The sequence below is a fragment of the Polypterus senegalus genome, chromosome 3 (genome assembly GCF_016835505.1).
Source record: "Polypterus senegalus isolate Bchr_013 chromosome 3, ASM1683550v1, whole genome shotgun sequence".
Taxonomy (NCBI): Eukaryota; Metazoa; Chordata; class Cladistia; order Polypteriformes; family Polypteridae; genus Polypterus; species Polypterus senegalus.
This window is the reverse complement of record NC_053156.1, coordinates 7,056,692-7,128,780: the sequence shown is the minus strand read 5'-3', so window position 1 is coordinate 7,128,780 and position 72,089 is coordinate 7,056,692.

The window sequence follows — 72,089 nt, the reverse complement described above, 5'->3', positions numbered from 1 at the left end:
CGATTCTCAGGCAGATCTTCAATTCTAACATTATACCTTCTACTTCCATCTTCCAAAGCAGCCAGTCTGTCTCCGAGTTTTTTGCATTCGGAGCTGACATTTTCTGCTTTTTCTTCAGCACTGGTAGCTAAATTTTCAGCTAATTCAATCCTAGTCGTGAATGTCCCCTTGAGATCCTTCAATTGATCATTTAGCGTTTCAGTTTTACCCAGCACCTGTCGCATCTCCACTTGCATTTCTTGTCGCAGCCTTTCATTTGTCTGTTGCAGCATCAGCCGTTGCATTTCGTTTGTTTGTTGCAACTCCTGCCGCTGCGTTTCGTTTGCTTGTTGCCATTCCTGTTTCAATTCGTGTTTCAGTCTCTCATGTGCCTTTGCCCTTACTTTCTCATTTGCCTTCTCGGTTTTCTTTATATCTTGTATGAGCTCAGCGAACATCACCTGCAGTTTAGACATTTCAATTGTGCTTTCTTGTACCGTAGGTGAAGCGTCAGGCTCTATTGTAGCCGGTGTCCCCTCTATTCCGGGCTCACATGAAGTAATTGAGATCGTGGACTGTAAGGCATTTTCCAGTTTCAGGTGTTCTTCTCCGATCAGCGAGCTATCGAGATCTGCACTCATGATCGTACCTTCGCTCCCCTTTTCACTCTCAGCCGGTGATGATGTAGCGGACCTTGGTCCCGAAGAGTCTGTACTTTCGCCCAGCTGATCCAGGTCTCTCTCTGAGAGGCCATATCTTGAGCTAGGGCTTGCTGATCTTAGCTTGGGTGCAGCTTTAGTTTTCGATTCTTTCGGACCCCCTTTTTTGCTGGCCATTTTTATATATGCTTACATATATACTGTAGCCGTCTCCTTGGGTTGAATAGATACAGGATATCTCAGGATAATAAACAAATAATATGAAAAATAACACTGCTGCTAGCGGAGCTCCACTTCAGACGTCCATCTCTTGCATCGGACGAGACCAAAGTACAAACAGTTCTACAAGGAGCACTTGATTGATTGCGTTTATAGTTCTTGGGATGAAACTGTCTCTAAACCGGGAGGTCCGTACAGGAAAGGCTTTAAAACGTTTTGCCGTGACTGAGGTAGAGTGTGCTTGAAGATGCACACCGATAATTCTCTTTCCGATTAGCTGCTGCTGTGATTCACACTCAGATACAGTGATATAAATACTCCGAGTGGTGCAGTGAGAGTAATATGGAAAAGATGATCCGCTGTGGCAACTCCTAACGGGAGCAGCTGAAAGAAGAAGAAGAAGGTGCAGTGAGAATAACAACACTAAAGCAGTTATGGTATTTGGAATACTATGGCTATTCCCTGGACCATTATATTGTTACAAGTTAATTACAATCAGATGCATTACACTAATAAACAATATGCGGTTAGTTTCAGTATATTTATAGAGCCGCGCCAGGGAAATGAAAGAGTAACCACACAGGAACAGCAGCATTGCTTTGATGCTGGGTGCCGCCAGTCTGCAAAACCGAGCGGAGAACTTGCGTACGACAAGGTATGAGGTACCGTGGAAAAGTACACGGCTTTACGCCAAGTGTAGGTTTTATATATCACAATTTGAACATCGAAAAGTTCTTACGCAACATTTCTGTGCATACGCACCGTTTATACATGAGGCCACTGGTCTTTGTAAGGTGCTTTAAAGGAAGGAGTGCATGTTTTAGATAGATAGATAGATAGATATTCACAATATTTACAAGTTATTTACGTTACGTGCACCCCCAGTGCCTCCAGCACCGATTCCTCAAAGTCCAGGCGTCACAGTCCTTTGTGCCTTTCTCCTGGCCGCCTCCAGTCCTCTCTCCAGCTCTGTCCTCTTCCACCCGACTTCCGCTACTGACTGAAGGGAGGCCGCCCCTTAAATAGGAATCCGGATGGGCTCCAGCTGCTTCCCGGCACTCCTCCGCAGACACGCCCCAGTGTGGCGGAAGTGCCAGCTGCGCACCCGGAAGCCCTTCGGGTGTCCCCTGTCTTCTTCCCCCCAACACTTCCTGGTGTGGCGGAAGTGCTGGGCTCCAGGGTTGTTCAGGAACCGGGGCGCCGCCTGGCGGTGGCCACGGGTCCCTACAGGGCTGGGCTTCCAAGCCCTCTACCCATGGCCCCCAATGTAACCAGGGCGGTCGCCCCTTCGCAGTCTGGAGGAGGTACAAGCCACAATAGATAGATAGATAGATAGATAGATGGTTGCATGGATCATGAACTATCTTACAGACAGACCTTAGTATGTGCGTCTCGGGAACTGCAGGTCTGACATTGTGGTCAGCAACACAGGAGCGCCGCAGGGGACAGGACTTTCTTCGGCCCTGTTCAGCTTATATACTTCGGACTTCCAATACAACTCGGAGTCCTGCCACGTGCAAAAGTTCGCTGATGACACTGCTATCGTGGGCTGCATCAGGAGTAGGCAGGAGGAGGAGTATAGGAACCTAATCAAGGACTTGTTAAATGCTGCGACTCAAACCACTTACACCTGAACACCAGCAAAACCAAAGAGCTGGTGGTGGATTTTAGGAAGCCCAGGCCCCCCCTGGACCCCGTGATCATCAGAAATGACTGTGTGCAAAGAGTGCAGACCTATAAATACCTGGGAGTATGGCTGGATGATAAGTTGGAGTGGACTGCCAATACTGATGCTCTGTGCAAGAAAGGACAGAGCTGACTATACTTCCTTAGAAGGCTGGTGTCCTTCAACATCTGCAATAAGATGCTGCAGATATTCTACCAGACGGTTGTGGTGAGCTCCCTCTTCTACGCAGTGGTGTGCTGGGGAGGCAGCATAAAGAAGAAGGACACCTCACGCCTGGACAAACTGGTGAGGAAGGCAGGCTCTATTGTAGCCATGGAGCTGGACAGTTTAATATCTGTGGCAGAGCGATGGACGCTGAGCAGGCTCCTGTCAATCATGGAGAATCCACTGCATCCACTGAACAGGATCATCTCCAGGCAGAGGAGTATTTTCAGTGACAGATTGCTGTCACTGTCCTGCTCCACTGACAGACTGAGGAAATCGTTCCACCCCCACACTATGCGACTCTTCAATTCCCCCCGGGGTGGGGTAAAGGCTAACATTATTCAAAGTTATTGTCTGTTTTTTTTTTTATTACTCTTTAATTTAACATTGGTTTTTTTTTGTATCAGTATGCTGCTGCTGGAGTATGTGAATTTCCCCTTGGGATTAATAAGAATTTCCCCTTGGTATTAATAAAGTATCTATCTATCTATCTATCTATCTTTCTATCTATCTATCTATCTATCTATCTATCTATCTATCTATCTATCTATCTATAATCTACCCCTCTGCTATACACAGACACAGCAAATTGGCAGGGTCAGGGCAGGTCTGTGGCCGTTATAACATTCCCTGCATCACCCATCAGACTACAGACACTTTACGTGCAGCAGCGATCAGCTTGCAGTTGTTTCTATTGCACCCTGAACTTCAAGTTTCCTCGGTGATGAACAAGCAGCCCTCAACAGACGCAGCAGTTTCTCTTCTGCGTGCCATCCCTCTGTGTATCATTCTATTAGGGATGGTCTCAAAAAAGTTCAGCAATCTCACATCCCTCCTCTTAGCTTTGTCCGCACCGATGCAGTCCTGGAACGGTGGTGAGCATCAAAATCAAATACCTGTAAACTAACAAACCACTGAGTGAGCCGGGCATTCTTGTCCTTCTGTTTGTATAGCCATGGAATGGGATGTGTTTAGTTATTAGAGTAAACCCCTTCCCCACACAAGTAGTAGCAGAAGGCGTCCACAGCCCAATTAATCACTAAACATTCTTTCTCAATGGTCGAGTTTCACTCCCTGGGTAGCAGTTACCTACTGACAAATGTGATGAGGTGTTCTTCCTCCTCAAAACATTGTGAAAGCACCACTCCTAAACTGAAAGCACTTGCATCTGTCTGCAGAATAAATTCCTTCGAAATGTTTGGATTTCACAGAACTGGGAATGAGGATAAAACAGCTTTTAAGTCTGAGAAGGCTCTGTCACAGGCATTTGTCCAGAGAAAACTATGGTTCTTCCTGCCCTTCGTCAAGTCAGTGAGGGGGGTGGCCTGATGCGCAAAATTGGGAAATGAACCACCTGTAATACCCTGTGAGCCTGAGGAAATTACAAACCCGCCTCTGGGTTTTGGGACGTGGATATGCAAGCACCTCCCCCACTTTGTTCATTTGAGGCTTCAGTAAACCCTTCCCCATGGAATATCCCTAAATAATGCATTTCCAACATAACCAATTTGCACTTCTTAGGGTTTAGCCATCAACCTCATCAACCTCAAGCAGTTAAGCACTGCCTGTAGGTGGACTAGATCAGATTTCAAGTTGTTACTTAAGATGAATGCATTGTCTAGATAGGCACCCGCGTTCTTGGAATGGGGACGTAGGATCTGGTCCATCAGACATTGAAAGGTCAACTGTGATCCATGGAGACTGAAACAGAATCTTGTAAATTCAAACAGTCCATTCAGAGTTGCGAATGTGATCTTCTTGCAGCTGGACTCCTCCAAGGGCACTTGCCAGTAACACTTCGTGAGGTCTAGGGGCTCATCCACACGGGGCATTGGGTATGTATCTATCTTGGAAATCTTATTCAAATGCCTAAACTCAATACAAAACCAAACCAAACCACTGGATTTTGAGACAAGCACAATAGGGCTTCGACCACTCACTTTTGCTGACCTAAATTACACTCATTTTGAGCATCTGTTGAACCTCTTCATGTATCGTCTTCCTTGTTGCCTCTAGCAGGTGATATGGGGGCACATGTAGAGTAACACTGGCTGGACGTATGATCTTGTGGTCCGCAATTTCTGTCTGGCCAGGAATGGCCAAAAGACGTCTGATTTCCAGTGTTAACAATTCTGCTTTCTGAGTGGCAGTCATGCCCAATAGCGACTTCAATCTGAGAGAGCGCTGAGGATGTGACCAGGACTTCAAGGGGGTTGTGCCACTCCTTCAAAAGATCAACATGTAAAATTTGCACTGGTTTCTGTCACCCGGGAACCCTAACTTTGTAATTCACTGGGAACATATGTTCTTCTATCACTGCTGGACCTAGCCATTCAGCCCAAAATTTATGCAGATCCGACGGGATCAATACCAGTATGCGATCCCACTTCTTAAACTTGCAAAGTTTACTCATCTTGTCAGAATCACGTTTTTGCACATCCTGCTCGCGCTGCAGATGTACCACTGCAATAGAAGACAATCTGGAAATCTGTTCTTGCAGCAAAATGTCTCAGTCAACAAATTATGAGGTTTCTCACAAGTCCCTGTACTTTCTTCCAATTAAAAATGTCTAACATCTTGTGCTGTTGGTGGCCAAATGCTTGGGGGGAATCCCGAACAGCAAACAGGAGGAAAGGCACCACTGTATCCCAGGAGGCTGGGCCATCATGGGCCACCCGCCAAATCATCTGTTTTAGGGTTTTATTAAATCACTAGCAAAATACCTGCGCTTTGCAGCGGAGAAGAAGTGTGTTAAAGAAGTTATTGAAAAGAAAAGGAAACATTTTAAAAATAACATAACATTTGCTTTCTATTCGTTTGCATAAGCACAGTCCTTCACCAGCAATTATTTAATGTTAGCTCAGACCCGGCACTTAAAAGTTTCTGTCACACTTTTGCTGAGCTGCGTCCTGTCAGTAAACTTATATCTCGCGAATATCGTATTTATCTTAGGCATGACAAACGCCAGCAGCAGCGTATCTATGAACGTAATTTAAAGTTAAGGTTTACACCTTGCGTTCCTATTTGTTTGCATAAGCACAGTCCTTCACCCACAAATTTAACTCCGTTACAGCAATTTTAACTCTGTTACAAAGTGATCCAAAGTCTCGTTTATACCCCGCGTCTTCTCATTAAACTTGTATCTCGCAAATATCGTATTCATCGTAGACATGACAAACACCAGCGGCAGCGTGTCTATAAACCTAATTTAAACTAACGGTTTACACCGTGCTTTGTTTCCGCAGTAGCTGCACTTATGAATATGCTTGTATGCGTCACTCGCTTCATATTCTTTGGCTGTCTTCTCAATTGTGTAATACATTTTTTGTTCAGTGCTCTTTGGAGCTCTTCCTTGTTCTCTACGTACTGTGTTCACAGTCAGTTCACGTGAGCCTCTCTCTTTTGCGATCTTGCAATGTTCACGGCTTTATTTAATGTTAGCTAAGACTCGGTACTTAAAAGTTTCTCTCGCACTTTCGTTGAGTTTGTGCCAAACACTATCGTTTGCATAAGCACAGTCCTTTACCCACGAATATTTAGCGTTAGCTTGTCTATTTGATTGACTCTGATGGACGGCCTTATATGGGCAGGCACTCAATTACGTGGGAGGCGTGACGATGAGGGGCGCAACTCCGCCCTCAATGCGACCAAGCTGCAGGCTATGGCCGTATATATGTACATAAGTAGGTTCCAGTTATGACCATTATGCGTAGAATTTCTAAATGAAACCTGCCTAACTTTTGTAAGTAAGCTGTGAGGAATGAGCCTGCCAAATTTCAGCCTTCTACCTACACGGGAAGTTGGAGAATTAGTGATGAGTCAGTGAGTCAGTGAGTGAGTGAGTGAGTCAGTCAGTGAGGGCTTTGCCTTTTATTAGTATATCTGTGGATGATAAACCATGGAGTCTAACTACTTAATTGCAAAACTTATGAAATATTGCCTTGCTCTAACAAAAATAACATGTAGCCTGTACTGTCCTGTTACTGATGTGGATGTTGTGTCAGCCGGCTGTTACAGCAGCAGTCTGAGTGTCAGATCTGAAACAGGTGGATCTGTCCTTTGTGTCCGTGCTGCTATGGAGTGGTCACTCGAGGACAACAAGTAGTAAGCATAGTAGCTTAATCATTGTGTCATTAATCCATTGTGCCACTCCAGCTACATGCCAATGGCCTCCTCTCTGGCTTCTGGTTACTATTCGAGGTGTTCTGCCACAGTGACGAAATGAGGTGTTTGTCTTGCTGTGACCTAAGCTTTGAACTCAGACCTTTGTAAAGGTGATCTGCTCCAGCAGTGTGCTTTGTGAACCGATGTGAAGTACACTGACTATACTTTGTCATCGCAGGAAATACCGAGTGTCTTCACTCCATCAGTATGTGGTAGGATCAGATGGCATTAAGTTGTCAGCATCAGAGGCAGATGGGTAACCTGATGAGTTGTGGATGAAAACTCTGTGAACTGATGGGAGTGACTGACATTTTGGTCACCCAAAGTTGATTTTTAATCAGAATCAGATTTATTAGCCAAGTACGCAGCATACAAGGAATTTGACTCCAGATTTGGTGACTCTCCAATTATAAGTTACATAATCGACACAACAGTTAATCACACACCTCAGATATAAAAATTACTTAAAATTACTTAAATGATTTCTTGGTGGGTTTGTTTGTGTTGCCCTTTTCTTCGATTTTTCAGATTGAAACCTGCTGGTATTTTGGGGCGATTTACTGTTACGTCTATCAGTCACTTGCTATATTTCTTGATGTGGCCATTGTTACTCATGTGATGTTAATATCTGTCGATCGTTACATTGCTGTTTGTAATCCATTCTTTTACAGCTCAGAAATAACTCTGAATGTCACAAAGGTCAGTATTGTGGTGATGTGGTTGTATTCATTCATATATACATTCACTCTTGTATATTTTAGTGATATTGAAACAGAGGGATGTGAACAAAGATGTTTATTTTATTCATATGAGAATGAAACTTATGTGTTTTTAATTTTAATTTTTATTATCCCATATTCAGTAATGATATGTTCATATACAAGAATATTTATAGTTGCCCAAAGACATTCTAAAGCCATTAAATGTTTGATTGAAAAGACGCAGTCGCTGGAGAGCAGCAAATCAAACACAACTAAAGCGTCAGAAACAAAAGCAGCAAAGACCCTCGGACTGGTGGTGGGCGTCTTTATGATCTGCTGGTTACCCGTCACTTTGATGGATTTTTGTGTCTATGATTATACATATTTCTTGCAACAAATAAGGAACCTCTTAGTAGCGGTCAGTGAGGTGAGCTTTGGAGTTAATCCTATTATTTACGCTTTTTTTTATCCCTGGTTCAGAAAAGCCCTTAAAATAATATTAAGTTTTAAAATATTTAGCCCTGCTTCTTCAGTGATTAATTGTAAGTTTTAAAACAGTGCACAGTAATATTCAGTGCTGACAATTTGTATTTATTGATGTTGTATATTCTGCATTCTGTGTATTAATAATCAGCAGTGAGCAGCTTCTTCAAATTCTAGACGTGTCATCCATTTTCTTATCGACTCCTGTGTGCCAGTTTTATGTTTGGTTGTTGGTGTGGCGTCAAGGCAGGAGCTCATCAAAGATGGGATGTCACTGTCAGCCAATCCAAGAGTCACTTGTGTGCTCACCCGCCGTCACTCCTACTGTCCACTAAGTTGACATTCAAATAAGTGACATGGGGAACGAAACCTAAAGATGTTGAAACAGAGAAACCTCAAATCCTCCCAGACGTTTACTAAAATGCTTTACAAACGCAGCACTTTTCATTATTTAAATGTGTTTGTCATTGTTTTACTTCTTTTGTTCAGTCTCAGACAATGCGTAGATGAATAAAACTGTAAACTGTGAGACGTAAAGAGAAATGGCAGTGAGTGAGCGGTGAGCAGCCTGTGTGACATACAGCACTATCTGTATTCGCAATTTCATCTATCTGTATACTTGTATATGGTTGAGATGACAATAAAGTTCACTTTGACTTTGACTTGACAAGTGTACTCCATGGCCGGACAGATGTGTTTTAAACGTGAATTCAGTTTGCTGTCACACTCATGGATCTTCAGTTCCTTCATCTCTGTTCTTTGTTGCCCAGGTCCACTCATATACACGCATTGCATGCCTTTAGAAAATAAATGTAATATAATAAATATTTAAAATATAATACTTATTCCTAAGGAGTAGCTTGTTTCTCGCTGTGTTTGATTGTTCAAATGATATTCTTGATGGATTATTTAGACTCCATGCTGCAGGTCACAACACAAATATATGAAACTTGGTTTTCTGTGAAATAACAATTTATGTCTCATTTATTTAAACCTGAAACAGTAAGCAGGTGGTCTGTTAACGCCACTCTGAGCTGACTGACATTTGTTAAATATGCTGTAAATGTAAGTCATTGTGTTTATTCATATATTACTAAAGTGACTCAATTGTCACTTTCACTTTTTGAAGGTCACTATATAAAATAAAGAATGTTATCAATTTCTAAATCAATGTTGTTATTCTTGTCTCTGTTATCCATTGAACTGAGTGATAAAGGGGGTCTACAGCAGAGTCGCTGTACTTACAGAAAGTGCACCGAACCTCAGAGTCCTCCATGCTGACGGAGTTTACAGTAAACCCCATCATGCAGCACTGCTGTGGTATCCACATGTTGGTGACTTTCAGATCCGCATTTCCAAGTCTACTATGGCAGCTGGTCATGAATGAGACCCCTGCCAGTGTGCTAAAGGTCAAGTGGGCACACCATATGTTGTTGCTTCTTCATTCATTTACACTTTGCTACACTTACTTGTTTGACTTTCCTACTTTGCAGTATGTAGATTTTGATTTTCTTAATGGTTTGTTACTTAAGTTTTATTTAATTCTGTTGAAATATTTTTGTGTCCATTGTTTGATATCAGTTATTTTTGACGTGTGTGTCCAGCCCTGGGGTGCTGTTGGTCACCAGACTGCCATGTTCTGGAAGTTTCAAAGAGTACTAATGATATTTTTTGTCTATAAGTGCCCCAAGACCATAGGGGCACAGGGCTCAGGACTCCACAAGTTTCTAAGTTCTCCTTGGAGCAGAGGGTCATAAAGAGAGCAGAGCACCACAACGTTCAAATGCCTGCAGAACACTCTAACCCTTTGGAGGGGCTTTGAATCTATTCACAAAACTCTCATCTCTAGAGTCTTAGATGTATCTTCAGATTGGATTTCTAGAACACTTTGTCTTTCTTGGTTGGAGATTTTTCATTAAAAAATAAAATATTTATTCCTATTTTGATTTAGAACTTTTCTAAACTCTCTGTCCCTCTGACTACTATTTATAACTTTCAATTTGCAAAATTGTATCTGTTGTAGGATCCACGATTGATCACGTCTTATGAATACAGGGATTGGCTAAATGACAAAGATCTATAAACTGTTACATGCGATGATCTAACTCATCCCGTCCCTGATCTTAACCATTTGGGGAAAGGGGGCCCCAATGTTAAGGGTAGTGGGCTCCCATTTCAGTCTTCGTCTCTTATCAAAATAACCAACTATCCGGTGTCTCGACTAATGAACTGGCCCACCCTAACTTTGACTTTTTCTGAGAAGGGGGTCCTGAGGTTAAAGATGGTGCTTTTATTTCTTTTTTTCTTAACCCCTTCTTTTGTGGATTTTAACTTTACATGTTTTCTAACTTCACAGGTGAATCACAATCAAATTAAATGTAACAGCTCTAAAGATAACAATTCAAATACTGACAGACTGAACTCCTAATATAAACCAAATCCAATTTCCAGTCATAGTCACTTATTCAGTCTAGCCTCAAAAAGGAATACATATTTTACGAAACCATGTTCTACAATTACAACAGACAATTTTACCATTACAACAGTTCTCTGTGGTTGCAGCCTATCGTAGAAACAAGAATTTGAAAAAATTCTTAGTTCACATAAAGTGCTCAACTATGAAACAAAATAAAACCACCTGATATATTCATTCTTTGATAATAATAAAAAAAAATTATTTAAAAAAACTACCCATTTTTCACACTTTTCAATTATTGTCTACAAATTGCATTTATACAATCCGTTGCTCAGAGTGTGGACTTATCTGCATTGGAATAACAAACGATTAGCGTAAAAGCAGGTTCATTTAACATCTTAGATTAACAGAAAACCAATCAAAACAATCAATTCTGTAACTGAGGACAATCATAATCCAATCACGTTCACTCTTCTTTTTATATATATACATTTTCTTGATTTTATTTAGAAACAGATAACATTCCATACAGTCAAGTCACACTTAACAAAGCAAATTTCAACCCCACCATGTACACCCTTCAACCTGAACTGCATTGGACCAAAAAGAGATTTTAGATTTTTAGAGACACTGGACACATGGCATCCAAGAGGGTTCAATGAAAAATGATTGGTTTGATGGCCTTTCCTCCTTTTGGTAAAATGTTTTTGTTCATATAGTTTCTGTAAAAATTTAACAAAAAAAATATATATATATATTTGAGCCATTAGCTTAATGTTCATTTTTGTTCTTTTTGACTTTTTATAAACTTTAGCATTGATTCTCCAGATGATTAATACAACCAAATTAGAATAAATATATTTTATACAGGGGACTAGTATACCAGAGCACAGCCTTTGGGCTATTATTCCCCTAACCCTAACCCTAATAGTCATATAAACCTGACCCTAATAATAATAATAATATTAAAGACCTTAAGTTTCATAATTTCAAATATAGGAAAGGTTTATCTTAACAATGTAACCTTAAGGGATGATTTAACTTATAAATACTAATAACTTTAAAAATAAAAGGAATTTATAAAAAAAAATAATTCAAACCTAAAACCTAAATTGGGGTGGCGCAGTGGTAGCGCTGCTGCCTCGCAGTAAGGAGACCCGGGTTCGCTTCCCGGGTCCTCCCTGCGTGGAGTCTGCATGTTCTCCCCGTGTCTGCGTGGGTTTCCTCCCACAGTCCAAAGACATGCAGGTTAGGTGGATTGGCAATCCTAAATTGTCCCCAGTGTTTGTGTGTGTGTGTGATTGGTTCCTGCCTTGCGCCTTGTGCTGGCTGTGATTGGCTCCAGCAGACCCCCGTGACCCTGTGTTAGGATATAGCGAGTTGGAGAATGACTGACTGACAAGCATAGGGATAGACACCATCTTAGAAACAAAGGATAACTCACAAACAATAAAACTAAAAATTAAAATCACACTTAAAACTCAAAAATAAAAATTCATATAACGATACAATATGAGGCTATAGATTCACATTAACTAAAAGGAGATTTTTATAAAAAGAAAAATGTATTATGAAACAAAGACATATTACAAAGGAACTTTTAAAACACCAAACATAAAAGGCAATTTCTCAAAATATTAACATTAAAAAGACATTAAAATATTGCAATTAAATTTAAAATATAGAGCAAATAAAAGAAGTTTAAACTGAATGTGTTTAGTATTTTTAAAAATATAAAAAGAAAGATGGTTGGATGATTATATGGGTATAAATGGACGTGAATGCAGAAGTAGCCATATAACGATCTAGGAAGCTCTTGAGTGCGATTGCTAAAAGGAAATTTCCAGACGCTAACAGTAAAAGACAATAAGGAGGTATATTCTGAAGATTTTTCTCAAAAGGCCTAAGTAACTTTTGTTTAAAGGAGAATCATTGGGCAAAGCTGTACACAGTGCAGAGAGAGCGTACACTCGTCAAGCACATGGAGTCCCGAATGAGGCACGTTACCTGCATTGTGGGGGACGTCAGTTACGGCACTACGGCCATGTGGTGGTCCGGCTTGTAGGATCCTCATTGTTTGAGGACCCGAGTGGCTGGACCAGGCCAAGGGGACACCCATGTAACACCTGGCTGTGGAAGATAGAGGGTCATTTCCAGAGGTTGGGGCTGGACCACGTGTCTGCCTGGGGGTTGCCAACCGGGATCCTGAGCTGTTTTGTCATGTGATGGATGCCGCAACATGCTGTACCAGTGCATGCTCCCCATCCTGACCTGACTTACTACATTCCCTACCCCTAGGACATTGTGTCTGGCCAAACGAAGGTTTCAGATTGGAGATGTTGCCAGTGACCAGACAATCCCCACTCTCCTGAATAGCTCACAGGACCTTTTGCTGTTCAAAAGAGGCAGGGCAGAACCATTTAGGAGCCAGTTTACCTGTAATTTGTGGGATACTTTAGAGAGAGGATGCATCCTGATCCACACATTCTCATCAACCAAGAACTAAGCAAGCTAGTGTTTCGAGTTGTGTGCCTGAGATTATCTGGACTGGGCTGCCATTATCTTCTCCTTCACCAGTTGTAATGTTGCAGCGCTACAACTTAAAGGAGTCCATTATGCAGCGGCCCCAAGGGTATTGCCCTGATTGGACATTTGGGGAGAATGCAGGGGCTGCTGGGGCAAAGAGGGGTCAGTGGGAATCATTAAAGGGAGCCGGGCTAAACAGCAAGGGAGTGAGCTGTTTGTGTTTGTGTTCACCCGTTTGTCTTGTCTGCAATACCAACTGTTGAATATCCTCGATCACAGAACCTGTAAGGATGTATGGACTGTCTTGAGCCTGCCTGTCATGTGAGTAGTGTTGGATCGGTCATCGTGCTTCATCGGAGAGAGCGCTCCCCAGACCTCTACACTCCTCACTGCATCAGGGCTACTGGTAAGACTGTTTATGACATTACTTACAGAAAGCTGTTCCCTGGATCCTCATCTTTTCCTCCATTGCACGGCATCCGCTACCACTGCATTTGGTCTGTTTATGGACTTGGCTGTTAGTGTTTAATGTTAACGTTTATTGTTGTGTTAGTCTTTAATATCATCGTGCGGAAAAGGGAGGGTTATCTGTTTATTTTTTGCTCATATTTTGTTCAGTCTATATACAGCTTTATTAGTTTAGATCCTGTCACTTTGTATCTCTGTACTGTATTTGAATGGTGTGAGTCGGGCCAAAAACACTGCTCTCGGTTCCAGGTAAGGTCCTCCCTAGGGCCAGACTTAATCGGATACATGATCATTTGCTCACCTACCAGTGACCAGAGCAGTATAGGTTCACACCTAAGAAGTCTACCATTAAATTCTAGTACTGTGTGTTCCCAGCGCAAAGCATGAATATCGGCAGAGTTTATTTGCAGCTGTTGACAATATTCTTAATGCATTCAGTTGAGATGATCAAGTTGATCGAGTTGCTTTGTGGGAAATCCTGAGAAATTGCGGGATTCTCACAAAGTTGGTGGATGTCATGGCCAGACTGTTCACTTGTACTGTGAGTAATGAGCAGAACCTCTGCATTTTTCCCAGTTGATTTTGGAGTTTGTCAGGGGTATGTTCTACTTTGTTCAATACTTGCATGGACTGGGTGTTAGGCAGGGTCATGGGGTGCAGTGGCTGTGGGGCATCTGTTGGTGAAGAAAGATTAACTTATCTTGTCTTTGCTGTGATCTTTGCGTAATTAATGAAGGCTCTGATCAGGACTCTGGAAGACTGAGTGTCTGGGCTTGCGAGTGTCCTGGATAAAAACTAAAGGTCCAGGCCTTTATTGACCTCTTGGGCACATACGTCAGCAGTGTGTCTGTCTGTGGAGACAATGTCGACCTCATTGAGTACCTCAGCAGTGACATTCATGACTCTCGTGACTTTTCCTATGAAGTCAGTAAACAAATTGGGAGAGCGTGGGGGGTCATAAGCTCGCTGTAAAGGGTTGTGTGGCGCTCCTGATATATGTGCAAAAGGATGAAGGTCCAAGTCTTTAGAGTCCTGGTGCTTCCTGTATTGCTATATAGTTGTGAGACATGGATGTTATCCAGTGACCTGAGATGAAGACTGGACTCCTTTGGTACTGTGTCTCTTCAGAGAATCGTTGGGTAATGCTGGGTTGACTTTGTGTCAAACAAGCAGTTTCTTACAGAGTCCAAAATGAGACACATTACCTGCTTTGTGATGGATCATCAGTTACAGCACTACGGCCATGTGGTGTGATTCCCCAAGGGTTACCAGTTTGACGACCCAAGTGGCTGGACCAGGCCAAGGGGACGCCCATGTAACGCCTGCCGGACCAGGTGTCTGCCTGGGGGGCTGCCAACCGGGATCCCGAGCTGTTTCATGGTGTGGTTGGAGTGGCAATGCACTGTAGCAGTGAATGCTCCCTAACCTGACCTGACCTTATGCCATTATCTTTTAACAAAACATGAAATGGAAGGAGTTATTTATATTGATTTGCATATTCAAACAGGTGAAAGTCTGGGGGGAGTCAGGGTGGGACTGTAGGCGCATGTATGTGTGTTATATTTCATATTGATTAGGATTTATAATTGAAAAGTGATTATATATATATCGTCACACACATGCGAGTAGGCGGCAGCTAAAGGGCTTAGAGAATAATACTGACTCATCCAACCAGGGGGAAATGATCATTCGGAAAGAATTAAGAAGGGTTAGGTAGTGCCAGACTTAATAGGTGCCTGGTGGTTGAGCTGCTGGTTGATGTAAAGGAGTGGGTTAGGTTCCTAAGGACCAAAAATGGCTCCTGAGATTTGTTTTGAGGAGTTGTACTTTTGACCTGCACTGAAACAGAGTCCAGTTTTGCTTTATTTTAAGGCTGCTGATGCCCTTACATGGACTGAAATTGACTGTATATATATTAGGGTAACAGCCTCTGTGTTTCTAATTTCTATTTTTTGTCTTTACTTTTTTTTCTTCATAATTAGATTTTGTCTTGTCACAGGATTATTTATACTTTTTTGTGCATCCTTTTACATCAGAAACTGTTTTTTTTTTTCTCCCACTCTATCGTGTGTGGTACCCGGATGGGGGTTGTACACAGCCGGGACGCCCAAGAAGACCGGAGGGGGGCCGCGGGTAAACAGCAGGGAAGCTCGACCCTGTAGGGACCTGTGGTTACTGCCAGGATGACCCCAATACCTGGAAGACCCTGGACCTCAGCACTTCTGCCACACCAGGAAGTGCTGGGGGGAAGAGGAACAGGGACACCCGGAGTGTTTCCGGGGAGACAGTCCGCTCTTCCACCACACTGGGGCGTGTCAGTGGGAGGTTCCCGGGAACACACCTGGAGCACATCCGGGTGCTTATTTAAAGGGGCCGCCTCCCTTCAGAGTTGAACAAGAGTCAGGTAGAAGAGTGGACAAGGTCTCTGGAGGAGGCAGGAGGCAGCCTGAAGAAGGAAAGAGAGAGAAGGCATTGTGTTGGCCTGGACTGAAGGGTACTGGGGGGCTTGTGAGTACTTGATTATACTATGGAGACCCTGAATAAATGTGAGTGGGGCAATACAAGCGTGTCTGCCTGTCTGTGTCCGGGGCAACGTCCACACATGGAATAATAAAATTACCTTTTTTTTAACATCTGTCTCTCTCGTGCCTCTCTTATTACCCCCTCAGTCCTAGTCAGTCCCAAACTACTGGCAGGCCATCTGCTTTAGCTGAAGGCTTGTGACATTTTTGGTGGCAGCGGTGGGATCGACTGGGGGACTTGGAATATCTTAGAGAGAGCAGAGATGGCACCCAAAAAGTTTTCTGCATCCGTTCCAGCTTCATTGTCGGGTGAAGAACCATAGACACACTCCCCAGAGTCATCGGAAGCAATGTCTAAAGAGGCACAGACATTGGAAAGAATGTTCCAGCAGTTTCTACAAGTACCGCAGAACAAGGAGAAACAGCAAGAGCTGAGGTGGAAGTCATTGCAGCATCAGTTTACGTTACTGCAGGCTGAGGTACAGCGAGGATGCAAGGGAAGTCCTTCAAAGAACCCTGGAGTGGTTCGTTCACCACCTGTAAGTCTCAATCTAATGTACACGGAGGGTGCGGAGACTGCAGGATCTACCAGGTGGGTGGAAGGTCCAAAGCTCCCACCCTATAAGGAAGAGGAGGATGTAGAGATATTCCATGCCACTTTTGAAAGAATGGCTGTTGTTTTCTCATGGCCTAAAACTGAATGGACAATACGATTAGTGCCCCAATTAATGGTTCAAACTCCAGCACATTTGTGGGCACAAAATAAAAATGAGAATCTGAGAACATAAAAAATGTGACAAACATGAGGAGACCATTCAGTCCATTAGCGAATGGCTAAGCTATCCCAGTGTCTCCTTCAGATCATGGCTCACCTTGCAGAAGAACTTTGTCGTCGCATCTTACTAGAAAATGTGATGGAAAAAGAAAAGGAGGATTCAAAATTGACAAGCTTCTGTTCCAAGATAGCCGCTTTCTCCAGGAAAGTAAACTGAATCAGTGTCAGGCGCCCTTTCAATGTAACAGGAACCACAGCATAGAGAGAAGTGTGCGCATTGCAACAGGTACACATGTTGTAAATGTAGGAGTGGTGCCTCTAAGGCTAGGGATCTGTACTGGCAATTGGAAGGTTGCCGGTTCGAATCCCATAAATGCCAAAAGGGACTCTGCTCTGTTGGGCCCTTGACCAAGGCCCTTAGCTTGCATTTGCTGAGCGCTTTGAGTAGTGAGAAAAGTGCTATATAAATGCAAAGAAAAAGAATTATTAGGAAGGATGGTCCTTGCGTGTGTGTGAGCATTTGAATTTTAATGATTGCATATAGCCTGCGGTGAGCTGGCGCCGTTCGCAGGGTTTGTTTCCTGCCTTGCGCCCTGTGTTGGCTGTGATTGGCTCCAGCAGACCCCTGTGACCCTGTAGTGAGGATATAGCGGGTTGGAAAATGGATGGATGGGTGGATTGCATATAGAGCTGAACTGACATCTCTGTACTATTCTTTCCTCTGCATGTCCTGGAGTACAAAAGAAACAGCACCATACAGCAATGTGGGGACTTGCAAGATCGGGGATAAAAAAACACACGGTCACTGATTACAACTGCAAGATGTTATGTAAATGAATATGACTAATATGAATAATGTTGCATCCATGCCACAATGTTTTCCGAAATGTACTATACAGGTCATAAAATGAATAATTCCAAATATCATATATACCTATGTCTCTGTTTTCTGTCAGTGTGGCTTTGACATCATGGACCATAAGGCGCATACTAATTCAGCGCAAGTAGGAACACTCAATAAAACTGAATAAAAAAAAATTCAAGTGACAGTGAGATACGAAGAAGGCAGATTCACCAGCGTTTGTGTGTCAGCTTTTATCCCTCCAGATCACAGAATGTCCAGTTCCATTGCCTGAAAACACACCTCACATATACAGTTACTCTGAGTTTCAAATAAAAACTATCAGCGGTGGTAGTATATATCGTGATCGTGACTGAGAGAATAAAAGTGAAAAAAATAAAAGGTAACTTTTACAAGTACAGTCCTATAAATGTACACGGTCTGTTACAGATGTAAACCAAATGTATGTGTGCATAATATTAACAACTAGCAAAATACCCGCGCTTCGCAGCGGCAAAGTACTGCCTTAAAAGTTTTATTAAGAAGAAAATTAAACCTTTTTAAAAAGGGAAAATATGCCAATAATTATTTGTTAAGGATCTCTTTGTATACCACGTTGTGAGTTCGGCCCTCCGGTTGTAATCTGACCAAGCTGTGCGCTGAGCTTACTCTTGAGCATGTAACGTACAGTCGGCCATGTGAACAGTAATCTTGTTTCAAATCTCACAGCTTGGATTGCTGCTGTCATAATCAGTTTGAGTTTCATGGTTTGTTTCAATGACGACAGTATTTGCAAGACTTGTGTTGAAGTGACATTCGGCATCTGTCAAGCGTTTTAAGTATACAACCGGTTTCATCGATAATTTCACATCCAGCTTTTGAGAGTTTAAACATTCATAAACATCAAAGTGTCCACAACTGAAATCGTCACCTGTCAATCTAAGATGTTTAAGAGGCATTGGCGGTTGTCCAAAGGTGTAAAATATTTGGCTATTTCGGTACACCTGAAAGCGACAACCGAACAATTCAGCAGCAGCCATCAACTCACATGCAGAACCATAGGTGAAGGGCTTAAGCATTTCACTCTTCTAGTGCTCCTGTGTAGTCTAATTATCTCCTGTACCGTCATCAGTCCACACCTTGAATCTGTCCCAGTCATTCAATACATAAGACACAATGTTCCTCCGGATATCAAGAGTGAGCCTGATATGGCCGTGCAATATGTAACACAGAGAATGGAAAAGGTAGGTGGTATCTCCGGGCATGGAAACCACTCGGTTAGTGACAGTTCTTTGATCGATGGTGATCACCTCGATAGGCATGTTAATGCGGGTACGGTTGGAATGATAAAGGAAATGGGTACCTGAACAATGTAAAGTAAGTCTAAAATACCTACACAATAACCATAATCGTAATAAATGAACAATAAAACAGTGGAGAAGCCGTGGATTAAATAAAAAGGCTGTAGTTACAGGCAGGGAGATGTGAATCCCATGGCGAAGCAAGGAAGGGAATGTAGAGACTGGAGTGGTGGATGGCCTTATATAGGCAGGCAGCCACAACGTGGGAGGCGTTGGGATGGGGGACCCAACGCCGCCTCACACAGTGACCGAGCTGCTGGCTATGGACGTATATATGTACGTAAGTAGGATTCAGTTAGCGTTGGGAACCCACGTACCAAATTTCTTGAAGATGGGCCAATAAGTAACAAAGACAGTTGAAAAGTTCAATATGGCGGCCGACAGTGGCATCATGCCACCGAAATAAGTACCAAATTTCAGCCTTCTACCTACATGGGAAGTTGGAGAATTAGTGACGTTGGAAAATTCAATATGGCGGCTGACAGTGGCATCATACCACTGAAATAAGTACGTACATTGGTTTCGGTTAGCGCAGGGAAGCCGCCTACCAAATTTTGTGAAGATGGGGCCATGAATAAGAAAGTTCAACATGGCGGACGTTGTTTACCGTTATGACCGTTACGCGTTGAATTTCGAAATGAAACCTGCTTAACTTTTGTAAGTAAGCTGTAAGGAATGAGCCTGCCAAATTTTAGCCTTCTATCTACACGGGAAGACGCAAACCAAATGTATGTATTTACTGTATAATATTAACAATAAGAACAGCTCACTACTGAAAACGGTAAACATAGGAGGCAGTCAGGATTGAACCAGGGCCTGTTGATTACAAATCTGCAAATCTTACCACTACGCCATGGAAGCTGCTGTATCATCCTTTAACCTTTTGTGAAAGTGTTTATTTGATCTTTGGACTTCAGGATTCACACATTATATAGTTTATGCCTACATTTTGTCATTTATTACTAAAATATGAAAAACGTTTCTGTTTTAACAATGTATTTACACAGATAATTGTAGAAACGGAACACACATGAAATGCATGTGTTCCAAATAACAATTTATTATTTCCACTCTAAAACTCCAGCACTTCACTCCCAGATAATCAAGGCATGAGCTGGAAGAACTTTGTGCACGTTCTGCGGCGGCGGGGGGATGGAATAGCAGGCTGCTTGCTGCTTGTCTTTATCGGCACATTTACAGCAGAGGTGCAAATGGATTTAAGGTGGGCTGGATCTATGAGTTTTCTCAAAGGCTCTGGTAATTCTAGTGTTAATGGCAGCCAAACTAGTAATATGCAGGAACATATCAGCTGAGATCTGACTTCCAAGAAAGGTACTGTGGTGCCCTTCTGATTTAACAGAACAAGGTGAGCTGAAGGCTTGCTGATTTAGACATGGGGTCATGTAGATATTTTACATGACCCATGCTTGTTTTTTAGATGACCCCATGTCCACTTTGGTTTTACATGACTCCTTGTTGATTTTTTACATGACCCCATGTCCCCTTTGATTCTATACCTATGTTTTTTAGATGACCTTCAACCCAGTTTGAATTTACATGACCTTCTGCTCATTTTTTTACATGAGCAAACAGTGAAGCCTCATGCTGTGGAAGTAAGGTGCATTGACTGCGCTATGCAAAATTAGCGGTTTAACAAATCAGTGACACCTTAGGCTGTGCAAACAGAATAAAAAGAGATGACAGGCTTCCTCATGCCTGGTTCTTTGAGGTGAGTATTTGTTGTTGCTGTTGTTGCTGTTCTTCTTCTTATTATTATTATTATTATTTCGTATCCTTATTTCTGATTTTTCTTTTAGGTGATGATGGCTGGTAATTTAACCAATGACCAAAAAAAGTGGATATTTAAACAATACTGGAAGACAGAGAATGCCAAAAATGTTCGACAGAAATGGGCTGAACAATTTCATACACCTACACAAAGTAGACAATTACAGAATATGCAGTAAATTCGACAAAACTGGTTCCATCTGTAATCATCCAAATAGTGGTCGACTGGTGAGTGTTAACAACCAGGAAAATGACTTGTTAGTGATTCTGGCATTTACAGAATGCCCCAGAAAATAAAAAAAGAGTTTAGTTTGAATTGGGCATTTTCCGTAGATCTTTGAGTCGTCTAATATAACGTTTATTTTTGAAAATGTATCGGCCAAGATTGATTCATGGGTTATTAGAGGATAATCGCCGTTTACAATTCTGCAAACTGGTTATGAATCAAGAAAGACAAGGCAATGGCATCATTGATAAAATGACATGGTTTGATGAAGCTCATGTCAAACTTCCAGGTGCTGTACATCGCCACATCTGTGTCTACTATTGCACAGAAAATCCCCATGTAACGATATCAATCAATCAATCAACATTTATTTATATAGCACATATTCATACAAAAAAAATGTAGCTCAAAGTGCTTTACAAAATGAATAGAGAAATACAAGACACAATAAAAGATAAACATAAGTCAACATTAATTAACATAGAATAAGAGTAAGGTCCGATGGCCAGGGTGGACAGAAAAACAAAAAAACTCCAAAGGCTGGAGAAAAAAATAAAATCTGTAGGGGTTCCAGACCAAGAGACCGCCCAGTCCCCTCTGGGCAATCTACCTAACATAAATCAAACAGTCCTCTTTGTATTTAGCGTTTTCATGGAAGGACCTGATGATGATGGTCACGTAGACTTCTGGCTTTCAGTCCATCAATGTTGGTGCATCATGATGCTTTGAGTAGGTGGTGGTGGCGCAGGCCGCCACCACAAAGAAACCGGAAAAAGAAACAGAAGAGAGAGTAGGGGTCAGTACGGTCAGTACGATAGGAGAACAGTTGAATCAGCCAAAGGTTACAGTTTGGGCAGGTCTTTCGTGTAAAGGGGTACTTGGACCTGTTTTTTTTCCATACAACTATCACACATGACCTGTATCTTAACATGCTGAAGGACACTGTTATATCACAATTACGGAGACAGCATGATAATGAAAACTTCTTTCAACAAGATGGAGTTCCTCCACACTATGCCGTAAAAGTGTATGAGTTTCTTGATGAACGATTACCCAACAGGTGGATAGGTCGACGAGGACCAGTGGAATGGCCAACTCGATCACCAGATCTCACTCCAATGGATTACTTTTTTTGGGGTGTTGTCAAAGATAACGTCTTTTCAAGACAAACACATACCCTGTACTGTGGACGAAATGATTGGCTACATAAGAGAAGCATGTAAAGATTTGATGACAATAAAGTGTGCCAAAGTGTGCTTGAGTGTACCAAGAATGTGTAAATAATGAAGGCCAACAATTTGAGCACTCACGAGATTGTACAAATTTCAACTGTGCCATTGTGACATTATTTTGAGTTAACAAAGTTGACAAATCTGTTGTGTTAATAAAGCATTTGGAATAATCGTAACCTGCATGTGTTTATCCAACATCTGTAAACCTACTTTTGCCCACCCCTGTATATTCATTTTGGTATGAATTTTCATCTGGTTATTAGGTGCTTACCTACCAGGTAGCTCTTGTGGTTGGTTGGCCAGTCGGCAAACAATCGCCATGTCCTCTCAGTTGCGAGTAGCAGATCGTAGTTATGTGAAACAGTATCTGCCAAATAATACAAAGAGTACACGACACGTGTTTCACCTGTTAGAAGATGTCGCCTCTGTTCTCTGTAACCCTGATAGCAAGATAGAGCAAATACTAATGCATGCAAGGGGAGCAGACAATAAATCTTTATTCAGTCTTTAGATTTTTCAAACTTCTTAAATGTTCTTAATGTGCCTAAAAAGCAAAAGCCAATTAAGAGGTAATTGGGTGTGTAAATTAAAGATACGAGCTGGCTTTGCTGTCACCGATGATGCAGGCTGACACACCTGCATGTGTGAGGCTTTTGTATCTCTTAATGGCTCTGTGAATGTGTTTGTTCTGCTTCTCTTCTTTCCTGGTTCTTTTCTTCAATTCAGCAGATGATTGAATGAATATTTTCACATTAACCTGATGACTATCTACAGCTTATGAGGGCCAAGTTGAACACCCCTATCCCCTCTCTGCCAAATATCATTTTCACAGACTGTATCAGTACCCGTCCATGAGGTGAGCCTGCACAAAGATAACCGATGGTTCAAGAGGATCACTTTTATGCATGTAGAAAGTTAAAAAAAAAAAAAAGGCAATTCAATCTTAACCCTTCTTGAAAATATAATTGGGTGGTTTCAAGTTTTGACCTTCTTAATCCTACTTGTCTGCAAAAGGTGTCTGTCTACTCTTCTGACTGCAGAAAATATCCCCTCTGTGTGAAACGGCCCTCTGTCTGTAGCAGCACGTTCTCCTTCTACGTGTAGATGAGCTGCTGGATGGAAAGTGCGCTTACAGTAAAAGCATACAGTAATAATAACATACAAAATAAAATCATCTATAATCCTTTGAACAATTTAAAAAATGAAATATGAAACATAATAAAATCACTTTACACTGCGTCATATTTGACCGTTTTACGTTTTGTTCTCTCCTTGATTGTTGCAACAACACCACAAAGACAAATTCCTCATCCACATTAGTGCACCCAGCAAATAAAAAGAATCCTCTGAAGGGAGACGCTTTCAACAACTTCATCAGTGGAGCAGATTGTGTAACCTGCAGCTCGTCAGTTTGTGGTTAGGGGAAAAGAAAAAGACGTCAAGGGAATAAATTACATAAAGCTCAGTGCAAACTGCAGAAACCTGAGACAAGAACTGACACCAGGGAGTAAAGTCAAGGAATTTAACCACAAAATGACTTCAGCCGTGTGTATTTATATAATGGCATTTCACTTGAACAGACATTATAATCAGGAAATACGATGAGCTGAATTAAATTTAGGATCTGAGTGGACAATTGCAGCATTATTTGGGATTAGTGACACAACTTGACATAAAGAACTTTCACAGGTTGTGAATTTTCCCTTGGGATTAATAGTATCTATCTATCTATCTATCTATCTATCTATCTATCTATCTATCTATCTATCTATCTATCTATCTATCTATCTATCTATCTATCTATCTATCTATCTATCTATCTATCTATCTATCTATCTATCTATCTTCTATCTAGGTTTGAAATCAACATGTTGAGGTTTATCTAAACGCACCGATATAAAGTATCAGGTCTTTGTTAATGATCACTGAAAGAGAAACTTGTGTTCAAATCCTCACTAAAGAATTCATTATAAAGAGATAAAATATCAAAACTCATGAATGAGCGCACACCTCTCTATTGTGTTGTTATAAGCTGCTGAAAAAAATTAAAGGAACACTTAGAAAACACAACAGATTTCCATGGGAAAAAAAATCCTGCTGGCTATCTTTACTGATATGGACTGATATGGTGATGTGTTAGGAACAAAAGGATGGCTGCCACATCGTTTAATGGAAGTGAAGCTGATCAGCCTACAGAGGGCTGAATTCAAAGACACCCTGAAAATCAAAGTGAACAAATGATGTGGTGGCAGGCAAGTGAGTCCATTTGGCCAAAATTTCATTGCAGCAACTCCAAATTGTACTCAGTAGTTTGTATGCCACACACCACGTGCTTGTATTCAGGCCTGAAACATCCTAATGAGATGAAGGATGGTGTCCTGGGGGATCTCCTCCAAGATCTGGACCAGGGCATCAGTGAGCTCCTGAACTGCTGGGGCGTCGGATGGACCGAAACATAATGTCCCACCCAGTGGTGTTCTATTGGATTGAGGTCAAGCAAGTGAGCGTGGGGGCCAGTCAAAGGTATCAATTTCTTCATCCTCTCACCACATGAACCTGGGCATTGTCATGCACCAGGAGGAACCAGCATACGGTCTGATAATGGGTCCAAGGACTTCATTCCAATACCTAATGGCAGTCAAGGTGCTGTTGTCTATCCTGTAGAGGTCTGTGTGTCCCTCCATGTATATGCCTCCCCAGACCATCATTGACCCACCACCAAACCGGTCATGCTGAATGATGTTACAGGCAGCATAACATTCTCCACAACTTCTCCAGACCCTTTCACTTCTGTCACATGTGCTGAGAGTGAAACCTGCTCTCATCTATTAAAAGCACACGGCACTCGCCAGTGGTGGATCTGCCAATTCTGGTATTCTATAGCAAATGCCAATCGAGCTCCACGGTGCCCACTAGAGGATGTCGGGCCCTCAGGCCACCCCCCATGAAGTCTGTTTCTGATTGTTTGGTGAGAGATATTCACAGCAGTGGCCTGCCTGCTGGAGGTCATGTTGTTGGGTCTGGCAGTGCTTATCCTATGTCTCATTGCCCAAAGGAGCAGATACTGGTGGGTCCTGTGATGGGTTAAGGACATTCTACAAGGGACCTTGTCCAGCTCTCCTAGACTAACTGCCTGTCTGTGTCCTGGAATCTCCTCCATGCTCTTGACACTGTGCTGGGAGACACAGCAAACCTTCTGGCAGTGGGAGGCACATATTGATGTGCCTGCCATCCTGGAAATGTTGGATTACCTGTGCTACCTCTGTAGTGTCCAGGTATGACCTCATGTTACCAGTCGTGACACTGACTGTGAACAAATGCAAAATGAGTGACAAAACAGATGAGGAGGGAAAAATGTCAGTGGCCTCTCTCCACCTGTTAAACCATTCATTCCTGTTTTGGGGGTTGTCTCTCATTGTTGCCTCTCTAGTGCACCAAAGCAGCTGAAACTGATGAACAAGCCCCTCTGCAACTTAATTGACCAGATCAATAGCCCACAAGTTTCATTGACTTGATGTGATATTCTCATTAAAAAGTGGTCCTTGCATTTTTTTGAGCAGCATATTTTTAAATGTCTTACCAAGATAACTGAATAATTTCATGTAAGCTTTTATTTTCTTCTCCAAGAAACGTTCCAAAACTAAAACATTTAAAAAAAAGAACAGGGCGTCACATCAGCGGCTTCTACCCTATGCCTATTAAATAATAAATTAAATCAATTACAAATTTTTAATACAAAATAAATTAAATAAAAATCAAAAGATTAGGGAGAACTGAAAGCACAACCTACCCCCACGGCATCCACCGCGCTTCTGGTGGTAGACCCCAAAAAATGTAGTGCCTGCAGGTTGTGAGGTGTAACGCCAATTAACTACAACAGATTATATCGTCAGTATGATATTAACTATTTACAGGGATCAGCTCATTGTGGCGAAGTTCATAAATAAAACAAAGCAAAATTAGAAATATTATATTATGTTTTGCTAGACTTACGCAAAATTTATCTGAGCATAAATAACAAGAATAAAAGTGTGAGAGAGACGGCAGGGCTGAAAAGTGAAGAAGTTCAGCATAAGTGGAGAAACCTGAGAGCAGAACTTGACTTCAAAGAGAACAGGAAAGGTCATAATCAACCCTCTGAAGAGTATTCACAGTCATAAGTAATACCATCGCTCAGTCGTGTTCATGAACTGTGATTCTTTCATTGTTTTCCATGGTATATTAGAGTTCTCTCCGTGTCAAGGAGCACTCAGTTTTCACACAATCACAGCCATCTACATGCCCTCGATTTGGACGTGCAACCATCTCACACAACCTTGTTTTATATTTCACAAACAATTATTCTGAGCTAATTGGTGTATAAAAGACACAAACGAAGGCATAGAGTTTAAGCAGCTGCGGCAGAATCCCAAATAGCACAGACTCTTCCAAGGACCTGTTCAATAACCAATCACTGCTGACAAGGCCCCTCGCTCTTTCACCCTTCATGAATGATCCACAGACCAACCCTTTGATTGTTCTAAGGTCCTCAAGCCCCTTTAATGTGTAGTAAAAGCAGTCTTATACAATGTCAGTATCTTTTTTATCTGCCTTCTCACTGTCCATCTCTGCCTCGTATCGTCACACCAGTAACGCTCAGGCGATTCCCAGTAAAAATAATCCCTCACTCCATGTATGTCCTTGTTCAGCTTAAACCAGTCTGTCAGGGTGGTATCCCGATCCCTACCCCTAATCAATGCACACATTTTGCTTTCCTCTGTAAATACAATGTTGTGCTCCCCAGTAAGTCAACTGCTAACTGCACAATTGTAGGCGAATGTTCACTGACATCAAATCAAATCAAATCAAATGACCCACTGCCTCAGTGACACTGATAGACCGAGAGTTCAAATATCGTTTAATTTCATCATGTTCAAGAGTAGTACACTCTCTATTGACAACATTCACACAATTGTGTCCCTTACGTATACGTATTTGAAGAAGTTCTTCACAGTCTTTACTGTAAGCACAGACCTCTACATTGATATGGCAGTTGAACTTGTCACTCAGATACAGGTTGTAATTTACTAACCACTCGTTCTTCACTCTCCTTCCACCAATTATTTGACACTGCCTATTTTTCAGTTATCCATCCTCATTGGCCGATGTCTCTTTCTATTATTCCTTTGGGAAATTTTTTCAGCATTGACCCACTACCATACATGTAGCTGACGAATTCAAATAACCACATGGACTGTGGATCATATTTTAATCTGTGATTTCATGGAGGTGAGGGTCTTGAGTAGGGTCTGGCAGCTCCGAGCTTAGCAGCCTGTTGATAACATCCATATCTTGTTGCTTATCATTGCTCCTGAGAAACAGAAGGATGTGTGTCGGAGGGTGACCTCTCTTCTGAAACACAATGATGTGGACTCTTGTCACAATCACTCCTAATATCTGCTTCTGCGTGATATCATCGATAAGTTCATTTAGCTTTAGCTGAAACCCTCCTACAATGATATCAGGTCTTGTCTTTGGCCTCTAGCCTGGCCCTAAATTTCTTATAATCTCTTACCACTGTAGATTAAACATCATTGCAGGTAAAATGTCAGGTGGCCTTTATCTACACACAAATTAAATAGCATCCTGATAGGTTTGCCTCATATACCTTGGGCCTCCGTGAAATGTTGAAGGAAGTATATAAAGCCTCCCTGGAGCTAATTGAGTAAATATGCTTAAGGTTGTATTTATGTGACCCATCCACCCATTGTACATTTCAATTCTTAATTGTGCTTGGGTGTGGCAACACAGTTCATTCGAATTCCTTCTGTCCTCACATAAAAATCAACACATTATTGTTGGCTCAACCTCCCCGCACTCAAAAACTAGTTGAAGGTATCGTCTCTTATTCCCAGCCATTAATAGTAATACTGTGTTTGTGTTACTTTGACCCTTGGATTTGTCACAGTTGTTCATCTTTGAACTCAACACAGAACCCTTGTAGGCTGGAATTAAATATTCTTCTCCAGCACTGATACATGTATTAAAATAGTAGTGAATATACCATTGCATCTAAGTTCGGATCAAGGAAACTAACCCTCGGGGTGTCCTGATTTGCATTCCCTGCATCTGCTCTAGAATAGATCAGGAGGTCCCGCTCCAGAGGTGGTTCTCCTTCTTGGTGCTCAAACATGATGGCTTATCACTTAACAGTTTTTACATCCATATCCCCAGGCAATTCATCATCCCTGGTCAGGTGCATCGGATCTTGAATGCTTTAACACCAGACTTCCTCATCTTTGCATGTTTCGCGCTGTCTCTCTCATATGTTTATGTATTTGATCCCTTTCCTTGTGAAAGCTTATTCCTCTTCAAATACACCTGGCAATAACTCTCTGTTAGACATATTCAGTGTTAACATTTGCAGTGCACCATGTATATGAATGTGTTTTTGCAATTCAGGTATCAAGAAAGTGCACTGCATTTGTCATTCCAACAGATGGCACATCACCAATATCAGCACTACTTTTATGAATACTATTCCAAATGTCTTATAATAGAGATAGAAACATACAGATACACAGAAACACATACAGACACTTCATATGTCTCTGTTAAGTCCCATTTGGTACAACCACCTGTTGGAATGACAAATATGATGCATTGGATTACTACAAATACTTGTGAAGAACCCTATGCTGGAATGACAGACACAGCAACCAGATGGACACACAGATACACAGACACACAGACTCTTGTCTTTTAATTAAGCTGATTTCTGTCTAAATGGCAGTTAGTCTCTGTTAGATTTGCTCAATTTTAACATTTGTAGTGCAGCGCGTCCATCACCTTGCTATGTTTGTGTAATACTCAATTTGGTACAGGATGTGTACAAGCAGTGTTAATGTTTGTTACAGGGCATATTTTGGAATGAGAAGTACAATGAATTTTACCACTAAAAATGTTTCATGAAGTACCAACTATTGGAATGACAGAGACGAAGCAACTGAATAAACAGAACTCACAGAAACATATCCATTTATTAAGGTGTATAAAATGGCCTGGCCTGCTGTTTTGTACACATGAAAATTTCCTATGGATTTGTGCTGAGTTGTGGACTGACAGTTTGTAAATCTGCTCTACGCATCAGGGCGCTATATAACTTAACATTCTGTTAGCCTTGCAAATGGCTTCTAAACACGGTCTGGAAGTCAACAGTGATGAGTCCATTATAACACCAAAGACTTTCACATAAGGAACACTTTCAAGTTTCAGACCTGCCATTGTGTTTTCAAGCATAACATTTGTACTTCTTGTGAAGACGTGCGAGTGTCCGATGATGGGTGGGCTCCCTGTGCAGAGCTGGTTTACAATGTAAAGTCTGCTGACCTGCTGTACCTCAAAATACATTGCACTATGTGGTCTAATGACATAAATATGTGACTGGTGACACTACAAGGTGCTTCACTGACACAAGTAGAGACGAGGTGACCTCACATGAAGTTTGTATTAACAGACCACCTGAGTATGACATATGAACTCTTGTGTGGTGAGGACCACTTCACTGTCTGTGTTAATTAGGAGGGGAATGACAACAACACGACACACACAAACTCCTGTTAAGCTGTATGTCTGCCATCAGTGAGCAGCTGCTGCTAATTGTTTAATCAAAAATGAACTCGTATGTTGGAGATGGTGGTCCTCTTGTATTTTTTATCGTGTGGTTCAGTATATCTGTAAAAAACATCACTTGCTGTTACTGTAAAATTGTACAAATATTACAGAAGATAGTTTTGAAGAGATCTTGACATCATTTCTATCTTTAATAACACTTTATTAACACTAGAATTACCAAAGCTACGAAAAAATTCATACTTCTGGCCCACCTTAAATCCCTTCACACCTCTCCTTTAGCATGGTTTGTCTTGTAAATTTGTCGATAAGCAGAAGCACTAAAACATGAAAAATGTTTCTGTTTTAACAATGTGTTTACATAGATTGTTGTAGACACGGAACGCACATGAAATGCATGTGTTTCAAATAACGATCTATTATTTCCCCTCTAAAAATCCAGCACTTCACTCCAAGATAATCGAGTCTTGAGCAGGGAGAACGTCTTACCCTTTCTGTGTTGGTGGGAGGATGGGATAGTAGGCTGCTTGCTGCATGGACTTATCAACACATTTACAAGAGAAAAGAGGCTGACAGAGTGGTGAGAAGGGATTTAAGGTGGGCCGGGTTTACGAGTTTTTTATAGGCTTTGGTAATTCTAGTCCTTATATTGATAACGGCTAACAGACTCATGCAGTGCAGTGCTCCTCGGTGCTTCAAAATCTGACAGACGCAGTCATTTAGTTTTTCTTCTTACAAAGGTGCAAATGTCTTCAAAATAAAAAGCACATCAGTGAGCGCTGCTGCATTGGAATTCTGAGAGTTTACCTGCCAAAGCCACAGAGAAATACATGTTGTGTGTTTGATGATTTAAGAAAAGAAAGACATCCAGTAAATCAGACAAAGACAATCAGCACAACGTCAGACTGACAGAGAGCAACGGGGGGAATACTGTCTGGAATTTAATGTGAGGGTCCGGAAAAGACAAAAACACACACAGCTGTTACTGTACACTGTATGTGTGTGTGTGTGTGTGAGGGCCTCTCATGAGCACAGAGTGGTCCAGCACACTCCATGTTAGGAGTCAGAGGGGCTCTGAGCAGCACAGCACAGGATGGAGTGTCAGACCACCACTGGGCACAACCTCAGCTCATCTGAACCTGCTGATTTAATGTGCTGCTCAATGTGATGAGGAAAGAAAGTCAAAGTGACTGAGAACAAAGAAACAAAAACAGCAGACAGAGGAGAAGAAGAAAAGAGCAGAGAGCCAGCAGCTGACCACTGTGGAGCTGTGAGGAGAGACCACCGCAGCCCTGAGTGGCTCCTGACAAACAAATATAATGAAGACATCTGAGATTTGATGAACTCATTAGTGAGTAAGAACTGAAATGAACAAACAAACATCCTGAGAGAATTTGTGAAGCACACACAGCAGAGAGACGCCTCATGTGAATTACGTCAGCAGAGAGAATATGGCAGTCGCAGGGCCTCAGTGTATAAACATCTCAGTGTGCAGGCAGGACGGCTCAGTCAGGGGACAGACATGGAATGGAATGGACTGAAACTTGGACGTTGCTTTCCTCACAGTAATATATCTTGTCTTAAACTGATTTATGAAACTAAAGTGTATGGACTTTATTACACTTTCTCGTGTCTTTTGCTGTTATCGACAGTCTGTGGAAATCTTCTTGTCATCATTTCTATTTCTCATTTTGTTCAGCTGCACACGCCGACTAATCTTCTGATCCTTTCACTCGCAGCGGCCGATTTCTTATCAGGTTTCTTTGTGATGCCCTTCTCTTTGGTTTTCATGATTGAAACTTGCTGGTACTTTGGAGTTATTTATTGTTATTTGTATCCTGTACTTGCAAATTTTCTTAGTGTAGTAGTTGTATATAATGTGGTTTTAATATCCATTGATCGCTACATTGCTGTCTGCCATCCTTTCTTTTACAGCTCAAAAATAACTTTGACTGCTGCAACCATCAGCATTGCCGTAGTGTGGCTGATTGCACTTTTCATTACAGTCGTACTTTTACATCTTAATTTTAATGTAATAGGGCTATGTGAAGGAGTTTGTGGAACTATCAGTAATTATGAAGTGAGGATTTGTTTTTTATTCATAACTTTTTTTATTCCTTATTCACTGATGATTGGTTTTTATATCAGAATATTTGTGGTTGCAAGAAGCCATTCAAGAGCCATCAACTGTATGATAGAAAAGAGACAAACTGAGGAGGTGAGTGACAGAAAAATATCAAAACCGTCTGAAAGAAAAGCCGCAAAAACATTAGGAGTAGTCGTGGGGGCTTTTATTATCTGCTGGCTGCCTATTAATATATACAATTTTTTTGCTGAAATTATTAACCCAATCACATATATCATCAGGAATGTCTTTGTGATGGTCAGTGAAGTGAACTTTGCAGTTAATCCAATTCTTTACGCTTTTTTTTATTCCTGGTTCCGAAAAGCATTTAAAATAATCCTGACCTGTAAAATATTTAGCTCAGCTTCTTCTGTGATCAATTTACTGTAAATGGTAAAGAATAAAATGCAAAACTATCTGTGTTTAAATAATTTAAACTATATGCACATTATGCCTTTGCTTAGTCTTCATATTAGCAGTGCAATACTTGCACATATTTCTTTACAATGCAATCATTTCATAGTCGCTGTATTGCTGTGAAGGCTCTTTTTGTTAAAATTGTACTTTATTCGTGTAAAGTGTGGACTGTTATGAATATTGCTTATTTCGCCACAATTATTTTGATAAAACATCTTATTTGAAAGTGTAATAAATATAACTGAAAATTTAGGAGACTCCTGCGAATTCATTTAAACACTTCAGTGTTTCTTGGTGAGCTGTAAAATAATTATTGTATTTTCCATTATTTTGGGACAGAATTATTTATTTGACCATAAATTCTTAAGTAATGTGTTGAATTTTACCTACAATCTGGAAATATAAATATCTTTAAACATCTGGAGTGCAATTTTCAGAGACCTTCAGATTTCACAACTAAAGACTCAGCACAGACCCAGCAAATCATGAAGCTGAGTTCGTTTAAACAGTTCAACTGCATAACATGGTAGGAGCCCCTCGAACCAGGGTTTAAGTTCATCTCCCATTCAATGTGTCCATGCAGAGCCTTCACGCCGGCCTCTCCGTTCCAAAGCAGCCTGATGAATGTCTGCAGTTCTCGTGTTCTCCCCGTGGCCTGTGATGGACAAGCACCCAGTGCTTTGGTGGAGGTTTGGGGCTCTGGATTGTCCTCTCCATGTCTGCTTCATCCTTTTATGTTGGGCCTGAGGAGACAAAACGGTCCTCTGTGGTGATGTGAACAAGAAAAAAATAACTGAAAAGTTTGTAAAATGACATAGTATGTTTTGTAAAATAAAAACAACTATTTTATGAAATGATGATTTTATTTATCTATTTGGTAATCTGATTTATGAGTAAACCAGTAAATGTGACCCATAAATTGTGTTTTAAGGTATTATGGTCTGCACTGTATAAGACGATTCCTGATGGACTCTCAGCTCCTTTATTTCTGCTCTGCTCAGCTGATGCTTTACTTGTTCCACTTTAAGAGATGCCCCCTCATTTCAGACCCCCTTGTGTGTTTATTCAGGAGGTATTATGATGTGGTGGTCCGCACTTCTGCCATTTTGATTTAGTGTTCTTGTTCCAGTCCTTCTCCTGGTCACTGCCGGTGTTGAATCTCCATGTTCTCTCTTTGCATGTGTGGCTTTTACTCTTCAGGACGGCAGAAGACTTTTGTTATCCCAGAGGGAAATTTGTGAGCAGCAGGAATGTGTGACACGTAGGACATTGTTAAATAGGGACAATAAAATAATAAAAGAGACAACATATGACAGCCATTGTTGTAATCAGCACACACACCTTAAGACTTCTACAAATCAGAGTAACGATTCTTGAACAATAATAACGAGGAGCACACAATAATAATTTAGAACTCCACAGGACTCCTGCAGCTACTAGAATTCAGAAGGCTGATAGCCCTGAGATAAAAGAGGACTTCAGTCTGGGGGTCTTCACCCTTGAGACCCTAAATCAGAAGCTTGACGGCCACAAGTGACACTTTGGAGACAGAGGATGGCTGCTGTGTGACAGAATTGAACTGGCCTTCTTCACCACTTGTTTGTGATGGTGGTCAGTCAGAGAAGGCTGCTGCAGACCCCCACTTTCATTGCTCATTTTAATGTTGTTAGTCACACAGTTTTTGTTCTTTATACTGAGATTCACTAAACAACATTCATCCATCCATCCATCCATCTTCTTATTCCACTTATCCAGAGCAGGTCATAGGGTAAGTGAAGCCAATCCCAGCAAGCACTGGGCACAAGGCAGGAACAATCACTGGACAGGACGCCACTCCATCACAGGGTGAACTCACACACAGTCACACACACACAATTTAGCATCCACAATCCACCTAACCTGCATGTCTCTGGATTGTGAGAGAAAACCGGAGCACCCTGAGGAAACCCCTAAAGACACGAGGAGAACATGCAGACTCCATGTAGGTAGGACCTGTGATGTGCACCCTGACCTCTTTGTAGGGAGGCAGCAGTGTTACCACTACACCACCAAGCTACTTAATAACACAACTTATAAAAGCAAATGTCACAGCTGATTCAATAGATTTATTCAAACTAAAAAAAATCCAGTTGCCTTAGAAAAAATATCGACTTTGTTCCTTCTCACTGATTGTTTTGTTATTCTAATTGAAGGTAAGCCTCTTATGGATGATTCTCCTAAGTGTGTGTGGTGCTTGTTATGAGAGGTGGGCCAAGAGAACATCTAAGGGGTCTCCTCCATGTCCTTCAGATGTGTGACACATCAATTGTCAGCTCTCTATTAGCTCGCTGTGGGTGATGATGAAGGTGCAGTCCATCCATTATGGTTTCATGCCTCATGCCAAATGCTGCCAGGAGAGGACTAACTGGACTAAGCATTGTAATATGACAGAGGAACGTGTCAGGAAGACTTGGGGTAGTTAGGTGAACCCCATATACTGTGATGGTCAAAAACAGAATTAAGAAATTAGAAAAATAGAAATAAAATGACCTAATCACACACAAACCTTCTTCAGACTGAACAGGATGGTGACAATGCCACTTATCATGACTTCCAACTGGAATGGTCGGGTTCAGGAGGCTGGAAATCTGAAGTGATATCAGGGATGGAAGAGCCGTCAGTCATCTTTAAAACAGAAGGAGGAAGAGAGAAGACGATAGACAACAGGCCACCACCTGTGTCAGAGTGTAACAGCCATTAAAAGAGCCTTGAGGTTGTCCCCCAGAAGCACACGTGTGACAGCGTACACTGAAAGTTTCCGACCTTGTGACCAAACCTGCTGTGACTCTGAAGGGCTGCATATATTTAGTTTTTATATTTTTAAATGATTTTAACATAATAATATGAGTTATGTTTACAGTATTGTTTCTTCTGTTTGCAAGTTTTATCAGCTTGTTAACAGCTTTAACAACAAATTAACATCAATAAAGAAGTAATCCATTTTTGAGTAAGTTTAGATTTAAAGGAGAAGAAAAGATTTCTCTGTTGTAGAAGCAACAGTGGATGTGATAGTTTATTACAAATTCTTGAGGCTCTTTCAGATAATATGACTGCAGTTGAAGATGAGCCATTTGAAGTCGTGTCTAATGTACAATTCACATCTGCAGACGTTTGTAGAAGTTTGTAATTCTGCAGACTCGGCCATTGAAAAGGCACACGGAGTGCTGCGTCATTAGGTGGTGTGTGGGCTGCAGCAGACGTCACGATCTCATAAACCAGCAGTGAATGTTTGAAATGGCATGTGGAGCGTTTGAGGTTCTACCAGGACAATGACGGGTTTGAATCTCCATCAAGGATCACTGATAAGCTTTAAAATTTAATTTGTGCACTGTTTCGACTTTTATTGATTCTGAACTGTTTCTATACAGCTGCTTGTAAATGCAATGTGCGCAAAGTGTGCTTTCTACGACATAACTCCTAAGTACATAACAGCAGTAAAAAATTTAAAAGACCACTAATAGTAAAATGTATTTAATTGATCTTTTCAAGACACTCAGGAACACATTTCAAAACTAAACCATAAAGTACATCACTACAGATGGCAGCCATGCTGCTGAATGTGCACAGAGCTATTCATTTCTGTTTATTGGTATTTTATGTCACATGTTTTTTAAGGAGTATAGTATTCTTTCATATTGACCCTTTATTGACCTAAGAAAAAAAAGTCTTTTATCGAGGCAATCTCAAACCTGAGTGACTTTCTGATGCTGAATTTTTGAGTGTCTTTGCCATGTTGTGCCACTCCATCAATTTTATTTTGTTGTTTAATACCAAGCCACGCAATAGTACATTCCTCCTTGCCTTCACTTCACTGAGCAGGACCTCCATTTCACAATTGCAGAAATTCTTTTTTTTCACGTGCTTTTGCCATTTGTCCTAGATATGATGTTAAACTGCATCTGGCCCTGCAAGTGGTCCTCCAACTTGCAGGAAAAACTTAGGAGTTGGTGGCAGGATTGGCACTCCAGCCACCATAAAAACCAACTTCACACAGCTCCGAAACAGCAGACAGTACTCCATTCTGCTCTCCACAGGAGTAGGTCTACTGCAGCCACCCTAAGGAAGGCTGCTCGCATTAGGAAGCCTTTGGGAGTCCAATCCCTGGAAGACTCAAAACTGCCGGAGAGCCAATGAGGTCAGGCTTTTGTAGGGGATTGGAACTGATGTGGTTCTGAGGCATCGCCCATCTGGGTACGCACGTGGAATGTCTTCTCTCTGATGATCATCTTTCTCCGTTGTCAGAGGAGCTTCATAAATTCTTCATTCCAGTGGTGGCCCTCTCTGAGGTGTGTAGACCTGGGAGTGGCCAGATCTCTGCAGGTGGGTTCACCTTTTATTGTTGCACTGAAGGCTGTCATACTCAGGGAGTAGCTATTGCTGTGGTGGATCGGCTCCTTCCGATGGCGTCCGATGTCACTCCTTTCAAAGAACATATTATGAGACTCAGATTAAGTCATGCTCTGGGTGCCTTGTCTGTTGGCAAAGTGTCTGCTCCGCCTGCAGTGACTGATGTCTCGGTGAGGGAGACATTCTACTTGCAACTTCAGTCAGTGGTTGATGGATGCCCGAGAGGTGACACTCATGGTCATTTGTGACTTCGGTGCCATCACTGGCACTGACAAGGGTGGCTATAAGGATTGTTTCCGTCCCCATGGGTGTGGCAACTGTGGTGAAAGTGGCACTGTGTTCCCTGACTTTGTAAAAGGTCAGGGGTTGCAGATCACTGGACCCTTGTTCTAGCACCTTGAGCCACATTGTTGGGACTTTGTACTTCAATACTGGTGGTGCGGTGAAGGAGGTCAATCATGTCATCATGGTCAGATACTGGATGGTCCTACAGAACTGCAGTGTCTACAGAAGTTCCCAGTTTGTGAATCTGTGAACAAGTGACACACCATCTATAGTCTAATGACCCACATCCTGCTTACAGAGGAACTGAAGCATTAAGCACATCCAAATCTGATTCTCAGACAGTCGCAGTCAGGGCAGGTGATGGATAATGCTGCAGTTGTGACCCGCTGGGCTTGCTAATTTGAGCAGCTGTTTTCAAATGATCCTCCAGCTAGGATATTGGGAATCTCTGGGTCCATGGTTTCTTAAGGCTGATCCTCCAATTAGCTGTGAACCACTCAGTCTCACCGAGATTGCACAAGTAGTGAACCAGCTGAGAGTAGGGAAGGCTGCAGGGGTCTCTGGTATCCGGGGTGAACTTCTCCAGGCTGGTAGTAAAGGCTGTCCACCTGGCATTGCAAGCAATCTTTGCTTCCATTTGGGAGACAGGCATCATCCCAGCTGAATGGAAAATGGGCTTTGTCGTTCCTATCTGGAAAGGGAAGGGTGATCACCTGGATTGTGACATCTACAGGGGGATAATACTGCTCTCGGTGCAAAGTTAGGTCCTCCCTAGGGTCATTCTTTATTGGATTCATGATCATTTGCTCACCTACCAGTGACCAGACCAGTGTAGTTTCACACCTGAGAAGTCTATCATTGATTGAATTCCAGCTCTGAGGGTTCTCATGAAGCTCAAAATGCGAATATCGGCAGAGTTTCTCTGCAGCTGGTGACAATATTCTTAGTGTTCAGCTGAGCTGATCGAGTTGCCTTGTGGGAACTCCTGAGACTTTGTGGGATCCCCCCAAAGTTGCTGGATGTCATGGCTAGCCTGTACACTGGTACTGTGAGTTCTGTGATGAGTGGAGGCAGAACCTCTGCATTTTTCCCATCTGATTCTGGGTTTTGTCATGGGTATGTTCTACTTTGTTCAATACTTGTTAGGCAGGGTCATGGGGTCCAGTGGCTGTGGGGCATCTATTAATGAAGAAAGATTCACTGTCTTGCCTTTGCTGTGATCTTTGCGGAATGAATCAAGGCTCTGATCAGGACTCTGGCAGACTGAGTGTCTTGGCTTGTGAGTGTCTTGGATATAAACCAAAGATCCATGCTTTTATTGACCTCTTGGGCACAGCCGTCAGCAGTGTGTGAGTCTGCGGAGACAGTGTCAACCACATCGAGTACCTCAGCAGCTATATTCATGTCTCTCGTGACTTTTCCTATTGTGGCAGATGCCTGGGGTGACGACCTGGCTGGGACAATTTGGAGGACCGGAAGAGGGCGTGTGCCCATCTCAGACCATGTGGGCGCAGCCACCCTGGTTGCTTTGGGGACCATGGGTAGGGAGCTTGGAAGCTCAACCCTGTAGGGGCCCGTGGTCACCGCCAGGGGGCACCCCTGTGCCTTTGGAGCCCTGGACCTCAGCACTTCCGCACACCCGGAAGTGCTGGGGGGAAGAGGAGCAGGGACACCCGGAATGTTTCCGGGGATACAGCCGGCACTTCCGCCACACTGGGGCGTGTCGGTGGGAGTTTGCTAGAAGACACCTGGAGCACATCCAGGTGTGGATAAAAGGGGCCGCCTCCTTTATTCAAGGCTGGAGTCGGGTGAGGAGTGGACAAAGCAGGAGAAAGGAGAGTGGAGGCGGCCTGAAGAAGAGGCAAAGTGTGTACGAGGCCTGGACTTGTGGGTAAAGTGGGTTGTGTGCACTTTTGACTTGTGTAAATATTGTATAAATAAATGTGTGGTGGTGCACTAACTTTCTTTCTGAGTTCTCTGCAGACCTTTCCTGGGAAATCCCACCAATTTCCGGTGCCTCAACTCTGAACACGTCCCTTCCTGTCCTAGACCTGAGGAAAACGCCACTAACTGTCTTGGCCCAGAGGACGACATCAATACCCCAAGACTCCATATAAAACCTCACTCCCATCCACAGGAGGGCAGTTCTGTTTTGGACTCTGATCTGTGCACACCAATGCTATTCCTTGTTTTTTTCTATTTTGCAGCCAGGTTACACAATATGTGGGTGGCTGCCCCAAACCTTGCTATGGCTCTTGTTCGAGTATGCGACAGCATATATACATATATGTCTCTCAACGAGACAAGACTTTTTCCCGGGGGTGAGACATGATCTTTTGAAGAGAGACAGCGAGACAGAGACACTTTCACTTCCCATGAGACGGACAAGTCACATCATACTTACAACCTTAACACGCAACTCCCATGATACACATGCAGAGCAGGTTAGAGATAATGGAAGTAGGAAAATTTGAAAGTCTCAAAAAATGAGAGTAAAGATCGCATTAGTGCAAACAATCTGAAACTATAACTCATGGAAATAACGAAACAGCGAATAGAGATCTAATATTCAGGTGCTGTACCGGCTTTTAAATGTTCGAAGCTCAGCATGAAATGCAGATCATGCAGCAGCAGCAAGTCAACAGTATCTAGATCAAAGAGAAGGTGAAAAAAACACAGTGACGCTAATACACTATAGTACAGATAGATACTGGGGCAAGACTCTCAATAAGTTTTAGGTATGAACTGCGATGAGCAATATACCAGCGAGTTTACAACAGAAAAAAAAGAAAAACATTTTTTACTTTAACAAGGTTTTTGGACTTAGCCTCAGGTCGTTTGTTTCGGGTTTTTTTCTCGGACGTTCCACTGTTTGTTTTGGGTGCAAGCAACGTAACATACCACTTTTATCAACCGGTGTCTTAAAGGTGGCGTCGAGGCTAGTCACGGGTGCCTGGGAAGGTCAAAAGACAGCTATAGGAGGAGTCCAAGTTGTATTAGTAATAGTATGTGTCCCATAATGATTCCATTTGTATCTTAGTAACCTCAAGGTTAGGTATAATGTTTTTACTGTTTTGTTGTTTATTGTTTTATTATGTATATTTTGTTGTCGGATATTTTGATCTATACTTGAAGTGTAGGATTTCCCTGAAATGGTATCTCCCTATGTTTAGGCAAGCCGACCCTGGTAATGGAAAAGGCTTTATAAGTACAGTTGACATTTGTGCCCACAATGTAATGATCGTTCGGAGAGAATTATGAAGGGTTAGGTAGTGCCAGACTTAATAGGTGCCTGGTGGTTGAGCTGCTGGTTGATTTTTAAGGAGTGGGTTAGGCTCCTGAGAACCAAAAACGGCTCCTAAATTTTTTTTTGAGGAGTTGTACTTTTGACTTGGACTGAAACAGAGTCCAGTTTTGTGTTATTTTAAGGCTGCTGATGCCCTTACATTGACTGGAATTGACTGTATATATATTAGGGTAAGAGCCTCTGTGGTTTCCAATTTCTATGTTTTGTCTTTCCTTTTTTCTTCATAATTACATTTTGTCTTGTCACAGGATTATTTATACTTTTATTGTGCATCCTTTTACATCAGCAACTGTTTTTTTTTCTCCCACTCTATCGTGGAATAATAAAATTTACTTTTTTTAAGCCGGCCATCTGCATTAGTGGAAGGCTTGTGACATTTTTGGTAGCAGCAGTGGGATTGACTAGGGGACTTGGAAGATCTGTCGGGTAAAGAACCACAGACACAGTCCCCAGAGTCATAGGAAGCAATGTCTAAAGAGGCGCAGACATTGGAAAGAATGTTCCAGCAGTTTCTACAAGCACAGGAGCACAAGGAGAAACAGCAAGAGCTGAGTTGGAAGACACTGCAGCATCAGTTTACGTTACTGCAGGCTGAGGTACAGCGAGGATGTGAGGGAAGTCCTTCAAAGAACCCTGGAGTGGTTCGTTCACCACCTGTAAGTCCCAATTTAATGTACACGAAGGGTGCGGAGGCTGCAGGATCTACCAGGTGGGTGGAAGGTCCAAAGCTCCTCCCCTATAAGGAAGAGGAGCATGTTGAGATATTCCTTGCCACTTTTGAAAGAATGGCAGTTGTTTTCTCATGGCCTAAAACTGAATGGGCAATAAGATTAGTGCCCCAATTAATGGTTCAAGCTCCAGCACATTTGTGGGCACAAAATAAAAATGAGAATCTGAGAACATAAGAAATGTGACAAACATGAGGTGACCATTCAGTCCATGGCTGGGAATGGCTAAGCTATCCCAGTGTCTCCTTTAGATCATGGCTCACGTTGCAGAGTAACTTCGTCGTCACATCCTACTAGAAAAGGCGATGGAAAAAGAAAAGGAGGATGCAAGATCGATGAGCTTCTGTTCCAAGATAGCCGCTTTCCCCAGGAAAGTAAACTGAATCAGTGTCAGGCGCCCTTTCAATGTAACAGGAACCACAGCATAGATAGAAGTGTGCGCATTGCAACAGGTACACATGTTGTAAATGTAGGAAGGACATTCCTTGCGTGTGTGTGAACTGTGAGCATTTGAATTTGATGATTTCATATAGCGCTGAACTGACTTCTCTGTACTATTCTTTCCTATGCATGTCCTGGAGTACAAAAGAAACAGCAACATGTGGGGACTGACAAGATCGGGGATAAAAAAACACACGGTCACTGACTACAACCGCAAGATGTTATGCGAATGAATATAAATAATATGAATAATGTTGAATCCATGCCACAATGTTTTTTCAAAATGTACTATACAGGTCATAAAATGAATAATTCCAAGTATCATATATACCTATGTCTCTGTTTTTTTTTTTGTTTTTTTGACATCATAGACCATCAGGTGCATACTAATTCAGCATGAGCAGGAACACTCAATAAAACTGAATTGAAAAAAATCAAGTGATGGTGAGATATGAAGAAGGCAGATTCACCAGCGTTTGTGTGTCAGCTTTTATCCCTCCAAATCCGAGAATGTCCAGTTCCATTGCCTCAAAACACCTCCCACATCTACAGTTATTCCCAGTTTCAAATAAAAACTAACAGCGTCATATCCCTAGGGCGGTAGTATACATCGTGATCGTGACTGAGAGAATAAAAGTGAAAAAAAAAAACGGTAACTTTTACAAGTCCTATAAATGTACACCATCTGTTACAGACGCAAACCAAGTGTATGTGTGTACTGTATAATATTAACAATAAGAGCAGCTCACTACTGAAAAAGGCAAATGTAGGAGTGAGTCAGGATCGAACCGGGGACTCTTGATTACAGGTCAGCAAATCTTACTGCTATGCCATGGAAGCTGTTGTCTTTTCCTTGAACCTTTTGTGAAAGTGTTTATTTGATCTTTGGACTTCAGGCTTCACACATTTTATAGTATATGTCAACATTTTGTTATTTACTACTAAAATATGAAAAATGTTTCTGTTTTAACAATGTGTTTACATAAATTATTGTAGAAACGGAACACACATGAAATGCATGCGTTCCAAATAACGATCTATTATTTCCACTCTAAAACTCCAGCACTTCACTCCTGTGAGAATTTCATGCATGTTTTAAGTTGGTGGGAGGATGGAATAGTAGGCTGCTTGCTGCTTGTCTTTATCGGCACATTTACAGGACAAAAGACGCTGACTTAGAGGTGTGAACAGATTTAAGGTGGACCGGATCTACGAGTTTTTTCATAGGCTCTGGTAATTCTACTGTAGTGTTAAACGTTTTCCAGGATTCTGTTTCAACTCAATGTCTCGGTAGTTTGTTTCAGAGTCCCACAACTCTTTGTGCACTTGGCCTTAATCATTTTGTGTGTTCTTGAGCACGTGATTCCCCCCTTAAACTGAAAGAATTTATCGATTTTGAAAACCTGGATTAGATATCCACATTATCTTCCCTGCTCAGAATAAGTGACAGGTGTAAGTCTCTAAATCTGTCACGGTATGACATGTCCTTCAGTCCCATGATGCTCCTGGTTCCTCTCCTCTACAGAGCTTCAAGTGCTGCTATGTCTTTTTTATAGTGTGCTGCCCACGAAATGCACACATTTCTCCAGATGCCGTCTCACTAGTAAGTTATACAGTCCAAGCATAATATCACTCGATCGATACTCAAAAGTTTTATGATAGAACATAACATTTTATTTGCTTTTTTAAATTACTTCTGCACATTGCTTGAACAAGGAAAATGTGTCCAAAATGAGTTGCTGTCTGTAGACCCTGTCCATACTACAGTGTAATCTTATAAACCCCCTGCTCATGTACCCTAGTATCCTCTGAAACCTGACGAAAAAGAGGACATGCGTCCTGTGATAACGGCACTGATTAAGAAAGAATTATAATTTCATATACAAGTCGCTGCAAGACCCCATCTTCCCTGTTCAGAAGGCACAGACAGGCACATGGAGGTTTATGTAAGATTTACAAGCAATTAATGCCTGTGTTATTCTGTGGTTCCCAGAAGCCTCCGATCCATCCACTATTTCTGGAGGGAATGCAAATTAATAATTCAGTCGAAGAACGTAGAGACAACCAGACATTCAAATGTTTATAATTTACTATTCTGTGTTTCATTTTGGTTCATTCATGTGAATATTGGAAGATTTCACCAACAAAATGTCACACTTTTTACCTTTCACTGAAAAGTATGGAGGAGTACAGCAGAGGATTGACAATGTTAGACTGGCCTGTGTGTGTGTGTGAGTGTGTGTGTGTCTGTGTTGACCCTGCGATGGAGTGGCGTCCTGTCCAGTGATTGTTCCCGCCTTGTGCCCAATGCTTGCTGTCCCTAGCTACCCTGTGACCCTGTTCTGGATAAGCAGTTTAAGAAGATGGATGATGAATGTTGTTTAGTGAATCTTAGTATAAAGAACAAGGACTGAGTGTCTAACAACATTAAAATGAGCAGTGAAAGTGGGGGTCCGCAGCAGGCTTCTCTCACTGACCGCCATCACAAACAAGTGATAAAGAAGGCCAACTCGATTCTGTCACACAGCAGACATCCTGTCTCCAAAGTGACACTTGTGGCCATCAAGCTGCTGATTTAGGGTCTCAAAGGTGAAGACCCCCAGACTGATGTCCTCTTTAATCTCAGAGGTATCAGCCTTCTGAATTCTTGTAGCTGCAGGAGTCCTGCGGAGTTCAAAATTCTTATTGTGTGCTCTTCGTTATTGGGGTGGAGTGGTGGCTGTGAGTCTAGTGATCTGTAATTCAAACTCCATAAACCCCAGAGGTGATTCTACTCCGCTGGGCCCTGAGTGAGGCCCGTAACCTGCAATTTCTCTGTCCTGGGCATGACGTTAATCTGCATCCTGCACTGCAAGCAGGTCCTCAGGGGTTGGTGGCAGGATTGGCACTCCAGCCACCATAAAAACTGTTCAGTGTGGTGCTGAGGTGTTACCCGTTGCACGGCTGCACTTGGATCACAATTTAGATGGTTCATCGAGTGGTGGGTGCAGCAATACACTGTGATCAGCACAGGCTCCCTACCCCACTCTCTTTATTCATTATTATTGTTCATGAATCGTTATTCTGATTTGTAGAAGTCTTATGGTGTGTGTGCTGATTACCACAATGGCTGTTATGTGTGGTCCCTTTTATTATTTTCTTGTCTCTATTTAACAATGTCCTACACCAGTGTTTCTTAACCTTTAAGTATTTGCGGTCCGAGTTTTCATAACAGTTTTAATCGCTCACCCCCTAACATTTTTTTGAAATGTAGATGCATATTTTATTATACCTACTTAACTTTTATCAACATTTATCAAACTCCATATTTATTGTTCTAGTATCAGAATGTAGTTTAAGTTAATTTGTTTTGGTTTCAACAGATGTTTTTTTCATATGTTTGATTCTTGTTTTCTTTTTTTCACATCTTCGCGCCCCCCTTTTTGTTACTTCGTGCCCCTCTAGGGCCAGCAGGTTGAGAACCAATGTCTTACGTGTCACACATTCCTGCTGCTCACAAATTTCCCTCTTGGAAAATAACAGTCTTCTGCCATCCTGAAGAGTAAAAGCCAAACATGCAAAGAGAGAACATGGAGATTCCACACTGGCAGTGACCGGGCGACGGACTGGAACAAGAACACTAAATCAAAAGGGCAGAAGTTCGGACCACCACATCATAATACCTCCTGCATAAACACACAAGGGGGTCTGAAATGAGGGGGCAACTCTTAAAGTGGAACAAGTAAAGCATCAGATGAGCAGAGCAGAAATAAAGGAGCTGAGAGTCCGTCAGGAATCATCTTATACAGTGCAGACCATAATACCTCAAAACATAATTTATGGGTCACATTTACTGGTGTTCTCATAACTAAAATGAAAAATAAAGAAATAAACTCAGGTTTCCACAAACATTTTTTTATTTGTACATAATGACAATTACATAATAACAGTGAATCTTACATCCAGCCATTGTACAGTCCTGAAAAGGAATTAAAAAAAAAAAAGACACTAAAACAACAACTTGAACTGCGTTAAAAAATTCACCAACAAATTGTCTTGATGTTTATTTTGTGTTAAATTTGTACAAAAATACTTTACTGAGGCAACCCTACAAGATGGGATAACAGGGAGGATTATAAAATGATTCAAAATCATTCAAGAGTGCTTTGAAAAACAAGAAAAAAGTTTCTCAAAATTACAAAAGATATTTTTAAACAATAATGACAGACAGAGAGTTCTTCAGATCCAACTGTAATTCTTTTTTTAAAGGTTTAAGTTTCTCTGTTTTTCTAGAACTGAGCTCAATGCTGTTCTCTGAAGTATTAATTGTGTTCTCTATGAGGTGAGCAGCTGCGGCTAATGAGACTTCACAAATATTAACAAATGTCAGTCTAAAGCAGCAAATCCTACGTTTAATTGTGGACATCAAACCTCATTTGACCTTCTCAGTCGTCCATTTCAGTTCCTCACAGTCACCTCAGTGTCATTTAGTGAGCCAGCAGTGTGAGGAGTGAAGGCCGACTGCTCCGTCTGCACTCGTCTGTCATCTGCTGCCTTATTGAGGAGGAGTGCGGATTAAAGTGCAGGAATAAGAAACATTAAGTTCAAGATTAAAATTAAACATTTAGTTTGATACAAAACTAAAATAATAAAGCAATAAGTATTTTGTAGGATTTGATTATTAAACAAACACCCATCAGGCTGACCAAAGTCGTGCAATTTTCAGAAAAATGTATTCAAATACAGCATAATAAAGCATAAAGAATCAAGCAGAGGATGTCTGGGGGCAGAGAGACAAGGTAGTGAGACCAAAGGACAGCTGCGGTGCGGAGTTTTAAATGCTTAAATTCTCATGCGAGATGCGGAGCACATGGCACGTCAAATAGCAGGCTCGGCAGCTGATGCAGCAAAGAGGAGATGAAACACTGTTTCCCATTGAATCAAAGTTAAATAGGGGGTTTCAGAGGAGTGGCCACGTTCTGCGTGTTCAAAATAAGTGCTTTATCTTCAATTGAACTGAAATTAATTCCTTTACTGTTATTGTATGATACAATGAGATTCAATATGCAAATCCTTCATGAACTTATTTTCTTATAAAATGTTAAAATAACAGTAATAATATGATAAAAAAACAATGAAAAATATACAATATGAAAGCATGAATATGAAAGTTCAATATACATGTACATATTGTGCAGATAGTGCAAATGGCTCCTAAAGTGGCTCAGGTTGTGTAATATTACAGCTGTAGTGCAGCTTTACAGTGAGGTGATTGTAATTCTGAGTACCAACAGCTCTACACGGAGCACTTGATGGACTGATTGAGTGCATTTGTAGCTCTTGGGATGAAACTGTTTCTAAATCTCGAGGTCTGCGCAGGGAAAGCTCTGAAGTGTTTGCTGGATGGAAGAAGTTCGAATAGACTGTGTGCATGACTTACTGATATCCATGCAGATTCTGGTGGCTTTCCTGAGTCAACGTGTCCTGTAAATGTCATGCAGAGATGGAAGGTGTATCCCGACAAACCTCTGCACTCTCGACACAGCCTGCCATAGAGCTTTCTGATCAGCTGCTGTATACAGTAGATGTTGTATTATCGTGGTATTTCCCTCTACTTGCCCTTTTACCTGTTTCTTCAATGGTAAGTGTTCTCGTCAAGTTCGTTATCGGGTTGGTCTACTGTTGCACTTTAAGATGAACACACACACACATAGATAAACACACACACACAAACCCTAACCACAACAGTGCCCTATGAATGACACACACACGCTGATTAACCCTTAGCACTTTAAACCACACAAGTGCTATAGGAATAACAGCCTGTCATTCAGCACTTCAAGAGACTTCCTTATTTTCGGCACGAACAACATACGATGTTTTAGTGATATCTCAGACCTAAATATTATTTTTGGTCTACAAGAATACATTTAAACATACAAAGACTCAGCACTCTTGACTATCGGCCATTTCTCAGCCAAGAATACCTTCTTTATCGTACTGTCCCTAACTGTTGAGTAGCGCCCTCACTCTCAGCCTTATAAACCCCGCAGCACAGAAATAATGTCAAAAATCCGGCTGTCACCAGGTGCTCAAAGAAATCTAACTCATTACTTCAGTCACTCTAGACATTAAGACAAAGCATACAAAGTTAAAAGCAGAATGGTATTTATTACAAGAATAATAATACCACTGGAACAAAGAATACTAGAAAATAGGTACTGATAGGAAAGTCTGAATATATATAGTCTTTAGAAAATGCTTACGAAAAAGTTACAGATGACAAGGATGAATGTCCCAGGGAGGCGTTTGATTTAGCAATTGATGTTCATGATGCTTTTCTGACAACCAGTGCCAACAACAACAACAATAACAACAACATTTATTTATATAACACATTTTCATACAAAAAAAATGTAGCTCAAAGTGCTCTACAAAATAAAGAATAGAAAAATAGAAGACACAATAAAAAATAAAAATAAGTCAACATTAATTAACATAGAATAAGTAAGGTCCGATGGCCAGGGTGGACAGAAAAAAACAAAAAAAAAACTCCAGAAGGCTGAAGAAAAAAATTTAAATCTGTAGAGATTCCAGACCAAGAGACCGCCCAGTCCCCTCTGGGCAATCTACCTAACATAAATTAAACAGTCCTCTTTGTATTTAGGGTTCTCATGGAAGGAATTGATGATGATGGTCACGTAGACTTCTGGCTTTTAGTCCATCATTGTTGGAGCATCATGATGCTTTGAGTAGGTGGTGGTGGCGCAGGTTGCCACCACAAAGAAACCGGAAAAAGAAACAGAAGAGAGAGTTGGGGTGAGTACGGATTTTGGTGCCACTATGTATAGTTATTATGAAGAATTGAACATACAGAGTATCAGGATTAAGTTAAAGTGAACTTATAAAAAGGCCATGTTAAAGTAATATGTTTTCAGCAGCGTTTTAAAGTGCTCCACTGTATTAACCTGGCGAAATCCTATTGGCAGGCTATTCCAGATTTTAGCTGCATAACAGCAGGAGGCCACCCGCCTCACCACTTCTTTTAAGTTTAGCTTTTGGAATTCTAAAGAGACACTCATTTGAGGATCTGAGGTTACGATTTGGAATATAATGTGTCAGACATTCCAATATATAAGATGGGGCGAGATTATTTAAGGCTTTATAAACCATAAGCAGAATTTTAAAGTCAATCCTGAATGACACAGGTAACCAGTGTAGTGACATCAAAACTGGAGAAATGTGTTCGGATTTTCTTTTCCTAGTTAGGATTCTAGCAGCTGCATTCTGCACTCGTTGCAAATGATTGATGTATTTTTTGGGTAGTCCTGAGAGGAGTGCGTTACAGTAATCTAGTCGACTGAAAACAAAAGCGTGAATTAATTTCTCAGCATCTTTCAATGATATAAGAGGTCTAACTTTTGCTGTGTTTCTTAAGTGAAAAAATGCTGTCCTAGTGGTCTGATGAATATGCGATTTAAAATTCAGATTACAGTCAACGGTTACCCCTAAATTTTTTACTTCCTTCTTAACTTTTAATCCTAGTGCATCAAGTTTATTTCTGCTAACCTCATTGAAAGCTTGAGAAAATTACTATTCATCCATACAGAAAAACCAGAAGGCATTGTGTTAGTGAATCGAGAGAGTCGGAGTCATCAGGTGCTATTGATAAGCATAGCTGTGTGTCATCAGCATAGCTGTGGTAGCTCACGTTGTGCCTCGAGATAATCTGACCTAACGGAAGCATGTAGATTGAGAAGAGCAGCGGACCCAGGATAGAGCCTTGTGGAACACCATATCGGATATCATGTGTCTTTGAGATTTGATTACCACAACTCACAAAGAATTTTCTCCTGCCAGGTAGGATTCAAACCAATTTAAGACACTGCCAGAGAGGCCCACCCATTGACTAAGGCGATTTCTAAGAATATTATGATCAATGGTGTCAAATGCAGCACTCAGATCCAAGAGGATGAGAACAGATAAATGGCCTCTGTCTGCATTTACCGCAAGTCATTTACTACTTTAACGAGTGCAGTTTCTGTGCTGTGATTTGTTCTAAAACCTGACTGAAATTTATCAAGAATAGCATGTTTATTGAGGTGGTCATTTAACTGCATAATGACTGCCTTCTCTAGAATTTTACTTAAGAAGGGCAGGTTAGAGATGGGTCTAAAATTTTCAAGAGCCGAGGGGTCAAGATTATGTTTCTTAAGTAGGGGTTTAACTACAGCAGTCTTAAGACAGTCTGGGAAGACCCCCGTATCTAATGACGAATTTACTATGTCAGAATATTATCAATTAGCACGCCTGATACTTCTTTGAAAAACCTTGTTGGTATTGGGTCAAGGACAGGTGGAGGGTTTCAGTTGAGAGATTATACTATGTAATTCAGGTAAATCTATCCTGGTGAAAGCATTTAATTTGTTTATAATGGAGTACCGGGCTTTGGAGGTTCTGCAGTGTTGGGGAGATATACTATGTTATCTCTAATATCATTAATTTTTTGATTGAAAAATACAGCAATGTTCTCACAGGTTTCACTGGAAGTATTCTGGGGCATTCCTTTGTGTTACCTGGGTTTAACAGACGTCAATTGTAGAAAATAAGACTCTGGGATTACTAGCATTGTTATTTATAATCTTAGAGAAATAGCAGCCTCTCAAGACGGACTGTGTTATTGTATTCTGTTATTTTAACCTTCAATATCTCATAATGGATAGTTAGTTTAGTTTTCCTCCATTTACGCTCAGCTCTACGACATGTTCTTTTAAATCAGACACTCTTTGGGTCTTCCATGGAATTATAATATTAGAAGATTTTTTAACTGTCTTTTCAGGTGCAACTATGTCAACAGCAGCTCTTACTTTAGAATTAAAGTTTTCCACCTTACTATTTACATTATCCTCGCTATTATAGTTGGCACTATAAACGGACTGATTGCTTAGAATGTTTGTAAGTTTTAAAGCTGCTGATGAGTCAAAGAAGCGTTTTTTAACAATATGCTTCTCATGAGTGTTTTTTATCATTATTTCTATATTAAAAAGTAGAAGAAAATGGTCTGATAGACCGATATCAATGACCTGCTTTATATCAACTTTAAGTCCTTTAGTAATCACTAAGTCTAACGTATGACCTGCTTTATGTGTAGGCTGATTAACGAGCTGTCTCAAATCAAAAGAGTCCAGGAGGTTCATGAATTCTTTTACTTTTAGGTCACACTGATTATCTATATGAAAGTTAAAGTCGCCACTATTAAGAGTGTGTCATAGTTTGTAATTAAAATTGACATTAAGTCAGAGAATTCCTCAAAAAAAGACACGTTATATTTAGGAGGTCTATACACGGATAATACTAGAACGTGAGAATCTCCATGAATAACAACGGTGAGATACTGAAAGGACTTAAATTTACCAAAACTAACATCTTTACATTTTAACCGGCTCAAATAAATGTTTGCCAAACCGCCCCCCTTTCTTCCCTGGCGGTCTGCACGAGTAAAACTGTAATGGAGGCAGATTCGATTAAAACAGCGCGCCTCTGAGTTAAGCCATGTTTCACTTAGTGCAATAAAATCAATGTTTCTATCACTAATAATATCGTTTATAAAAAATGTCTTCTTAGTTAAAGCTCTAACATTTAATAGTGCCATATTTAATGTTTCGGAGGGGCAGAGCTGTATTCTATGCGCATTATTGGTATTCGTTATTTTTGTTAACGCCGCTCTGTGTGTATTTTTTATGTAATCTACAATCTGTTTTTATAGTTTTAATGCATTGTTGATTTAAAGTAGTAATTGCAATTAAATTATTGGTGTTTATGCCGCACTGCCTAGATTTTTTACGTGCATTAAGATTGGTTATTAGATTATTAATGTTGTGCACTTTAACGGAAGACTCTGTTAAGCCATTATGTCCTATCAAAGCAGTAGCATTACGGAAGGGGTTTAAAGTAGAAGTAGACAGTCAAGATAGACGAATTACCTTAGCGATGTTTTCGGAGAGGACCCGGGCGCCAAATCTATTCGGATGCAGTCCATCCCGCTTGAAGAAGCGCGGCCTTTCCCAAAAGAGATCCCAGTTGTCAATAAACCCAATGTCTCGCAGAAGCCTCTCAGCCAGTTGTTTAAACCCAGCAGACGACTGTAGTATTCATTCGATCATCTGACGAGAGGTAGTGTACCCGAGATGAAAATTTTCATTTTGCCGATGGGGTCCTCTCCTTCGTGTCTTCAAGTAGTGCTGCTAAGTCAGCCTTGAGAACCTCCGACTCTTGGTGCCTTATGTTGTTTACGCCGGCGTGTAAAATAATGGATCCAACTGCCCTCTTGTGCTTCTCGTAGATGGTCGGCGCCCGTCTCATCACATCTCGGACTCGAGCACCGGGAAAACAAGAAACAAAAGATTTTCGATTAGGACATGTGATATTGAGGTTTCGTACAATCGGATCACCTACCACGATTACATCACCCGGGGTTGAAGCCAAACTGGGGACGCGGAGAGGGTCGAACCGGTTCTGGATTGGGATGCTCGCCTGTGCCGATGGAGGTGTTCTAGACTTGAACCCCCGCCTGCAAAGCTGAAACCCGCCGAGGTCTTCATCGGCGTTGTCGTTGCTCCTATGAGGCGCGGGGGTGAAGCTTACTTGCCCTTGGAATTGAGCGGCACGAGGTGGGGTTGTTGTTACGCCGACTTCAGATGTCGAGGGTAGTTTATCCAGCAGCCGAGCCTTGAAGTCTCTGAGGTACCTTCATCTGGACAAGAGTTTCTGAATCTGATTGTCGAGTGCCTGGAGTTCTTTGACGACGACGGCAACGCGATTCATCTCACTATCGGCCATTGTCTGCTTCTACTTCCGCTTCCGCTTCGTCACCTAGGAAAGAAATTGAGAATGAGAATGAGTGCCATCTTCGTCCATTCCTCTTCTTCTTCTCCTTCTTCTTCTTTGCTTTACTCTGTCTTTTTCTGTGTTTTTCTGTCTCAAACCAAGGCATATTTATTTTGAAATGTCATGCCTTGGTTTCACAACACATGAATGTTCCTATGCACCTGATTGGCTGGCTGTCAATATGATGGATGAATTTTGCTCCCCAGGTAATGAAGTTCTTCTCAGGCCGTAAACCCAATTGATGTCCCAGATGTCCATCCGTAAAATAATCAATAGCCTGAGGTATGGCTCAGCATCCTTTCCCAGGCTGTAATACCACATTCGCACTAAGCTGTGAACAACTGTTGTAAAAGTAAGCTGTAAGGGAAGAAAACCTGCTTTCATTTGTCTTAGTTAATCTGTTGTCTTGTCTTGAACAAAATATAATGAAAAGCAAAATGTACAGATTTCATACACCATAACACACTTTTTTAGTCAGACAAACTAAAGATGAACTGTGAGTCCTTCAGACCCTTGGCCGTCCGGGTTGTTAGTGTGTTCCCATGCCCTTCCAGCTGCCTCCCACTGCCCAAGTACTCAGTCCCTCAAGCAGATTTGGCTCACCAAGGACATTTGAAGTACTTCACAGCTCCTACAATTAGCATAAAAAGAAAAAATTATCAGAAGATGCAGTTCTTATGCTAGGATCCCATCAGATATACTGCAAAATTTGCCATTGTCATTTCATAATGATTCCATAAGCATTCTGAATCCTTGGCTAGTTGATGCTAGTAATTCCTGTTGTGTTCTGATATTTCTGCAGCTTTTGTCTTTATTTCTTCAAGTGCCAAAGATGCTGTATGCAAGATGGAAGCTGGATTGCCTAAATCTTAAACACTTATTCCAAGTTCAAGTGGTTTGTAAATTCCAAATTACTGTCTGCCACATTACTATGTTTGACATAAATAATTTTAACTATTTACTCCACCCCTGGACCCCTACACACAAGTCCATCTATCTAAGCTACAATTTTATACAAACAACAGAAATGTTTTTATTATGTCTTTGCATCTGATAACTAAATACCGGGTCTTAGGAAGGAACACGTTTCCTCAAACAAGGCCTTCATCTCAACTATCAAATAAACCAAAGTAATTTCCCCTGCTCAATTTATTCAATCAGTAGAGAGATCCGACTGCCACCAATTCTGGCCAGAATAAATTGGGACATCCTGTATGGAGCATCAAGTGTTTTTCCATCCAACAGATCACCACTGGACGCTGCACCCAACAGGCGGACACCCTCTCCTGTTTCCCTCCTTGAGCACTAAAAATATTTTTGGTTTATACCACTACTTGGAGTTCATATGAAATGCCTCCTTCAATTCTTAGTGTCCTTCTCTAATGTGATCACTTTCCCATAACTATTACCTACTGCATTGTACATTATATTACATTTCCATAGTGTCATATGAATTCTCTATGATAAACTTTACAGTTCTGAACTTTAATATCTTATACAATGTAGGATACCATTTTGTCAAAAGGCCCAAAAACGTCTTTAAATTTAGTTGTCCTATTTCCCTCTAGCTTTCTTTACCTTATTGTTTTTTTTTTGTAGCACACATTATTGGACCAATTTACTCACTAAATAATTACATTAACAAAACTGCAAATCTAACATTCTAGTTTAGAATTCAAAGCTGAAATGTATCCAATTAATTTAGCTTTAAATGTCCAATTCCTTATATTATATTCCTGAGTTTTATGGTTTCCTCTGAGACATGCACTTCCCCCAATTCCTAACTATGGTAGCCATAAAAGGCACACCAGGTGTGAGGTGGTTTGTGGCATGGTGGTTAGCTCAGCTGTAGTTAGAGTGGGACTGGCCTGGTGGAATCACAGAACTCAGTGCCATTTGCCACCCCTTCAAATGTATCAAACGTTATAGTACACCTTGAGCACAAATCTTTGGAGGACCACCAGATGCTGGAGCATCACTTCCACAGTCACAGATACTGTTGTGCAGCTCCCTGCAGTGCAGCTTCTTGCCTCTAAGTGACTAAGACTGTAGTCCTTAGGGTATTCAGCACTCCATTATTCCCCTCTAAGTTCTCACTTAGCACATTACAAGCCTCTTTACTGCTTTTCCACCACTGGCCTTCCACTTGTGCCTATTTTACACCTTCCATCACCCACAAAGCACAGAATATATCTATGACCCCCAACTAATGGGCCTCAAAAAGGTGGAGGAAAATAGCTTGTTTGAAAGTTACCATTAAAACACAAGACATTATATTGACATTCAACTCACCCCAGAATCAACATCGCTGTAAGTCACCTACTTCAACATAGTGGGCTATACGTCAATTTACAGGCTACACAAATTAAAACAAATGCTAAATAAGGCATAATATATTTGTCTAGGCTTGTGATTCCCTCATATTATTTTTTGATTGTCTTGATCATTGTTCTCCCTTTGGGCCCTTTGAAATCCCTACAAATGTGTCATAAACTATCCTGTTTTGCCTTTAGGAACCAACTTCCCTCTGCGTGCAGTATATCCCATGTTATATGCTTATGGAGAAGAACATTTAGCTTTTGTCTCTCAGTGTCCAGTTGTCTTGCCCTCTGTCCAGTACTTTACAATGGTGGTGATGATGATGATGCAGTCCCACAACCTCTTTCAGCAGAATTCTGATGCTTGCTTCAGGTCCTAGTATAAAAACTTTGTCACAAATTCAGCCCAAAATAAACAGTTCATTCCGGTTTGAATAAAGTCTATAGAAATGGATGCAAGAAAGTATTTGCTGGCTTTCAGTCAAATCAAATCTTATGTCCTTTTTTCCAGCAGCCACTGTTTCTCATTTTCTGGATGATCTTCCTAGACTATTAATCCAGACTATGTTATCAGATGTAATTATTAACAGTGCTTCAACTTGTCATACTTTGTCTACAACCAGAGTGAATGAAATAATATTCATTTCTAATTGAGAGAGAGAGAGAGCTGCGTCTGCATGGGATTCCCCTCTGGTGGACGCAATCATCAGACCTGAAATGAAAGGAGGAGGCCTGTTCATTTGTTCTTTTGGGGATATTGTGCTGGGTTAGACCCCAAGCTGTTAGAATGGGAGTGTTCTCTGTCTAGAGTTAGGATAGTTTTTAGTCTAGTTAGGTCAACAGAGAGAAACGAGATTTCTCTGACAGACGAGAGAGCTTAATCCTAATAAGAAAACGAATTGGCCATTAAAATAGGGTTAGGATTAACTCTCTGAGACTTCTTGTCTTTGGTTCGAGTGGCTCTTGGAGTAGTTTTAAGTGAAGGACATTTCACGCTCATCATGGGATGTTAGATAACACATTATATGCGTTAAGAGGTTGCAACCATTTGAACAGTGAAGCCCACTGGTAGAATAGAGTTAAAAGTAGAATAAGACAATTGTACAATAGAACTAATAAGAAAAAGAAGAGGGCTAAGATTGAAAGGTAAGATTTTTTGTTATTGGTGTGTGTGTGCCCTGCAGTGGGCTGGCGCCCTGCCCAGGGTTTGTTTCCTGCCTTGCACCCTGTGTTGGCTGGGATTGGCTCCAGTAGACCCCCGTGACCCTGTAGTTAGGATGTAGCGGGTTGGATAATGGATGGATGGATGGCATAGATTGTAAGATTTATTTTCTGTGTAGCTGTGTGTTTTCTTGTTGGTTAACAGACATTGCGGCTTGTGGTTCTTGTTAGAAGTCGCAGCAGGAATCGGCGATGACGTCAGCAGGTGTTTCTGTTTATTCTAAATAACAAAGTGAGTGACAGTAGAATGTTAAGGTTCTCTAATAGTTAACATAGATCAGAAAAATGAAGAGAAGTTTAACAGTAGCAGACCTTGCGAAATCGGTACGTACTGTAGTTGGTTGCAACCAAAGGGGGATTGCTTAAAATAAAAGCTTAAAATACTTAGACCTTAACACGCAGAGAAGATACACAAGTGATGAAAGAGCGCAAGTGGGAGACTGAGAGTTGTCAATAAGACAGATCTAGAAGGTGTATGAAACGTGAAAAATGAGGCTTTAGTTATGCTATGTTGGGGAAAAATATTGCAATTGATTAGAACCTCTTAAAGGAATGCTCCACGTGCTTGAAACTGCTCCGTGTAAATTTGGACTAAAGTGTGAGTTTTAATAATGTGTAATAGTGGATAAAATGAAAACGTCTTCACTTTGCTTATAAAGATGTTTATACAGTATGTATAAAATATCATGTCAGGGCCAAGATGAACACCCCTAAGCCCCTAGCCCCTTAGGGCTACTGTCTAAAGTAATTTTGACAGATCATATCAGTACAAGACGACAAGACGAGAGCATCAACAAAGATAACCAATGGTTTTAACCCTTTCATTACTGCGGTTACATCCATTCCATTCCGAATGCATTTCTGCCAAGTATTTACTTTTTTCTTATGGTTTCTGATTAAAATGTACGTTGTTTTCAGTGACCTGCAATTTTTATGTGCCTCAATTATTAGTATGTAGACATTACAACAGCAACATTTATTTATATATCACATTCTCATACAAATAATGTAGCTCAAAGTGCTTTACATGATGAGGAAAAGAGAAATAAATGACAAAGTAAGAACTAGAATAAGATAACACTAATTAACATAGAATAAGAGTAAGGTCCGATGGCCAGGGAGGACAGAAAAAACTAAAAAATAATCCAGACGGCTGAAGAGAAAAAATAAAATCTGCAGGGGTCCGAGGCCAAGGGACCGCCCAGCCCCCTCTGGGCATTCTACCTAACATAAATGAAACGGTCCTCTTTGTATTTAGGGTTCTTTTGGAAGGACTTGATGATGATGATCATGCATACGGATTTTAGAGCCACCATGAATAGTTATTATAATAAATTGAATATACAGAGTATCAGGATTAAGTGAAGGTGACGTTATCAGAAAGCCATGTTAATGTGTTTTCAGCAGTTTTTTAAAGTGCTCCACTGTATTAGCCTGGCAAATTCATATTGGCAGGCTATTCCAGATTTTAGGTGCATAACAGCAGAAGGCCACCTCACCACTTCTTTTAAGCTTTGCTCTTGGAATTCTAAGCAGACACTCATTTGAGGATCTAAGGTTTATGATTTGGAATATCAGGTGTCAGACACTCTGATATATAAGATGGAGCGAGATTATTTAACACTAGAATTACCAGAGTCTACGAAAAAATTTGTAGATCGGCCCACCTTAAAACCATTCTCACCTGTCCGCCAGCGTCCTTTGTCTTCTAAATGTGCCGATTAAGACAAGCAGCAAGCAGCCGGCTATTCCAACCCCCACCGTCGCAGAACATTCACCAAGTTTTCCCAGCTGATGCCTTGTTTGATTATCTGGGAGTGACTCAACTGCTGGAGTTTTAGAGTGGAAATAATAAATCGTTATTTGGAAAACATGCATTTCATGTGTGTTCAGTTTCTACAGTAATCTGTGTAAACACATTGTTAGAACAGAAACTGTCATATTATAGTAATAAATGTTACAAAATGTAGGCATAAACTATAGAATGTGTGAAGCCTGATTTCCAAAGATCAAATAAACACTTTTACAAAAGGTTCAAGAACGGCACAACAGCTTACCGTGTCTCTGAGACCCGAGTTCGATTCCCCATCAGGGAGAAACTGTTACTTTTTTTTTTTTAGCCATGGCCGCGCTGCCTGCCTCCCTGCCTGCCTGCAAGTGTAAGTGTCTGCTTTCTATGTGCTGGGGCGTTTTTCTTTTTTTTTTCTTAAGTAAATCATTAAGTTTAAAATGTCGATCAATGCTATTTCTGTTCATTAATTCATGCTTTCATTCATTATAGCTAATACTGTTATCAAGTGGTCGCTATTTTTGCCTGTTGTATACAATCTATCTAGCGTCTTTATCTCCACTCTCACTGCCCGCTTGCCTGCGTGCAGCGTGTGTCGATTGATATATGATTTAATGTATTTTCTTTTTAACCTCAAATGGACATAAAATTTATAAACTGGTATGCACTGTCAGTTAATGAGATTGTTATATTTTCATGTGGGATGCTGCTTTTAAAATATTTTTTAACAATTGAGACTGCAAATAACATGAACAAGTGTCCTTATAACTGTTCTTATTTTTAAGATCCATAACACACAGACAGACAGAGCACTGCGTAATAGAGAAACAGACAGGCAGAGAAGTCACTAAATAAACAGGGAAGGCACATGTACTGAAAGAAATAAAAGATCAACATGTGCGTTGATCCTGCTGCACTGAATAAGCTCACGCACTCTAACACCTCCCCTCCCCCATCTGACTCTAAGTAACAGCGCAAATACAGACGCAAACCCAGTGTATGTGTGTATTGTATAATATTAACACAAAGAGCAGCTTACTACTGAAAACGGCAAATATAGGAGTGAGTGGGGACCGAACTGGGGACTCTTGATTACACTTGGTATGCTGAGAAACCTTTACAGGGTCTTTATTATTGTAACAAATTACACATCAATTAAAGGTACTGTGAGGTTTCTGAACTGTTTCAGGACCACCCCCTCCCCCACCCCCAACCAATGGGACAACACGCAGAAGCACGACTGCCATGTCTGTGGAGGAAACCGCAGGTTCACATAGCGCCACAAAAAAACTACGAGCCTATCGAGATTGCATTATACGCGTCTGTCACCGATGGATGATGCAAGGGACATTATAAATGTAGGGAACAGTATAACTGGCCACTGACCTGGCCCCGACTATCCCTGTTTGCTGTGTCTATGTATAGGAGAGTGGTAGATCCCGCGAGAATAAATAACCGTGATCTTCCTGTTTCAAGCAGAATAAAACTGGTTTTGCTAAAGTACTGAGACTCAGCCTTGTGTTTTGGAGTGGAAGACACTGACTCACGCATCACATGGTACCAGAAGTGGGATCTTGCGCCAATGGATCCCCAAGAGGCATATGATATCCTGATAGCAGTGGAGCAAAATGAGGCTCCCGTGGGTGCTCCGGTCTTCACACTTCCCAGGGATGTGCTGGTGAAGATGGCTCCCTCAGATGACCCAGAGTGTTTCCTGTTTTGCTTCGAACACACAGTAACATTGATGTGCTGGGACAAGGAATCCTGCCTGGCTATCAGGGCCCCATTTTTAACTGTGGAGGCCTTACAGGTCATGCGAAAACTCCCTCCCAAAAGGCTTGATGATTATGACATCCTGAGGCAACAGATCCTCCTCCATACGGCTGTGAGCCTGGTGGACAAGGGGCGCCAGTTTCGTCTGTGGGATATTGATCCAGACTGCCCTGTATGAGGATAGATCCAAGGCTTAGTAGACCTGATTCAAAACTGGATCTGCGGAGACCTATTCGAGTGAATTGTGCATTGTTTGCTATTGATGCAGTCCTGTCAGGGGTATATGAGAGCGTTTGTGATGAAATGCTACAAAACGATGTCCACTCGCTGCTGGATCTGACCTGCAGACTAAAGGGTGTACAAACCACCTGGAAATAACAGAGCTAACCAGGCTTGACCCCGATTTCGATCCAGGCTGCACAGACCTCCAGGGTCGCTGGCTCCATGAGTGGAAGAAGCCACAGTGGGCACACCATAGTGTGGACTGAATGCAGCTACTTTCACTGTGATCAACCGGGACATATGGCTTGGGAGTGCCATCTTCCACCTGCACAAACCATGACCATCAGTCTGGCCTAGGAATGCAGCTTGCAAGTGTCCCCCAAGATGTCAAAGGAGGTCAATTTTAGGGTGTTTATTATGTTGGCTGGTCCACACCGCGTGTATTCACACTATAACACTGGCAAACAGTCATTATTGTTGACACTATCCAGTATAAAAAAACAACAACAAAAACACACAGTATGATTATACCTAAACATTTCTAAACAGTTCAGCAAGTTTACAGTAATGAATAGTCCAGTTTGGTATCAAAATCCTCAAAACAGCTGCCTATAATGCATAGCCCGGGCCGTGATGGACAGTCTCTGCAAATCCAAGTAGTTGTCATGGGCTTGTCTTTAGCGGTGCGAAGTCCACAAGCATAAGAGACTCTGCACTGCTTCGCTTTGGATGTCTTGCCCGAGCCGGTACTTTCATGTGGACGTTTACCTGGGATGTGGTTACACGCAGTAAGACGTGAGAAATTGCCAAGCTTTTTTTATACCTTGGTTCATTCTTGGCAACCTCATGAATAACTCGTTGCAAACACTGAACAAAAAAGTACACAGACTCGAGCTTACCACCTTTCCTCTTGTATGACTTGTGTGCACTCAAGGTACACTGTAAAATCAAATGCAGAAAAAGTTTTCTGTACAACTTATACCTTTATCTCAAGTACTAGCAGTGAATCAAGCTGTTGATCCATTAGATCCACGTCACCCATTGAACGGGTATAATGCTAAATATAAGTAGGCTTTTTCATGACCTGACCGTCTTTATCATGTTCTGCTGAGTTTTCTATTGTGTTTGAGTGTGCAGTTGTCAAAATACAAACAACCTTTTGTTTCTTTCCAGCCTTAACTTTTACCGCTCTGTATAGCAAGGATTTCCTGAGCTGATGCACAGTTAAATTCTACTTCATCTTTCCCTAAGGCTAAATTCTTTGGGATTTTTTTGCGATTAGACCTTACAATTCCAACCATTGGTGCGCCATCCTCCAGCAAAAAATCAGACAAACACAGCATAGTATAAAAGTTATCAATAAACAATGCGAGGCCATTGTTCAAGTATGGTGGTGTTTGGAGCAATTCGCCTCTTAACCATTCCATGGTAAATCGTGACTCATAAACCAGACCCGTATGCAACATTAGCGCCAGTAAAGCTGTAATCTCGTCTCTGTCGGCAGCTTTCCCCTTATGAACTAGTGAGTGTTGTTTCAGGTAGCCTATGTTATCGGTTATGTACTGAGCTGCATATCTGTTAGTTTCGAAAATGATTATATCAAGTAATTCATCAGTAATATACAGTTTAAAAAAGTCATAAAGCGACAGATCGTTGAGAATGTTGACTAGGATTTGTCCTTCCTTCATGACAGTCAGCTGCCGAGGTTGAATTTGTTCCTTTTAACGCCTCTTCCACATCCAGCTGCAGTCAAATTGAGGAACTTTCATCTGCATCTGACCAGCATTTGTGTCAACATTGCTGTATTCACCATCATCGGTCTGCTGTCAGCATCTGTATCATCTGGTTCAACATCAGACATGTTGTCTTCATGGGTGTCAACAGGTACCATGTCACCTTCATCACCTTCATCATCTCCAATGTTAACGTCGAAATCATCAATGTCAGAGCCTTGAAAAATATGTTCTAATACCTCCACTCCAGTCAAATGTCTACTGCATTTAACCATATTTAACCATATATCAGTCAACGAATGCACTGTAAATTCCTTCCTGTAATATCAACAATGGTCTGGTGTTGCCGACTACCGACTACAAATGAATAACAAAATAACAAGGGAACATCAAGCAGTACCAGTATATACTTCTCTAATATACTAAACTGCCATATGGTTCCCGGCTATGTAACCCTTTGGGCCGAAGGATTACATACTACAGCATGGGTGAGGAACACTTTGGCCAGAAGGGTCACGTTGTGAAAGGGTTAAGAGCTTTGCTTTTACACATGTAGAAAATGCAGAAAATGACAAGTCGAACTCGATACTTACTAAAAATATATTTGTGTGGATGAAAGTTTTGACCTTCTAGTTCCACACATCTGCAAAAGGTGTCTGTCTGCTCTTCTGACTGCAGAAAAAAAATCATATAGCAATAATAACGTAAAAAATAAAATTGTCTATAATCCTTTGAATAATTCGAAAAACATGATATAAAACATGGGATTGGCTCCATCAGACGCCCGTGACCCTTTAATTAGGATATAGCGGGTTGGATAATGTAAGGATGGATGGATGGATATAAAACATAATAAAATCACTTTAAACTGTATTATATTCAACATTAACATTAGTGCACCCGAAAGAATTCTAGGAAGGGAGACACTTTCAATAACGTCATTAGTGAAACTGATTGTGTAACCTGCAGCTCGTCAGCCTGTGGTTAGTTGAAAAGAAGAGACGTCAGGGGAATAAATAAAATAAAACTCAGTGTAAACTGGAGAAACCTGAGACGAGAACTGACACAAGAGAGCAAAGTCAAGGAATTTAACACAAAATGACTTCAGCTGTGTGTGTTTATATAATGGCATTTCACCTGAACAGACATCACAATCAGGAAATACGATGAGCTGAATCAAATTTAGGACCTGAGTGGACAGTCACAGCATTGTTTGGGATAAGTCACACCACGACACAAAGAACTTTCACATGTTTGAAATCAACACTCTGAAGTTTATCAAAATACATGGATATCAAGCATCAGGTCTTTGTTAATGATCTTCATGGAAGTCAAGAGTGAAGTGGAAGGATCCTGCATATTACTGCCAATGGGCATTTTTGACACATTGTGAATAATTAAGTCCTAGATAAACTGCTATCAGTGACATTCTCATGGAAGACCTAAAGAGTTGAGTGTGGACTCCTTATGACAGGTGGCAAACTGAGGAGCCTGAGAAAATCCCAAGACACCTGGGGACCCTCCTGAAACACAGGCACAAGCAAGAAATGAGATTTTGAATTGTCCTGGGCCCTGAACTTCATAAGCGGTTGGCAGAGCATCCTTCATAGCATCCTTCATATCGGGCAGTGAACTGAGGCCCCTGGACTGACTTGAGGATGCTGTGGTTTCCATTTCAAATGCATTTTTGAGTGCTCGTGTGGTCATGTGACAGTTCTCTGGTAGTGCTAAGGGACTGCAATCGACCCCTTTATGCCGGTGGAGCACTGAGGAGGTCAGTTGTTTTTCTCATTGAGCCAGGTGCCAAAATCGCTGATGCTGAATGGTGCTTCTTGGAAGTGTGAAGGGACTGACATCACACCCCAGGTCAGTTGTATTCAGGGTAGACCCAGTGCTTGTCAAATCTGACCTGGTCAATCACAATTTTTTGTGGAAGTTCTACGAGTGCCAGAGAGCTGGTTTAATCATGGCTCTCTAATGAAATAGACACTTAACATTAACAGACACTTGGACTTGAACCCAGCACATGCAGGCTTTAAAAGAAGAACATCCAAATAAAAATAAAGACTTTTTGACCAACACCTTCTGAAACCCACCTTATTAATCCACTCCTCCCTTACAACCCCCCACCCCCACCTTTAACTTGCTATAATTTCATAGACCTTCACTTCCATATACAGGGGATAGGGGAGAAATTACTCAAGGGTGGGCGGGGAACTTGGACATTTTTTTGACTTGCTACTCATTACATCCACCCCTATAGACCCATAGTTTAACATCGGGGACTCTGAACCTTTTTTGACCTTTTGGACCTTTGAGAGTCTGACAGGGGGATTCTTGTGAATTCTCTGAGCCGAGAGGGCAATGGGACATCCAGGTCATTTAGGCAGATGGAATGCTTGCAAGCAGCTATTCTGATCAACTGTAACTACATGATCGAAGAGGGAGGTTGCCATGTGGGCAGCCTGGACACAGAAGGTTCACTCTTGCTGAAGAGACCCCGGACAATCAGTGAGTGGGTTCTGGTTTCAAGGTGCCGTTTGGGCTTCCAGGCTGGAGTCGTGGGACTCGATAGCTCAGCATGGATTCTCCCTTCCCTTGGTGAGGTGCAGGCTTTGAGAACCCACTATGGAGCTATCCCAGAACAACCTGGGGTCCGCAATGCAGGCCAAAGCTCACCTCCATTGCCTTGCTCAGGGATTCTGTCTGGTGAGGTGGTTGGGCACCTTGGGTGCCACTGCCTGGATGGTAACAGGGAACTGCTTAGCACTTGTGGGGCCTGAGCCCTCACCCCTTTTGGGAGGGAGATCCAATACAATCTGTTGAACATGAAACAATGCCTAGCTAGAAACATCCCCCATGACATTTCCCCCAGGCCAGCGCTGACATTCGTCAACCCTGAAGCAAGCTGAAAACCCATGCTGACCAACACTCCTGTCAGTCAGAACCTTGTGGTCAACCCACACCATTCCCCGCTCTGTGAGCCGACCGAAAGTCATGGCATCAGGGAACCAGGGTGTGCATCACAGCCGATTGCCTTCAGCAGGCGGGAGGTGAATGTAATGTGTTCACAGCTGCAGATGCAGTCACCCACACAGGATGTGCTCCCTTGTCTGTTTGTAGTCAAACCGTTCAGTGCACAACACTGCGTGGCTCCAGAATCTCCCAAAGTCTTTTGTTTGCCTTTACATACTGAATTCTGCCTGCCATATATGTGAACCCACCGCCTCACTCGTGGAGCTGCCTTTAATGTCGGTTTCTCCAGGTATTCCCAGTGGCCTCCAGAGGAGAGTGTCTCTCTCAGGTCTCAACAATAATATTTCTGGTAAGACTGAAAATTAATTATTCAGTCACAGAACGCAGACCTGACCAGAGGTTCAAATGTTTAGAATAATTTACCGTTCCCTGTTTCATTTTGGTTCAGTCTTGTTAATATTGGAAATTTTCACAAATTAAAATTTGCACTTTTTACCCTACACTGAAAAATATGGAAAAGTACAGTAAAGTATTGGCAATAGCCTGTGTGTGAGTGTTTGTTCACCCTGTGTTGGAGTGCCACCTGTCCAGAAATTGTCACTGCCCAGTGTTTGCTGGGACAGGCTTGGCTACCTTGTGACCCTGCTCTAAATGAGCAGGTCTGGAAAATGGAAGGATGAATGTTGTTTTGTGAATATTAGTAAAAAAAAATGAAAACTGCGGGAATAACAACATTAAAACAAGCAGTGAAAGTGGGGGTCTGCAGCAGCCTTCACTCATTGACCGCTATCACAAACAAGTGGTGAAGGAGGACAATTCGATTCTGTCACACAGCAGTCGTCCTCTGTCACCAAAGTGTCACTTGTGGCCATCAAGCTGTTGATTTAGGGTCTCAAGGGTGAAGACCCTCAGATTGCAGTCCTCTTTTATCCTCAGAGCTATCAGCCTTCTGAATTCTAGTAGCTGAAGGAGTCCTGCAGAGTTCTGAATTATTATTGTGTGCTCTTCGTTATTATTGTTCATAAATCATCATTCTGATTTGTAAAAGTCTTATGGTGTGTGTGCTGATTACAACAATGGCTGTCGTGTGTGGTCTCTTTTATTATTTTCTTGTCCCGATTTAACAATGTCCTACGTGTCACACATTCCTGTGCATATCATTCTGGGATAATGAAAGCCTTTTTGTTATTCTGTCGAGTTAAAGCCACACAAACAAAGAGAGAAAATGGAGATTCAACACCGGCAGTGACCGGGAGAAGTTATTCAGATGCAAATCTAAATCCTTTATTAAAGGTTTAACTTTCACCATTTTTAAAGAAATGACCACAATGCTCTTCCTTGAAGTATTAATTATATTCTGTAAGAGGTGTTTAAAAGAGGAAATCCTACGTTTAATTGTGAACATCAAACCTCATTTGACCTTCTCAGTCGTCCATTTCAGTTCCTCACAGTCACCTCAGTGTCATTTAGTGAGCCAGCAGTGTGAGGAGTGAAGGCCGACTGCTCCGTCTGCACTCGTCTGTCATCTGCTGCCTTATTGAGGAGGAGTGCAGATTAAAGTGCAGGAATAGGAAACATTAACTTCACAGTTAAAATGGAAAGTTTAGTTTGATGCAAACCTAAAATAATAAAGGAACTTTCTGTAGAATTTGATTCTTAAACAAATCACCACGGCCCTCGCCAAAGTTGTGTCACTTAACAGAACCTTTGCTCGTCGTCTGAGCTCTGCAAGGAGTTTTTAGCTGTGATATCTGAAAGTCTGCACAAACTGTAACTACAGATATCAAGTGATCTTTAAAATTGACAGATTGTAGGTAAAATTGCTTAACTATTTATAATCAGATAATAATTTCTGTCCCAAAGTAATAACCATTTTATAACATTTAAAGGAAAAAGTCACCAAGAAACCCAGAAGTGTTTGTATGAGTTGCCAGGAGTCTCCTACATTCACAGTGCTGCTCAGTAAAGATTCTAATAAGGAAAAGTTTTGTGAAAATAATTTTGGTGAAATTCAATATTCATAAACACTCTACATGAATAGAGAACTAGTTTGACAAAAACAACCACCTGCAGCAATGCAGAGAGTGCAAGAATGTTTTATTTGTAATAAATGTCAAGAAATAGACTGCTAATATGAATAATGAGGCATCATGCACAAAACATTAAATATATATAAGCACAGAAAATTGCTTTTAATTTGTTTATAAAGTTTTAACATTCACAGTAAACTGACTAATGAAGAAGTAAAACTAAATATATTAATGGTCAAGATTATTTTAAGTGATTTTCAGAACCAGGAATAAAAAAAAATCATAAAAAATTGGATTAACAGCAAAGCTGACTTCACTTCCCGACATGAAGACAGGATTTGTGTAATTTGTTGATTCTAATCTGTGCTCAGAGTGAATATCTGAAGAGGCAGCCAGCAGATCATAAAAGCCCCCACGACTATTCCTAAAGTTTTTGCGGCTTTTCTTTCAGACGGTTTTGATATTTCATTGTCAGTCAGCTCCACAGTTTGCCTCTTTTCTGTCATACAGTTGATGTCTTTTTGCAACCACAAACATTGTAATATACTGCACTGTAAAAACAACCATTAGTAAATAAGCTATCATAAAACTTATGAATAAAAGAAAAATGACCATTTCTTAAATACTTATGGCAAAAATGTGTTCAAATAGCTCTGTTTCAATATATTAGAAAAATAAAAGTATTTATGTATATAAAAGTGAGAACAGCCACCCAATTACAGAGCTCATCCTGCCAACATTCAAAGTTATGCAGCGGTCAACTGACACCAAACCAAGTGACGAGCGGCTGAAGTCCCAATGTCTGTCTTTTCTTTTCAGTCCACAAGTAGCCAGAAGGAGGTCTCCAGCTGCAGTGGTCCTTTTTTGAGCCCATCTGTCCCCTCTGTCCTGCCACTAAAGTGAGATTTCTTTGCAGGGATCCCTTAAACATTTTTATTTTAGTAAACAGTAAATTTAGACCCTGAAGTGTATTAAATAGTTCTGTCTTTTTAAATCATATCCTTGTTTTCAGCTCAGACAGACTCTTAAACCCAAGAACTCACCTTCACCAAGTTTAGTCTGAAGCACCTGAGCCAATCCCGCCAGACACAAAGTATTGCGAACTTCAGGATTTGTTATTACATGGCATAAGTTTATTATATACAGCGCTGTGTTCAATGCACATTATTTCTAAATAAATTCATAGTTGATGTTCCAGGCCTAAATATTGTGCAATTTAACATCATTTTAAGTGACTTCCTAAACCAGGGATAAAATAAAGCATAAATAATAGGATTTAAGCCAGAATTGATTAGGCTCAAGTCCAACATGTACATTTTGGAAAAGTAGACTTGTGAAAGGTGAGTATTCAAGGACCACCGTCATCAGTAAGTAGGGGGACCAGCATAACATGAATACGGCCACCACAATTCCTAACGTCTTTGCAGCCTTCTTCTCAGACTTGAACATTTTACTTTTTCTGCTTTGGTTTGAGTTTTCTTTGTCTCTTGCTAAACTGATAGCTCTAGCATGTCTGCTTGCTACCACAATTATTCTGCCGTATAGACACGTCATGATGGTGAAAGGCATTATAAATGTACAGAAATAGTCTGCCAAGCCCCAGGCAGCCGTGTAGACAAACAGACAGTCGCCAGCACAGTCTCTCCTGATGTGATTTCCTGAACTGTTCATATACGTTAGAATGTACAGCAGACTTGAGAGCCAACTTATGAACACAGAAAACAGAGCTTTATATACAGTTACTCTAGCATTATAAAAAAAAGGGTTACACACGGCAAGATAACGGTCCAGGGAAATGAACACCAGGCTGCTGACAGACGCTGAAGTTAAGAACAGATAGCATCCATTAAGAAAAGGACACATGGCGTCCCCAAAATACCAGCAGGTTTCAATGATGCTGGAGAAGTCGAAAGGCATCACGATCAACCCGATCATAAAGTCGACAGCTGCCAGGGACACCACAAACATGTTCGTTGGAGTGTGAAGCTGTTTGAAGTGGGAGATGGAGATGCTCACAAAGAGATTTCCTGACACGGTGAGCAAAATAACAAACACTGAAAAAACATAAAGGCCGGTGTAGAGTTTCATCTCCAGAAGAAATTTAAGGCAAGAAGCGTTGTTGTTTGGATAACAAAGGCCAAGAAACTTGAAATTTTCCATGTTGTGCTTATGTCTGGTGAAGAATGTGCCTTCCTTTAAGAAATAAAAGAGAGCTGGTGGATATTTAAAGAATCAGCAGGAGCCGAACCCTGGGGTGACAATTAGTGGTAGATGAGGTTTTGATCCCTCGAGTTACAATGTCAAGCTTATAGTTAATTAGATTAAGTGTGAAAAACTGATGAATGTTTATGTTTATAGCAAATGAGAAGCTGATGGTCACCGTGGAGTCTGCTGCATGAAGCTTTTACATGAAATATTGCAGCAGCAGGTGCAGACAATTACTATTGTTTTACAAATGACAAGTGGTCTTCAGGAACCCTTCTGGGCCCTGTCTTTCTCAGGAAAGTCATTGTCACATTTGTTTAAGGACACAATATTAACACGGTCAACGTTGCCTCCGCTTACAGGTAATTTAACCTGAAGGGTACAAAGCAGCACTTCAGCAGGTGTCATTGGCAACACCTGGATAGTTGATGAGGGTGGATTTAGAAGAGCTGTGGGGTGCTGGAGCATCGGCAGGAGCCATAATCACCGCAGGGGTCATTTTAAGGTGTTACCTCCACCATCCGGCTGTCTTAAGGCAGGGGAGATTCTTGATCGATTCCTTTACATTTACATTTATATTTATATTTTATTTACTTTTAACCAAAGTGATTTAAAAAAGAACTAAACCTAATCAAGTAACATTAGGCTCGGGCCTGTTTGTTCATCAAGTGTAGTAAGACAGATAGAAAAAAAAGATTTTAGCTGTGCTGCTCTGGGATGAGACTCACTTCTTCAGGTCCATTGTCCCCGTTCAAAAACAAAGGTGACATGCCAATGTGTCAATGAAGTCTGTGTTGATGTGTTTATCTGGTGATGCATTTGTAAGGAATTATACAGGTAATGAAATACTACACTTGTTTTGTTATACCAGGGTGGCACAGTGGTGCAGTCGTAGCGCTGCTGCCTCACAGTAAGGAGACCCAGGTTCACTTCCCTGGTCCTCCCTGCATTGAGTTTGCATGTTCTCTCTGTGTCTGCGTGGGTTTCCTCCGGGTGTTCCGGTTTCCTCCCACAGTCCAAAGACATGCAGGTTAGGTGCATTGGTGATTCTAGATTGTCCTTAGTGTGTGCTTGGTGTGTGTGTGTGTGTGCCCTGCGGTGGACTGGCACCCTGCCCAGGATTAGTTCCTGCCTTGTGCCCTGTGCTGGCTGTGATTGGCTCCAGCAGACCCCCTTGACCCTGGGTTAGGATATAGCGGGTTGGAAAATGGATGGATGGATGTTTTGTTATACCTTTTGTGAAAGTGTTTGTTGGATATTTGGACTTCACTCTTCACACACTTCACATCAGCATTTTGTCATTAGTACCACAGCTTGAAAAAAAGTTTCTGTTTTAGTTATGTGTTGAACATCTCTTGCCTCACATTTCCTCTGTCATCCTACATTTACACAGATGATTGGAGACACAGAACACACATGAACTGTGTGTATTCCAAATAACGATATATTTTATTGACCCTATACAACTCCAGACACCTCACTCTCAGATAAACAGACTTGAGCCGGGAGAATTTTGTCTCCGACTTCAGCTACTTCACTGTGGGCTGGGTTAGCAGACTTTTTTCGGGGGCTTCAGGGATTCTAGTGTTAGTATAAAGGAGATATTTGTGTAAATTGTATCAGAAGGAAGTAAGCTTATCAAGTCCTGGAAAAGCAGGTTTCTGTTGTGGAGAGATAAGGCTTCAAATCACAGATGTCTGATAGGTTTGTTAATGAATCCCAACTTGCTCAAATAAAGTCTGGACCTGAAATTGCAGGCGCTCCAGGAGGTGGACAGAAGTGGCCTCAGTTGTCATTCCTTCTCCATTCTATTGGACAAATATCCCATCACAGATTTTGAAGTAAAATGAAATACTTAGCTGTCACCTGGACAGAGGCAGGAGAGCACAAAGTTAGAAAAACAGAAAGAGAAAAGTAAAGTTAACCCCATAGAAATACAAACAGCAGGCAGCTGAGAGGGAGAACAATGCAGGAGCTTAAGGTGTAAAAAAGCTGTAGCAGTTCTAGAATCTATTTTCTTTGGCTTAAATTTTTTAGTTTCACCATTTAAGTTTAATCATTTAATTTAAATTAAAAAAAGAAAATATTAAGGCAATACTAGTAATCCTTAATCAAATTTTAATAATAAGGTGAGCGCAATGCAAGTCCTGTTGGATGTTGGACTTTGTAGATGATGGATTGAAGGAGGGGGCAACTGCAGAGTGGTAGAGAGTCCAGCCCCTCTCAAGGAGATTGGTTCCAGAGTCCAAGCTGTGCGTCGAGGTGAGTCCGATTATATCTAGCCGGAACTTCTCAACCTCGTGCACTAGCTCAGGCTCCTTCCCCTTCAGAGAGGTGACATTCCACGTCCCAAGAGCCAGTTTCTGTAGCCGAGAATCAGACCGCCAAGGTCCCTGCCTTTGGCCACCACCCAACTCACACTGCACCCAACCTCCTTGGCCCCTCTTCGGACTGTACCACCAGGCACTCGCCATCTAGCCCCACCTCCAGTCCTGGCTCCAGAGGGGGGCCCAAAAAAGAGTTCTTTCTGTCGTCTCGGAGCTTTGTGAAGTTTTTTTTTTTGGGTCGCTGCAGTGCCAATCCTGTCACCAACACCCATGATTTCCCTGCAAGTTGGAGGAATGCTTGCAGGGCCGGATGCAGTTTAACGTCATACTCAGGACAATACTCACGTGGGCAAAGACTGTGAGACCTGGAAGGGCATGATTGGGAGGAATGGCCCCCCTAATCTGAACCCGAGCTGTGTTTTGTTATTGGACTTCTGTGCTCGTCATGGATTGTCCATAACGAACACCATGTTCAAGCATAAGGGTGTTCATATGTGCACTTGGCACCAGGACACCCTAGGCCTCAGGTCGATGATTGACTTGGTCGTGTCGTCGGACTTGCGGCCATATGTCTTGGACACTCGGGTGAAGAGAGAGGTGGAGCTGTCAACTGATCACCACCTGGTTGTGAGTTGGCTTCAATGGTGGGAGAAGATGCTGGTCAGACCTGGTAGGCCCAAACGTGTTGTGAGGGTCTGCTGGGAACGGCTGGCAGAGTCCCCTGTCAGAAGTAGCTTCAACTCCCACCTCCAGCAGAACTTCAACCACGTCCCGAGGGAGGTGGGGGACATTGAGTCCGAATGGGCCATGTTCTGTGCTTCTATTGTTGAGGTGGCTGACCAGAGCTGTGGCCGCAAGGTGGTCGGTGCCTGTCGTGGCGGCAATCCCCGAACCCGTTGGTGGACACCAGCGGTGAGGGATGCCGTCAAGCTGAAGAAGGAGTCCTATAGGACATTTTTGTCCTGTGGGTCTCTGGAGGCAGCTGATAGGTACCAGCAGGCCAAGCAGAATGCGGTTTCGGTTGTTGCTGAGGCAAAAACTCGGGTGTGGGAGGAGTTTGAAGAGGCCATGGAGAACG